Genomic DNA, 72,089 nt, shown 5'->3' on the forward strand with positions numbered 1-72,089 from the left:
CTGAATGGCTAGGTCTCTTGTTTGCATGGGTGGCCCAATGAAGAACCACCCCTGGGGTGAGGTCTTGGCAGGCACAAAAACCTTGGCGTAGACCTCCTTTTCGAGCACATCATTTTCTAGTTCATGCAGGGTGTATATGGGCAGCAGGGGATAGTGGCATTGTTGGAGGCAGTCTTTTAGGAGTGATGGAAATCCTGTCGTAAGGAGTCTCAAGGGAGCGACGGCCATCTACAAAGGTTGAATGGGAGAGGTCAATAAGGGAAATATATTTTGGGTTGGGTAAGCTTTAGAAAAGAAGAGAAGTTTAGATGGTCTCAAGCTAACTAAGTACATGCTAACTAAGGCTTCCTGCAGTCATGATGGCTCTGATACCAGCTCTGCGGGGACCCCGATTCATAAGTCGTGATCACCGAATGCATGTGTACAGTGATCCCAGAGATCAATGCTCAGTGAACACATAGAAGCTGAATAACAACAGTCTTACATCCATACATACCGTCTTACACAAATTCATACCATTATGGTCAAGTCTTACATAGATAAAGCCACAGGGGTTGAATACCAAATAAGCTTAAGCAGCGGAAATCTTCCTCGATAAGTAGAACCCATGCCATCTGCCTCAACCCTACAGGCATTCTGACTGGGAAGCGTCCTAGTTTGCATGTTTGTCTCTAAAGAACTCTTCTTTGAACTCCTGTTCTTCCATGCGTGGACAATTAAATAACCAGTGGCAAGCCAATAAGTACTTTGAATGTACTCGCAAGCAACCCATGATTGGAACAAGGCACAATAATGCAATGATACAGCACTAAGTAGGTAATTTGCAGAAAGCTATTTTTAGTGCAATGATATGATCTATCAACTTGTAAAGCATGCATCATGAGAGAACAGATATACTTATGAACAAGTTACATATATCAACATATGCGGAGTTGGACACCAATCCAACTTGATCATTGTGTCAAGCCACCTGACTTAACCCAAATAGCCTTATCAACACACACACACGTGGTTTGAAAAACTCTGGACGTAGTTGAAGCAGCACTGCCCAATTGTCCTTGATCGTGGACACGGCTATTCGAATAGTTTTACACTCCGCAGAGGTTGCACACTTTAGCCACAAGATCTGGGGAACTTCCGTGTCGTCCATGACTCGCGGTACCTCAAGTACCCGGGGTAAGAACCCGATCACTATCTTTCCCTAGACAACACTAACAAGGAGTCCACTCGTTGTTCCGTATCCTCACGATGTACATCATACGAGACTCACTCGAGATCAAGGGGACGCAACGGTGTATCCGGTGCCCTGTAAAAACAGTCATGGCCGCCCTACCTGGCACGACCCCGTCCCAAGAGAGAGCACCAACTCTCCCCCGTCACTAGTAATGCGGGCTCCAAGCTAGTATCGGCCTAGGTAATCAATAGTGCCCTTTCCCATACAAGGGTAGAGTGGTTGCGCATGTAAGGTTGGGACAGTCGACAAATCTTAAATCTAATCCATTTTCGAAAACAATGCAAACACTTGCCCCGGTACACCACTTCGTCATCAAATGGTTACCCATCTCATTATCTCCCTCGGGCATAAGTGGCACCCGATGGGGTTTTCAAAAAGTATTTTGAAAATACTTTGTCTCCTTCACCATGCATATACCCGTCCCTTTTTGCGTAGCATCTACTTTAGCATCCTATCTACTCCCACCGGCATAACCCTCATAGAAAGGTAGGGTCATGCATCATGCAAGTGTCAACAAGAAAAGCAACGGAGGCAACCACCTCAAGTGGCCACCATTTTATCATGACTTTGATGCAAGCAATAAAAGTGCCATATGGCATGCATAAAAAGGGTTTCTTAGACATGGTCAAAGGGCTGCTTGCCTTGGTCTTCAAGTTCATCAAATCCTTCTCCTTCTTCTTGTTCAACAACTTCGTCTAATATAGAATCTAATCGTCACAAGAAAACAATGAGAAAATAAGGCAATAGTAAAACAGAAAAACCAAAGTTCACAGAAAAATGTCAACTTATTTTTGTTAAATACTAGGGGGAAAGCTAAGAAGGGGAAAATTACTAGTTATGGATTTGGAGTTGTGGTATAGGATAAATGGATTTACAAATTTATATTTAAATGCTTAAAATCACATTTAAATATTTACAGTGAAGAAAAGTTTGTTGGATTAGAATGAAAGTTGCACCATTAAATAGGTTACAATATTTCAGGAATTTAGGAGTTGGAATTAATTTATTTGGACAAATATTCAACTAAGTGGAATTTTTGGAAAATTCATAGAAAAAGAAAAGGAAAAATGGCACTGTGCCATTGGGCCAGAAAGGCCACAATGCAACAGCCCCAGAGGGAAAAGAGGCCCAGGCGAGCCAGCGCGCGCGCCAGGTTTTTAAACTTGACGGGCGGGGCCCAGCTGCCAGTGGGAGAGAGAGGGGGCGAGAGAGAGGTGAGGATGACAGGCGGGCCCTACCTGTCATCCCTAACCCTATGACAGAGGGCCGGTGAGATCACCGGCGACGTTTGCGGGCATGGCGGGGTGAGCTGATGGCACCGTTGGACTCCTCGTCGTGTCGCCGTTCGGGTGGTGCCCAAGTTGTCTGGAGGGGAGCAGTGGTTCGCTGGCGATGAGGTTCGCGGCGGAGGAGCATCGGGCGTCGACGGTTCCGGTCGTTTCTGGCTGCCAAAGAAGCGGGGGAGAAAGGGGAAATGATCAGGGGTGCAAGGGGGTTCCAGATCGAGGCAGAGGAGGAGAGGGGGAGGCCTGTACCTCGCGAACTCCGGCGAGCCAAAGCGGCAGAGCTCGAGCTCAATCTCGAGCTCGGGTGGCTCTAGAGAGGAACAGGGGGTGCAGGAGGATTATTTGGTGGTGCAGAGTGCGAGTGGTGAGGAGAGGAGAGCTCGGGGAGGTCTTATATAGCCGGGCCAGGGCATGCCGTGGACCCATGCGCCGGCGAGGTCGTTGCCGTTGCCGTGGGTCACGGGGGCGCGCGTGGGCGTGTCTGGGGTGCTCGTGGGGTTGGTCTAGGGCGAGGGGAGAGAAGAGAGGGAAAGCAAGGGGGCCAGGGCACCGTGCGTGTGAGCGCGCTCACTGGTGCACACGGGCGGCCGGCGCGCGTGCAAGGTAGGGTGAGAGGAGGGAGAGGGAGGAGGGTTTTCACTATTCATATCTGCTCGTGTGAAGTCACTCGGTTCAAAGAGACTGAAAGAAAAAACACTAAAAGGCGCGAGCCACAAGGTGGACAAGTGTCGATTGCTTACCTCCCATGATGGATGTCTCTTCTTGGGTACTTCTCCAGTTCAAGATCAAGTTCGAGGCTGATGTGCTTCTTGTTCAACTCAGAAAGTCGAGCTCCAAGATCACAAGATCTCTGCAGTCAGCGAGAGAGATATGTGAGTCGACAGAAACAAAATACAATGACAGCGAAAGTTACTCTAAAACTACAGCCAAATCAAACATTCAACAGTAGTCTCGGGGACTACACCCAGTGGGTGCACTCGGCGTGCCCCCACTGGTTTAGATCAACACTCAGCATGGTCTGCCCGGCGTGAGTTAAAGAAATTACATTCTCAGACCTCAGCCGACTGCCAGCAGTCGACCGTGGTCTCGGGGACTACACCTAGTGGGTGCACTCGGCGTGCCCCCACTGGTCCAGACAGAACACTAAGACTCGGCACGAGTCAAGTGTAGTGGAAGACCTCTTAAACTCTAAAACAGGCACACCCCAGTGGGTGATTAGATATAAAACTTATGCACATATAGACAATGTTCAAAAGTTCAGTCGGGAGATAACTGACCTTAACATTGGTCTGCAGAGCGGTACTGGTGTTGTAGGCCACCTGAATAGCCTTGTGCATCACCTTCACCTGATCCATAACAAGATTCACCTAGCGAAGAGCTTCCCTGGCTGCACTTGGTGAGACGTCTGGAGTTTGGTATGCAACAAAGAGTGATGGTGCCAAGGCGGCTGAAGTAGCCACGGGATCCGATGCGTGGAGTTGCACCGGAGCAGCAGGAGCCGGAGCAGTCGAGCCTGACGAACGATAAGTCGTCAGTGGGTTGGCGAATGTGACGTTGGTCCGAACCGGATCTCCATATCGCTCGACCACCCACTCAAGCGTCGGCGTTGACTGAGGGACTTGAACTTCAAGCCCCCTCCCGCTTGAGCCCCTGCCTCTCCTCCTCCTCTCCTTTTGAGGCATTTCTTCTTCTTTGTCATGGGAAGCACGACAAAATAAGTTTTGGTCAAGCGGATTTACCAGCTCGAGAGGTGGCCGCGTCATCGGTTTCCTCATCTCATGGAGCCTTGTCAATATCCATGTTAGTCGCAGTAGAGGTGGGGCTGGAAAGGTGCATGATCCATTAGGTCAGAACAGGAGTATCAGTCAGCCTAGATAAACACAAGAAAGATGCTCACCCTGAGGCAATAGGGACGTCCATCTTGATCCTCGGCAGAGTCTTCCGAGCATTTGGAGGAGCAACCTTGGGCTGCTTGGCGACTTTCTCGGTTGGCTCCGGAGTCGACATCCGAGTGCGCTTCTGTGTTTGGGCACTCAAAGCCGCGTTCTTTTCGCGCCCGCCCGCCGGGTCATGGTGTTGCTTGGATCGGTGTCCAGAGCGAGGCGGCGAGTTGACCTCCTCCTCGTCGTCTGATTCCTCGCTCTCCTCCTCCTCTTCTTCATCCGAATATTCCCATTCACCGCTCTCCTCAGCACTGGCCTCACCCTCCTGGCCTTGCTCCAGAACTTTTTCACCATTGGGCATCGAGTACATGTCGGTAAAAACCTGTAAGGCAAGAAGTCGAGTAAAATTCAGTCAGACTCAAGAGCAGTCAGCAGGTGTATTCAAAAATAGTCTGAATGGAGGACACACCTTGTCAGGCTGATTGTCATCACTGAAGGGGATGACTCTCCTGGCTCCTCTGGATTGTCCTTGTTACCTGTGATGCTCTTCAACCACATGGCCACTGTCTTGGCCGGTACTTCCTCTGGATGGACCCGAGCAGTGTTGTCAGCCCCAGAGTACAGCCACATGGGATGGTCACGGGCCTGAAGGGGCTGGATACGTCGACTGAGGAATACTTCCAGCAGGTCCATGCCAGTGACGCCCTCATTGATCAGTTGGACCACCTTCTCAACTAGCATTTTCGTCTCCACGTTCTTAGCAGTAGTCACTTTCAGTGAGGAGGGAGTCTGTACATGGTCAAAGGTGAAGTGGGGAAGGCTGATCAACTGACCTGGGGTTGCGAGGTCCTGGCAGTAGAACTAGGTCGACTGCCAGCCCCTAACCGATTCAGGGAGAGTCATGGAAGGGAAAGAGCTCATCTGCCTCTTCTGGATACCCAAACCCTCACACATCTGAATGACATGGGTTTTCTCATCACTCGTGTTCGCTTTCTTCACCGACTGAGAGCGGATGATGAAAGTATGCTTGAGAAGACCCTAGTGCGGTCGACACCCTAGAAAGTTCTCACACATAGACATGAATGCAGCAAGGTACGTGATGGTATTGGGAGAAAAGTGATGGAGTGGGGCACTGAAGAAGTTCAAGAACCCCCGGAAGAAGGGGTGCGGAGGAAGCGAGAAGCCCCGGTCAACATGGGTGGCGAGCAGTACACACTCACCTGGTCGAGGCTGCGGCTCCATCTCCCCCTCTGGCAGCCTTGATGCACCCTTGGCGATCAGCCGGACTCGACCAGCTCGTCCAGATCTTCCTGCCGGAGTGAATTCGGATCCAATCGCCTTGGATCCAACCTAGCGGCATCCCTGAGCGCGACGACGACCCGCGATTCTGCTCCTTGCCCTTCGCCGCCCCCATTGCCTTCTTCGCGCGTTCCAGCGCTGCCATCTTGCCCTTCACCATGGCGATGGAGCGGCGGCGTCGAGAGTGGAGGAGCCGGATGCGGTGGAGAAGCAAAGGAAGAAGAGAGAAAAACAGACGTGCACAGTATAGGTGCCTCGGCTCCGTCGCCTTATAAAGGGCCGCTTCCGAGTGGCTGACGCGTGGGACCAGGCAATCCTGTCAAATCCCACAACAGTCGCGCGCGACGTACGTGGCGAAAAAGGTGGCACATAGATCGAGGCGCTCCTGTTTATCCACCCCGCTTACTTCGCCACGCTACGCCCCGCGCGCTTCCCCGAAATTTTGAATCCCGTGAAATCCGGGATACACTGCAATCAATCGTGCCAAAGATTCTGCGCCCCAAGACAACACTCGGCAGATAATTTTACAAGTTCACTCGATAACTCTCTGAATCGATCAAGGCGACTGAATCGAAGCTAAAGTACCAACACAAGCCTTCCGTCCTGCATAAAACACTCGTGAGACGCAAAGCTCGGAGCAAGCTCAACTTCAACCCACTTTCCACTCGAACCTTAATCCATTCGTGGGCTACTGATGAGGATACAGACCCGCGGTAGGGTCATAGACCTGGCCTATATGCCCTACCCAAGGTCACTACCCTAGAAGCAAAGAAGTCCAAGAGGCAACAAAGAACCCCCAGTCAAAGGTGTCGAGTGCAATCCACTCGACCAATCATATCACTCAGGTACCCCTCCTACATCTTGTCACTCGACCACACAAGGAATCACTCGACCGACTGAAGACCAGGAGCACTCAACACTCCAACAGTCAGGCATTCACTCTGTAGTCTTTAAGGTCATTAATAGCACTTAAGGCTAGCGTTATCAGTAATACCCCTTCTTTATGTACATTGAACCCCTTGTAATGGGGGATGGCTGGGGTCCTGGTGCACTCTATATAAGCCACCCCCTCCTCTGGCACAAGGGTTCGCACCTCCTATAACACCACACACATATAATCCAGTCGACCGCCTCCGGGCACTGAGACATAGGGCTTTTACTTCCACCATGAAGGGCCTGAACTCGTAAACCCTGTGTGTACACCTTCACCATAGCTGAAATCTTGCCTCTCCATACCTACCCCCCTTTCTATTGTCAGTCTTAGGACCATGACATAATCCGCTGACAACTTTTTGTAGCGTGACATCATGTCACCGCCGGGCCATTATTTCGAACCGTTTTTAGCCTACCACTCCATATTTCGAGACGCGGTTTCATTGGCATGTCTTGTCAAAGCAGAGATCGTGTCCCCTTATTGCGGATTCTCATCAATACGGGCATGGGTAATCCAACCGTTCTATTGGCATGATTCCTTAGGAATAGGTAGGTTTAAGGCCTAGGAGGGGGTGTTTGATATTCATCGCCTTTATAAATGGGCTAAGACCCGTGTTTTCTCCTTTACGCCAACCCTTTCCTCAACCTCTTCCACCTCGAGTTCCAGCACCCAAGGTTCAATTTAATCGCTTCGCGCTTCCCATTCATGTCCAGACCCAACCATCAAGGCCGATGGGTGGCTTCCTCTGTCATAGAGGAAGATATTGCGAAGCTCCGGGCAGCAAGGTACCTGACCACGGAAATCCTCCACATGCTTCCTGCTCAAGGGCAGGTTATTCCTACACCAAGATCCGGTGAGAGGGTCGTATTCATCTCCCACTTCTGGTACTCTATTAAAATGAGGCCTTAATATCCCTTAGTTTCCATTAGGACCCCGCTGCCACGGGAGGGTAGGACAAAAGATGTATGCAAGTTCTTTTCCATAAGCACGTATGACTATATTCAGAATACATGCCTACATTACATTGATGAATCGGAGCTAGTTCTATGTCACCCTATGTTATAGCTATTACATGAGGAATCGCATCCGACATAATTATCCATCACTGATCCAATGCCTACGAGCTTTTCACATATTGTGCTTTGCTTATTTAATTTTCCATTGCTACTGTTACAATCTTTACAAAATTGTTATCTTTACTTTTGCCACTGTCACCATTACTATCATACTACTTTGCTACTAAATACTTTGTTGCAGATACTAAGTTATCCAAGTGTGGTTGAATTGACAACTCAACTGCTAATACTTAAGAATATTCTTTGGCTCCCCTTGTGTCGAATAAATAAATTTGTGTTCAATACTCTACCCTCGAAAGCTGTTGCGATTCCCTATAGTTGTGGGTTATCAAGACTAATTTCTGGTGCCGTTGCCGGGGAGCATAGCTCTATTCTTTGAGTCACTTGGAATTTATATCTGCTGATCACTATGAGGATCTTGAAAGACGAAAGAACTAAGATTTTTCCCTCAAATACGAGGGGAGGTAAGGAACTGCCATCTAGCTCTGCACTAGATTCTCCTTCTGTTTTTAGTAAGCTTGGGACACCTAAACCTGCTACTGCTATGAATTCTGATATGTCGCATGTTATTGATGATGCCACTTCTGATATGCATGATACTTATGATAAAACTACTTCTATGCTTGATACTACTGTGCCATTAGGTTAATATCTTGATGAACAACTTGCTATGGTTAGAGAGAATGAAATTGTTGAAGATGAAATCATTGATGATAGTGATGATGAAGGTTCTCCCCCTAAGTATGAATTGCATGTTGTTCCTGAGGGTTATGTTATGGATGAAGAAACTGCTAGAGATCTTTCTGCTTGCAATGATAGATCTGATCTTAAGAAATTACTAGCTAAACTTAAACAGAAAACTCTGAATGCTAGAATGAAATATGACCCTGCTTTTGCTACTTCACCTATCTTTGTTACTTACAAGGATTATGAATTCTCTGTTGATCCTGAGATAATTACTTTGGTTGAATCTGATCTTTTTTATGGCTATGAATCTGAAACTGTTGTGGCACATCTTACCAAGTTAAATGATATAGCCACCCTGTTTACTAATGATGAGAAGTCTCGTTCTTACTACATCCTTAAGATATTTCCATTCTCATTAAAGGGTGATGTTAAAACTTGGTTTAATTCTCTTGATCTTGGTTGTGTGCGTAGTCCCCAGGATATGATTTATTACTTCTCTGCAAAATAATTCCCTACTCATAAGAAACAAGCTGCCTTGCGGGAAATATATAACTTTTTGCAAATCAAAGAAGAGAGTCTCCCACAAGCTTGGGGGAGGCTTCTCCGATTACTTAATGCTTTGCCTGATCATCCTCTTAAGAGAAATGAAATATTTGATATCTTTTATAATGGACTAACCGATGCTTCCAAGGACTACTTGGATAGTTGTGCTGGTTGTGTTTTCAGGGAAAGAACAGTCGACCAAGCTGAATTACTATTGAATAATATGTTGACTAATGAAAATAATTGGACTCTTCCTGAGCCAATTCCTGAGGCAATTCCTGATCCAATTGAGCCAACTCCTGAGCCTATTCCTAAACCAACTCCGAAGAAGAGGGGAGTTCTATTTCTCAGTCCTGAAGATATGCAAGAGGCAAAGAAATCAATGAAAGAAAAAGGTATTAAAGACGAAGATGTTAAGAATTTACCTCCTATTGAAGAAATACATGGTCTTAATATACCGCCTGTTGAAGAAACACATTGTCTTGATAACCCGACACAGGTAGTAAAGGTAAATTCTCTCTATAGATATGATAAAGTTGATATCCCGTCTACTAAATTTCATAGCCAATGCTTAGATGAATTTGATGACTTTATGGCTAGACAAGAGAGTTTTAATGCTTATGTTGGTAGAGAATTAAATAATAATGCTTTCGAGATAGGACGCTTGAGTGATTATATGGCTAGAGTTAAAAGTGAACTTAAACTCATTAGCAAATATGCTTCTATGGTTACCACTCAAGCTGAGCAAGTACTTAAAGCTCAAATTGATTTGCTTGATGAATTAAATAATAAACATGATTTTGCTGTTAGAGTGGCTACTAGAACTAGTAGAATGACTCAGGAACCTTTGTATCCTGAAGGCCACCCTAAGAGAATCGAGAAAGATTCTCAGAGAAATAATTTAGAGGCACCTAGTTCTTCTAAAAATAAGAAAAAGAAAAGTGATAGGACTTTGCATGCTTCTAGTGAACCTGTTGCAGACACACCTGAGAATCCCAATAATATTTCTATTTCCGATGCTGAAACACAATCAGGTGATGAACATGAACCTAGCGATAATGTTAATGATAATGTTCATGTTGATGCTCAACCTAGCAGTAACAATGATGTATAGGTTGAACCTACTGTTGATCTTGATAACCCACAATCAAAGAATCAACGTTATGATAAAAGAGATTTTGTTACTAGGAAGCACGATAGAGAAAGAGAACCATGGCTTCAGAAACCCATGCCCTTTCCTCCTAAAGCATCCAAGACAAAGGATGATGAGGATTTTGAGCGCTTTGCTGAAATGATTAGACCTATCTTCTTACGTATGTGCTTAACTAATATGCTTAGATCAAATCCTTATGCTAAATATATGAAGGATATCATTACAAATAAAAGAAAGATGTCAGAAGCTGAAATTTCCACCATGCTTGCTAATTATACTTTTAAAGGTGGAATACAAGAGAAACTTGGAGATCCAGGGGTACCAACTATACCATGCTCCATTAAAAGAAATTATGTTAAAACTGCTTTATGTGATCTTGGAGCTGGTGTTAGTGTTATGCCTCTCTCTTTATATCGTAGACTTGAATTGAATAAGTTGACACCTACTGAAATATCCTTGCAAATGGCCGATAAATCAACTGCCATACTTGTCGGTATTTGTGAGGATGTGCCTGTTGTGGTTGCAAATATCACTATCTTAATGGACTTTGTTATTCTTGATATTCCTGAGGACGATAGTATGTCGATTATCCTTGGTAGACCCTTTTTGAATACTGCAGGTGATGTTATTGATTGCAACAAAGGCAATGTCACTTTTCATGTTAATGGTAATGAGCATATGGTACACTTTCCGAGGAAACAACCTCAAGTTCATAGCATCAATTCTATTGGAAAAGTTCCAACTATCATTATTGGAGGTTTTGAATTTCCTCTTCCTACTGTCAAGAAAGAGTATGATATTCTTATTGTTGGGGATGTTCATATCCCCGTTGAGGTAACCTAGTGTTATTTGAAATTTCTCCTGTTCCGTGTTAGTCGGAATAAGTTTGTTAACAAGACTTGATCAACCTTGTTAGTGGATTCATTTTGATGATCATGAGATGGATGAAACTAGAAGGCACAACCTTCTGTACCATCTTTTTACTTTTGTTATTTAGAATAAATAAAGCAAAATAGTATTATCTGTCTATTTTCTGAATTATCCGTGCAATAAAACAAAATATCCCGAAAATAAAAGTGCTCCAAATGCCCTGCAAATTTATTATGATTTTTTATGGAATATTTGAGGATTTTAGGCACTAGGAACACTGCAGGGGGCAAGCACCGGGCCACGAGGGTGGAGGGCGCGCCCACACCCCTGGGCGCGCCCCCTGTCTCGTGGGTCCACGATGGCCCCCTCCACTTATTCCTGCACCCACACACTCCATCTTCCTCCCAAAAAAATCCCCATCTAGCTCAAGCACGAGTTCTAGCTCATTTTGCTGCGATTTTCGATCTCCTTTCTCAAAGCCCCATTCACAAAACTACTTTGGGAGATTGTTGCTTGGTATGTGACTCCTCCATTGGTCCAATTAGTTTTTGTTCTAGTGCTTTATTCATTGCAAATTTTTGTTGCATAGGTGACCCTGTTCTTGAGCTTGCATGTCAAATTTATGAGGTACCAAGTAATTCTAATGCATGATATAGACTCTAGGCACTTGTGGGAGTAGTTGCTACCATTCTTGTTTAGTCTTATTCACTTCTATTTTGAAGTTACTAAAAATTTCAGAATTTTTCAGAGGAAAGAAATATGTCCAGGAGAATGTACCAAGGTGGTTCCTCAACCAAGAGAGGACCTAGGCGTGCTATGCGCGAGCAAGACGATGAACCACCAAGGGAAGCAGAAGTGGGGGCTTGTGAATGGCCGTCAGAGGATTTTATGGTCAATGCAGGCATTAAGGATGAATTTGACGCATATGTGTGTAATGCCGATCTTGAGGACTTCATACAAGATAAGTGTCCTCAGTACTACCAATTGACTGATTCATTCATGAGAAGGATTAAATTTTCATCTTCGCGTAATTCTCAGAATGTCCTGTTTGATATTTATGATGAATCTTATACCATGGACCTAGAGGATTTTACTACTGCTTGCAAACTTCCGCAGTGGGGCAATGTTCATGAACCCCACAAATCTGATTATAAAGATTTTCTTACTAGTATCACTGTGGGAGAATCTAGGGATATAGCACAAGCTACCATAGGGAGCATTCATTTTCTTGCTATACATTATTTTGCTCTCTTCATTGGTAGATGCATTAACGGTAAAGATGAAGCATGTCACATGTGTGTCCCTGATCTTTGTGTCCTCAAGAGTGTTGTATTAGGTAATAAAGATTTTAACTTGGGGGCAATAGTCGCACGTAGGTTGCATAATAATGGTATATCTGGAGATTTGTTTGGAGGAATTTATGCGAGCCGTGTTGCTAATTATCTTGGTATATCCCCACATGAGGGTGATATGGTGTTGCCTCCTGCTTATTTAGATTTTGATGCTATGGTCAGGCACCGTTTTCTTGTGAGGAATGAACAATTCCTCCAGTATCGACTAATCTTTGACAAACGTCGCGCTATCCATGTTACTCTCCCAGCTCCTTCCCTTTTTGATTATCAGGCAAAACGAAGATAGGTTGTTACCAGGGAGGAGGCAGCCGAACACGAGGGGAGAGCGGAGGCAGCTCGTCAACATGCCGCAGCTCAGGACGCATTGGCTGCTCCATCTCAGTATGATCACAGTTATAACTCCGGATATCATCCAGGCTATCCTTGGCATTAGACCAACTTAGGCCAAAAGCCTAAGCTTGGGGGAGTACATATTTCTCAGCGACTTTACATTCATGTTCACACACACTATTCTAGTTGTCGGTGCTCATACTCTTTGATTGTATTATCCATGCTAGTTTAAATTTCTTTTTCTAGCTTTCTTCTTGTGTGTTTGATAAGCCTTAAGAAAACCAAAAAAATAGTTAGTTTAATTTCCATACTTGTAAGAGTAATTAAAAAGAAAACCCAAAAAGATTTCTCGTTCTTCTTTTGCTTGTTGGGAGCTTTCCCGTGTAAATAGTTTTATTTTCTTTTCTTTCCTTTGGGGGTCAAGAGTAGAAGACCATATTGAAAATGTTTAGTGGCTCTCATATGCATGATTGTTGATTTAACTTAGAGCCCATATTACCTTGTCTTCTCTCTTGAATTGAATGCTTGCATATTCCAGCTTAGTCCAATGCACGTGCACTATTATTATTATACACACCGTTCGGTCGTGCAAGTGAAAGGCAATAATAATGATATATGATGGACTGATTGAGATGAGAGAAGCTGGTATGAACTCGAACTCTTTTGTTTTTGTAAATATGACGAGTTCATCGTTCCTGATTCAGCTTATTATGAAGTAAACATATTTGCAATGACATTTAGAGATTATAGTTGCTTTGCATGCTTAATTAGCTATGAGTTTATAATGGTTTACCTTGCGTGCCAATATGCTATTAAAATGATTATGATGTGGTATGATGGGATGGTATCCTCCTTTGAATGATTCGAGTGACTTGACTTGGCACATGTTCACGCATGGAGTTGAAAACAAATCAACGTAGCCTTCACGATATTTATGTTCATGGTGGATTATATCCTCATGCTTGCACTTGGTATAAATTAATTTTAATGCATGTTCATGACTGTTGTCGCTCTCTCAGTTGGTCGCTTCCCAGTCTTTTGCAAGCCTTCACCTGTACTAAGCGGGAATACTGCTTGTGCATCCAAATTCCATAAACCCCAAAGTTATTCCATATGAGTCCACCATACCTTCCTATATGTGGTATCTACCTGCCGTTTCAAGTAAATTTGTCTGTGCCAAACTCCAAACCTTCAAATGAAATTCTGTTTTGTATGCTCGAGCAGGTCATGTTTCAACTAGGGTTGTCTGTATCTTCCATGCTAGGTGGGTTATTCTCAAGAGGAGTGGACTCCACTCCTTATTCACGAGAAAATGGCTGGTAACTGGGATGCCCAGTCCCATGATCAAAAATATCAAAGCAAATCAAAATAACTAAACAAAACTCCCCCAGGGTTGTTGCTAGTTGGAGGCACTCGTTGTTTCGAGCAAGCCATGGATTGATGCTTGTTGGTGGTGGGGGAGTATAAACTTTTACCATTCTATTTGGGAACCGCCTATAATGTATGTAGCATGGAAGATATTGCCATCTCATAGTTGTTGCGTTGACAATGAAAGTGTGCCGCTCAAAATGTTATTCATCTCTATTTTAAAATCGAGCTCTGGCACCTTTACAAATCCATGCTTCCCTCTGCGAAGGGCTTATCTATTTAATTTTATGTTGAGTCATCACCTTCTTATTAAAAAGCACCCGCTCGAGAGCACGCTGTCGTTTGCATGTATTACTATTAGTTTATATTGGGTATGACTTGACTAGATCTCTTTTACCATGAATTACAATGTTCAGTCAGTCCTTGATCTTTAAAGGTGCTCTGCATTTATGTTTTGCGGTCTCAGAAAGGGCTAGCGTGATACCATCTTGTTATATCATATTATGATTGTTTTGAGAAAGTGTTGTCATCCGAGTTTTATTATTATTGCTCGCTAGTTGATTATGCCATTGATATGAGTAAACATGAGCCCTAAGTGTTATTGTGAATATGGTTAGTTCATAATTTGCTGAAAACTTGAATGTTAGCTTTACATATTTACAACAACAAGAGCAAATAGAGTTTGTAAAAAAATTTCTTTATCACTTTCAGTTTATCAACTGAATTGCTTGAGGTCAAGCAGAGGTTTAAGCTTGGGGGAGTTGATACGTCTCCAATGTATCTACTTTTCCAAACACTTTTGCCCTTGTTTTGGACTCTAACTTGCATGATTTGAATGAAACTAACCCGGACTGACGCTGTTTTCAGCAGAACTGTCATGGTGTTGTTTATTGTGCAGAAAACAAAAGTTCTCGGAATGACCTGAAAATCCACGGAGATAACTTTTGGAAAATATAAAAAATATTGCTGAAAGAATCAAGGCCAGGGGGCCCATACCCTGTCCACGAGGGTGGGGGGCGCGCCCCCTCCCCCTGGGCGTGCCCCCCTGTCTCGTGGGCCCCCTGATGCTCCACCGACCTCAACTCCAACTCTATATATTCTGTTTCGCGGAGAAAAAAATCAGAGAGAAAGTTTCATCGCGTTTTACGATACGGAGCCGCCGCCAAGCCCTAATCTCTCTCGGGGGGCTGATCTGGAATCCGTTCGGGGCTCCGGAAAGGGGGATTCGTTGTTGTCGTCATCATCAACCATCCTCCACACCAATTTCATGATGATCACCACCGTGCGTGAGTAATTCCATCGTAGGCTTGTTGGACGGTAATGGGTTGGATGAGATTTACCATGTAATCAAGTTAGTTTTGTTAGGGTTTGATCCCTAGTATCCACTATGTTCTGAGATTGATGTTGCTATCACTTTGCTATGCTTAATGCTTGTCACTAGGGCCCGAGTGCCATGATTTCAGATCTGAACCTATTATGTTTTCATGAATATATGTGAGTTCTTGATCCTATCTTGCAAGTCTATAGTCACTGATACGTCCATTTTGCATCATGCTTTTATATCAATATTTATTGCATTATGGGCTGTTATTACACATTATATCTCAATACTTATGGCTATTCTCTCTTATTTTACAAGGTTTACCATGAAGAGGCGGAATGCCGGCAGCTGGAATTCTGGCTGGAAAAGGAGCAAACGTTGCAAACCTATTCTGCACAACTCCAAAACTCCTGAGACTCCACGAAACAACTTTTTGGAATTAATAAGAATTTATGAGCGAAAGAAATAGGCCATGGGTCCACACCCTGTCCAGGAGACAGGGGGCGCCCCCCCCCCCCACCCTAGGACGCGACCCCCTATCTCCTGGGCCCCCTGGCGGGCCTCCGGCGTCCATCTTCTGCTATATCATCACTTTTACCTTGGAAAAAATCATGGGCAAGCTTACGGGACGAAACTCCGCCGCCACGAGGCGGAACCTTGGCGGGATCATACTAGGGCTCTGGCGGAGCTGTTCTCCGGGGACACTTCCCTCCGGGAGGGGGAAATTATCACCAACGATCCTCTCATTGGGAGGGGGTCAATCTCCATCAACATCTTCACCAGCACCATCTCCTCTCAAAACCCTAGTTCATCTCTTGTATCCAATCTTGTATCAAAACCACAAATTGGTACCCGTGGGTTGCTAGTACTGTTGATTACTCCTTGTAGTTGATGCTATTTGGTTTACTTAGTGGAAGATCATATGTTCAGATCCTTTATGCATATTATTACTCCTCTGATTATGAACATGAATATGCTTCCTGAGTAGTTACGTTTGTTCCTTAGGACATGGGTGAAGTCTTGCTATTAGTAGTCATGTGAATTTGGTATTCGTTCAATATTTTGATGAGATGTATGTTGTTTTCCTCTAGTGGTGTTATGTGAACGTTGACTGCATGACACTTCACCATTATTTGAGCCTAGAGGAAGGCATAGGGAAGTAATAAGTAGATGATGGGTTGCTAGAGTGACACAAGCTTAAACCCTAGTTTATGCGTTGCTTCGTTAGGGGTTGATATGGACCCATATGTTTAATGTTGTGGTTAGGTTTACCTTAATACTCCTTTTTGTAGTTGCGGATGCTTGCAATAGGGGTTAATCATAAGTGGGATGCTTGTCCATGTTAGGGAAATACCCAAGTGTCGGTCCACCCACATATCAAATTATCAAAGTACCGAACGCGAATCTTACGATCGTGATGAAAACTAGCTTGACGATAATTCCCAATGTGTCCTCAGGAGCTCTTTCTTCATTATTAGAATTTGTCCAGTCTTATCCTTTGCTACATAAAGGATTGGGCCACCTTGCTGCACTTTATGTACTTTATTTACTTTTTGCTCGTTACTATTTATCTTATCACAAAACTATCTATCACCTACTATTTCAGTGCTTGCAGAGAAAACCTTACTGAAAACTGCTTATCATTTCCTTTTGCTCCTCGTTTGGTTCGACACTCTTACTTATCGAAAGGACTACGATAGATCCCCTATACTTGTGGGTCATCAAGACTCTTTTCTAGCGCCGTTGCCAGGGAGCGTAGCGCTCTTGGTGAGTGGAGCTTGGTAAGGGAACATTTATATAGTGTGCTGAAATTTTCTGTTACTTGTCGCTATGGAAACTAATCCTTTGAGGGGCTTGTTTGGGGTATCTTCACCCCAACCAGAAGAGCAAAGAGATGCTCCTCAACCCACTGAAATTTATGAAAATATCACTTTGAGATTCCTTCGGGTATGATAGAAAAACTGCTAGCTAATCCTTTTGCAGGAGACGAAACGTTGCATCCTGATTTACACCTTATCTTTGTGGATGAAGTTTGTGGATTATTTAAGCTTGTAGGTATTCCCGATGATGTTGTCAAAAGGAAGGTCTTCCCTTTATCTTTGAAGGGATATGCAATGACATGGTATAGGCTATGTGATGATACAAGATATTGGAATTATAAGCGATTGAAGTTGGAATTTCACCACAAGTTCTATCCTATGCATCTTGTTCATCGTGATCATAATTACATATATAATTTCTGGCCTCACGAAGGAGAAAGCATCGCTCAAGCTTGGGGGAGGCTTAAGTCAATGTTGTATTCATTCCCCAATCATGAGCTCTCTCGGGAAATGATTATTCAGAATTTTTATGCTCGGCTTTCTCTTGATCATCGCAACTTGCTCGATACTTCCTGTGCTGGTTCCTACATGTTGAAGACTATTGATTTCAAATGGGACTTATTGGAAAGAATTAAACGCAACTCTGAAGATTGGGGTTCCGACGATGGTAAGGAGTCAGGTATGACACCTAAGTTCGATTGTGTTAAATCTTTTATGGATACTGATGCTTTCCGTGGATTTAGCTCTAAGTATGGACTTGACTCTGAGATAGTAGCTACTTTTTGTGAAACTTTTGCTAGTCACGTTGATCTCCCTAAAGAGAAGTGGTTTAAATATAATCCTCCTGTTGAAGTGAAAGTAGTTGCACCCATTACAGTCGAAGATAAGACTATTGCATATACTGATCCTATTATTCCTACTGCTTACGTCGAAAAACCTCCTTTTCCTGTTAGGATAAAAGATCATGCTAAAGCTTCGACTGTTGTTCATAAGAGTAATACTAGGACTTATACACCTCCTGAGCAAATTAATGTTGAACCTGGTATTGCTATGATTAAAGATCTCTTGGATGAGGACTTAGATGGGCATGTTATCTCTTTCTTGGGTGAAACTGCTAATATTACTAGACCCGATACTAAGACACGTAGACCTGTTGTAGGCACGCCTGTTATTTCTGTTAAAATAGGAGATCATTGTTATCATGGTTTATCTGATATGGGTGCTAGTGCTAGTGCGATACCTTATGATCTTTATAAAGAAATTATGCACGATATTGCACCGGTCGAATTAGAAGACATTGACGTTACTATTAAGCTTGCTAATAGGGATACCATTAAACCCATTGGGATTGTTAGAGATGTTGAAGTTTTGTGCGGGAAGGTTAAATACCCTGCTGATTTTCTTGTTCTTGCTTCCCCACAAGATGATTTTTGTCCCATTATTTTTGGTAGACCCTTCTTGAATACTGCTAGTGCTAAGATTAATTGTAAAAGGAAGGTCGTCACTGTTGGCATCGATGGTATGTCTCATGAGTTTAATCTTGCCAAGTTTAGTAGACAACCTCGTGAAAGGGAACCACCTAGTAAGGATGAAATTATTGGTCTTGCTTCCATTGCTGTTCCTCCGACTAATCCGTTAGAACAATATTTGCTAGACCATGAAAACGATATGTTTATGAAGGAAAAGGAAGAAATAGATGAAGTGTTCCTTAAACAAGAACCTATGCTGAAACATAACCTTCCCGTTGAAATTCTTGGGGATCCCCCTCCACCCAAGGGTGATCCCGTGTTTGAACTCAAACCATCACCTGATAATCTTAAGTATGCTTATCTTGATGAAAAAGAAATATATCCCGTTATTATTAGTGCTAACCTTTCAGAGAAAGAAGAAGAAAGATTATTGAAAACTCTGAAGAAGCACGAAGCTGCTATTGGATATACTCTGGATGATCTTAAGGGCATTAGTCCCACATTATGTCAACACAAAATTTCAATGGAGAAAGATGCCAAACCAGTTAGAGATCCTCAAAGACAATTAAATCCCAAAATGAAGGAAGTGGTAAGAAAGGAGATACTAAAGCTCCTTGAGGCAGGTATTATTTATCCCGTTGCTGATAGTGAATGGGTAAGCCCTGTCCACTGTGTCCCTAAAAAGGGAGGTATTACCGTTGTTCCTAATGATAAAGATGAATTGACCCCGCAAAGAATTATTTCAGGCTATAGGATGCTAATTGATTTCCGTAAGTTAGATAAAGCTACTAAGAAAGATCATTAACCTTTACCTTTTATTGATCAAATGCTCGAAAGGCTATCCAAACACACACATTTTTGCTTTCTAGATGGTTATTCTGGCTTCTCACAGATACCTGTATCAGCGAAGGATCAATCTAAAACTACTTTTACTTGCCCTTTTGGTACTTTTGCTTATAGATGTATGCCTTTTGGTTTATGTAATGCACCTGCTACCTTTCAAAGATGCATGATGGCTATATTTTCTGATTTTTGTGAAAAGATTTGTGAGGTATTCATGAATGGCTTCTTCGTCTATGGATCCTCTTTTGATGATTTTTTGAGCAACCTTGATCGAGTTTTGCAGAGATGCGAAGACATTAGTCTCGTCCTGAATTGGGAAAAGTGTCACTTTATGGTTAATGAAGGCATTGTCTTGGGGAACAAGATCTCCGAGAGAGGTATTGAAGTTGATAAAGCCAAAGTTGATGCTATTGAAAAGATGCCATGTCCCAAGGACATAAAAGGTATGAGAAGTTTCCTTGGTCATGCCGGCTTTTATAGGAGGTTCATTAAGGACTTTTCTAAAATCTCTAGGCCTCTGACTAATTTATTGCAAAAAGATATTCCTTTTGTCTTTGATGATGATTGTGTAGAAGCATTTGAAACACTTAAGAAAGCTTTGATCACTGCACCTATTGTTCAGCCACCTGATTGGAATTTACCTTTTGAAATTATGTGCGATTCTACTGATTATGCTGTAGGTGCTGTTTTAGGGCAAAGAGTCGATAAGAAATTGAATGTTATCCAGTATGCTAGTAAGACTCTTGATACTGCCCAGAAAAAATATTGCTACTACTGAAAAAGAGTTCTTAGCAGTTGTGTTTGCATGTGATAAGTTTAGACCTTATATTGTTGAGTCCAAAGTTACTATTCACACTGATCATGATGTTATTAAATATCTTATGGAAAAGAAAGATGCTAAGCCTGGACTCATTAGATGGGTTCTCTTGCTCCAAGAATTTGACTTGCATATTATTGATAGAAAGGGAGATGAGAACCCCGTTGCAGACAACTTGTCTAGGTTAGAGCATGTTCTTGATGACCCACTGCCTATTAATGATAGTTTTCCTGATGAACAATTAGCGGTTGTCAATGCTTCTCGTACTGCTCCTTGGTATGCTGACTATGCTAATTACATTGTTGCTAAATATATACCGCCTAGTTTCACATACCAGCAAAAGAAAAAGTTCTTTTATCATTTAAGACATTACTTCTGGGATGACCCACACCTTTATAAAGAAGGAGTAGATGGTATTATTAGACGTTGTGTGCCTGAGCACGAACAGGAACAAATCCTACGCAAGTGTCACTCTGAATCCTATGGAGGACACCACGCTGGAGATAGAACTGCACACAAGGTACTACAATCAGGTTTTTATTGGCCTACTCTTTTCAAAGATGCTCGTAAGTTTGTCCTATCTTGTGATGAATGTCAAAGAATAGGTAACATTAGTAGACGTCAAGAAATGCCTATGAATTATTCTCTTGTTAGTGAACCGTTTGATGTTTGGGGCTCTGATTATATGGGACCTTTTCCTGCCTCCAATGGTTATACACATATTCTAGTTACTGTTGATTACGTTACTAAGTGGGTAGAAGCTATTCCAACTAGTAGTGCTGATCATAACACTTCTATTAAAATGCTTAAAGAAGTTATTTTTCCGAGGTTTGGAGTCCCTAGATATCTTATGACTGATGGTGGTTCACACTTTATTCATGGTGCTTTCCATAAGATGCTCGCTAAGTATGATGTCAATCATAGAATCGCATCTCCTTATCACCCGCAGTCTAGTGCTCAAGTAGAGTTGAGCAATAGAGAGCTCAAATTAATTTTGCAAAAGACTGTGAATAGATCTAGAAAGAATTGGTCCAAAAAACTTGATGATGCATTATGGGCCTATAGAACTGCATACAAAAATCCTATGGGTATGTCTCCATTTAAGATGGTTTATGGAAAAGCATGTCATTTACCTCTTGAACTTGAACATAAAGCATATTGGGCTATTAAAGAGCTCAATTATGACTTCAAACTTGCCGGTGAGAAAAGGATATTTTATATTAGCTCACTTGATGAATGGAGAACCCAAGCATATGAGAATGCCAAGCTTTTCAAAGAAAAATTCAAACGTTGGCATGATAAGAGGATACAAAAGCGTGAGTTTAACGTAGGAGATTATGTGTTATTATTCAACTTTCATTTAAGATTTTTTGCAGGAAAAATTCTCTCAAAATGGGAAGGTCCCTACATTATCGAGGAGGTCTATCGTTCTGGTGCTGCAAAAATCAACAACTTCGAAGGCACAAATCCAAGGGTGGTAAATGGTCAAAGAATTAAACATTATATTTTAGGTAATCCTATCAATGTTGAAACTAATATTATTGAAACCATAACCCCTGAGGAATACATAAGAGACACTTTCCAGAATGTTCCAGACTCTAAAAAGGCATAGGTACGTGGTACGGTAAGTAAACCGACTCCAAAACAACTCTAATGGAAATTTTTACCAGTTTTGGATTATTTAAGAATTTTAGGAAGAAAGAAGTAGTCCGAAAGGGACACGATGCTCCCATGAGAGAGGAGCCCCCCCTGTAGGGCGTGCCCCCCTGTCTCGTGGGCACCTCGCGTGCCTCCCGGACTCTGTTTTCTTGTATGTTACGTATTTTGGTCGGTAAAAATTCATTATATATACTCCCGAAGGTTTTGACCACCGTATCACGCAAATATCCTCTGTTTTCATTTTGAGTTGTTCCTGTTACAGATTTGGAACAAGATGTCGTCCCAAGATTCGGAGGGAGAGAGCTACATGGCTGATTATCTCGCAAACCCAAAAGTATATGGGGATGTGTAACAATATGGCTGGACCACAGAGGAAGAAGAAGACTATGATCCAAAGAGGAAGGAGGAGGCAAGCTACGATGAAGAGGACGATCCACTACCTCAACCTGGTGATATGCGTGTGGAGTTCAAGAAGTCAAGCCTCCCTAAGGTTCAATCCATCCCACCATGTTTTTTGCAGGACAGCAAGGCAGCACTATGCAAAAAGATAATGAAACTTGAGCTCGAGAATGAGGATCTGAGGGAGGAAAATTTTAGCCTCAGACGCAAGCTAGAGAAGAAAAATGCAACAACTCCTACTTCACCACCTCCGAAGAAATAATCACATGGGTATGGGCACTCCCCTTGGCAACTGCCAAGCTTTGGGGAGGTGCCCCGGTATCATATCACCATCACACTCCTATCTTTACCGCTTTATTTAGTTCGATCCTTTTAGTAGTATCTTGATCTAGTAGTTTGAAGTTTTTGATATCAAGTAGTTTTCAGTTTTGCTTTGTGATCTCTTTATGTAATCGAGTCAGTGTGCTATCTATAATAAAGATTACTGTTGAGTCAAGGGCTTTGCTTTGTTGCTATGATCTTGAGAAATTAGAAAGAACAAAAGAGTTCATATTGATCTTATGGATAGTGATAACTTCACACATAGAAAGTATGAGGCATAAAAATTGTTGAGAGTTGATGAACGTAGCCTTGGTCATCGTTGCAATTAATAGGAAGTGGTAAGGAAAGAGGGGTTCACATATAAATATATTATCTTGGACATCTTTTATGATTATGAAGCACTCATTAAGTATGACATGCTGAGTTGACGTTGGACAAGGAAGACAACATAATGGTTTATGTTTTCCGACATCTTAGTTAAAGTATATTGTCATTGACCTTCCAAACATGTTGAGCTTGCCTTTCCCCCTCATGCTAGCCAAATTCCTTGCACTAAGTAGAGATACTACTTGTGCTTCCAAATATCCCTAAACCCAGTTTTGCCATGAGAGTCCGCCATACCTACCTATGGATTGAGTAAGATCCTTCAAGTAAGTTGTCATCGGTGCAAGCAATAAAAATTGCTCTCTAAATATGTATGACTTATTAGTGCAGAGAAAATAAACTTTGTATGAACTTGTTGTGGAAGTAATAAAAGCGACGGACTGCATAATAAAGGTCCACATACAAGGGGCAATATAAAGTGACATTCTTTTGCACTAAGATTTTATGCATTAACCCTAAACGCGCATGACAACCTCTGCTTCCCTCTGCAAAGGGCCTATCTTTTACTTTATGTTTTTACTTTTCGCTTGAGTCAAGGTGATCCTCACCTTTCCCTTTTTCAGTTTATCCTTTGGCAAGATCCTCGTGTTTGAAAGATCATGATACATATATCCAATTGGATGTAAGTTGGCATAGACTATTATTGTTGACATCACCTAAAGGTGAATACGTTGGGAGGCAACACAATAAGCCCCTATCTTTCTCAGTGTCGGCTGAAACTCTATAACCACAAGTATTGCGTGAGTGTTAACAATTATAGGAGACTACGAGATAGTTGAGTATGTGAGCTTGCTGAAAAGCTCTATTATTGACTCTTTCCGATGTTGCGATAAATTGCAATTGCTTCAATGACTGAGATTATAGTTTGTTAGTTCCTAATGAAGTTTTTGAACCATACTTGACATTGTGAATTGCTTATTACTTGAACATAGGAAATCATATGACAAAATCCATATATGTTGTTGTTATTAGAATGATCATGATGCCCTCATGTCCATATTTTATTTTTATCGACACCTCTATCTCTAAACATGTGGACATATTTTTCGATTTCGGCTTCCGCTTCAGGACAAACGAGGTCTAAGCTTGGGGGAGTTGATACGTCCATTTTGCATCATGCTTTTATATCAATATTTATTGCATTATGGGCTGTTATTACACATTATATCTCAATATTTATCGCTATTCTCTCTTATTTTACAAGGTTTACCATGAAGAGGGGGAATGCTGGCAGCTGGAATTCTGGCTGGAAAAGTAGCAAACGTTGGAAACCTATTCTGCACAACTCCAAAAGTCTTGAGACTCCACGAAACAATTTTTTAGAATTAATAAGAATTTATGAGCGAAAGAAATAGGCCAGGGGGCCCACACCCTGTCTAGGAGACAGGGGGGCGCCCCCCCTAGGGCGCGACCCCCTATCTCCTGGGCCCCCTGGTGGGCCTCCGGCGTCCATCTTCTGCTATATCATCACTTTTACACTGGAAAAAATCGTGGGCAAGCTTACGGGATGAAACTCCGCTGCCACGAGGCGGAACCTTGGCGGAATCAATCTAGGGCTCTAGTGGAGCTGTTCTGCCCGGGACACTTCCCTCGGGTGGGGGAAATCATCACCAACGTCATCACCAACGATCCTCTCATCGGGAGGGGATCAATCTCCATCAACATCTTCACCAGCACCATCTCCTCTCAAAACCCTAGTTCATCTCTTGTATCCAATCTTGTATCAAAACCACAAATTGGTACCTGTGGGTTGCTAGTAGTGTTGATTACTCCTTGTAGTTGATGCTATTTGGTTTACTTGGTGGAAGATCATATGTTCAGATCCTTTATGCATATTATTACTCCTCTAATTATGAACATGAATATGCTTTGTGAGTAGTTACGTTTGTTCCTGAGGACATGGGTGAAGTCTTGCTATTAGTAGTCATGTGAATTTGGTATTCGTTCAATATTTTGATGAGATGTATGTTGTCTTTCCTCTAGTGGTGTTATGTGAACATCGACTACATGACACTTTGCCATTATTTGGGCCTAGAGGAAGGCATAGGGAAGTAATAAGTAGATGATGGGTTGCTAGAGTGACAGAAGCTTAAACCCTAGTTTATGCGTTGCTTCGTTAGGGGTTGATATGGACCCATATGTTTAATGTTGTGGTTAGGTTTACCTTAATACTCCTTTTTGTAGTTGCGGATGCTTGCAATAGGGGTTAATCATAAGTGGGATGCTTGTCCATGTTAGGGAAGTACCCAAGTATCGGTCCACCCACATATCAAATTATCAAAGTACCGAACGCGAATCTTACGATCGTGATGAAAACTAGCTTGACGATAATTCCCAATGTGTCCTCGGGAGCTCTTTCTTCATTATTAGAATTTGTCCTGGCTTATTCTTTGCTACATAAAGGATTGGGCCACCTTGCTGCACTTTATTTACTTTATTTACTTTTTGCTTGTTACTATTTATCTTATCACGAAACTATCTATGACCTACTATTTCGGTGCTTGCAGAGAAAACCTTACTGAAAACCGCTTATCATTTCCTTCTGCTCCTCGTTGGGTTCGATACTGTTACTTATGGAAAGGACTACGATAGATCCCCTATACTTGTGGGTCATCAGTCACCTATTAGGTGTTATGATCTGACAACCCCGAAGTGACAATAATCGGGATACTTCTCGGTGATGACCGTAGTTTGAGGAGTTCATGTATTCACTATGTGTTAATGCTTTGGTCTGGTTCTCTATTAAAAGGAGGCCTTAATATCCCTTAGTTTCCACTAGGACCCCGCTGCCATGGGAGGGTAGGACAAAAGATGTCATGCAAGTTCTTTTCCCTAAGCACGTATGACTATATTCGGAATACATGCCTACATTACATTGATGGATTTGAGCTAGTTCTATGTCACCCTATGTTATAGTTATTACATGAGGAATCGCATCCGACATAATTATCCATCACTGATCCAATGTCTACGAGCTTTTCACATATTGTGCTTTGCTTATTTACTTTTCCGTTGCTACCGTTACAATCTTTACAAAACTATTATCTTTAGTTTTGCCACTTTTACCATTACTATCATACTACTTTTCTACTAAATACTTTGCTGCAGATACTAAGTTATCCAGGTGTGGTTGAATTGACAACTCAACTGCTAATACTTAAGAATATTCTTTGGCTCCCCTTGTGTCGAATCAATAAATTTGGGTTGAATACTCTACCCTCGAAAGATGTTGCGATCCCCTATATTTGTGGGTTATCAGACCACGAACCCTTCAGCACTTCGTCGGCACGACACTCAGAGGAATGTGGGAATTATTCTTCGGGACACGAAAACAGTGTCGAGATACTACAGAGGACATCGATCTTGACTGCAACCATCCCGATACCTCGGTAAGCACTCGACTCCTGAACACAGCTTAGTTAAATTTCTCATAACAATATACTGAGAAAACCATACTCGGGCAGGCCTGGATAAAGAATGCGGAGAGAATTAGGTGTCTGGCCCCTCTTCCCGAAGACTCAGCTGATCCGGTGTTAACAAGGATGTTGGTTCCGCCACCATATCAAGTGCCGGCGAAGGAAGACAAGGAGGAGAGCAAGAAGGCCCAGGGTGGCCCCCATTCTAGAGGTACGCCAGGCACCTCGTCCGGGAAGATTGGAACTCCCTCTTCCGAAGATAAAGGTGAAGGAGAAACTGACATCCCTTCTCCCCATGGGAAGAAGAGGACCGCCTCCGAAGACTTTAAGATAAAGGCTTCTAAGCGAGGGAAGATATCCCTGTCAGGGGGTTCTAGTTCGGGAGGCGATGTTGTCACGCAGTTCCTCCACAAGGACAAGCCCTTAGCTGAATAGTAAGTGAACAAGGGTGTCTTAAACATATCCCATTCTTTCCTGGTTGCAAGGGTAATATTTAAAATATATGTTTGCAGTCTGGCATGCAGCCTTCCTCAACGGTCCTCCTCCTCGAGGGATCTTCTTCCAGAGATGATGAAGAGCGAGACGCTTCCACAGATCTCCCTGCCCAATGGGGCAGACAACCCCGAGGTGTCGTCCCGGAGGATCTCACCCGATCAACAAGTGGTGCGAGGGACAATGAAGACTAGGCTCGAAGGTGACACTTCGGCCGTCGAGGGCCCGGGGTGTGTGGCCCCTACGGGGACCAACAATAAAGGCCTCGGACTATCCGATTTACAGCCAGAGACGACTCTAAGGTCGAGTAAACATATTCCTTTGAAGGGAGTCTGTACCCCTACAGCTACTTCCAAGGATCCGGAGGCGCCGAATACATTGATGGACATATTGTGGCATGCGCCCATCTCAGATGAACATCGTACCTTGATGGGTACGGTGGTTGAGAGGGTTCTGTCCGTGAAAAGCAGATTGAATGAAGCCTTTACGGGCCTGCTAAGAGGCTTCGAGGTACGTGATGTAATATTTTCAATTGTGCTATAAACGCAAAATGTGCATGTGTATAGATAGTAGCCCCTGAGACTCTGGTTGGCGTCCAAAGGGAGGCGATCAAAGGATCAAGAAAGATATGCCCAGGAAATAATCTGACTAATTGGAACACAGGCTGTTACATCCCTGGTAACTGCCCAAGCTATAGAGGTTGCAGATCTGAAGCAGAAACTTGATGTGGCGAATGATGACATCACGGTTATTAACAGGCGGCTCGACGAGGCGCAAGGTATGTCTTTGGGGCAGTCAGTATATGCTAGTACTATAATATGAGAATGCCGTTGAGAATTGTATACTGAGATATGCATAATTGCAGATAGTGCCGCCGTAGTTGAGACCCTTCGGGCTGAGCTTGCCCAGGCCAAGGAGCAAGCCAGGATGAGTAATGCGGCTGCCGAAAAGGCAGCTGCTGAATTAAAGGCTGAACAGGCTGCTCGGTGCCAGTGCAAGGAGAGAATATCTATTATGGCGCTTGAGCTAAAGAATGCCACTAGCCGATGCGAATTTCTCGAGAAAGATAACAAAACCAGAGTGGCCGATCTTTACAAGGCCTTACAAGAGGTGAGGGAAGCACAGTCCAAGTCTAGAGCGGCTCGGGAGGAGATCCGACAAGCTGGGGAGATCGCGGCTGGTAAGCCCTTCTTATTACAAACTAAATTCGGCGATCCGAAATATGCCCCGCTTAATCAAATGTGGAGTTATCTAGACGCATTTTTGGACTTGCCGAAGAGTGTCTCTGATGCGACGCAGTTTTTCCAAGCGCAAGAAGGACATGCAACGGAAAAGCTTTTCTGGTCGCAATTCAGCATGCCAAAGCGTCTGGTGTTGCTGAACAAACAGATGGCCCAGTGGGCTGAGCTCCACAAGATATCCGGATCTGCCATGAAGGACGTCGTGGTCTGGCTGTGGCCGACTGAGCCAATTCCGAACAGTTATTTTGGTTTGGTGCAGCCACTTGTTGATGTGTGTCGCGTATCGACGCCGTTAAGCGGTCAACATGCATAGAAGCTGCGCAGATGGCCTTTTCCCGCGTCAAGACGTACTGGGCGAAGATGAAGGCCACCGATATTGCAGCGAAAAGTCCACCCGATGGCAAGGACCATCACACACCGGAGCATTATTTTGAGGATGTCCTAGAGGGAGCCCGCCTGATAGAGGGTCAGTGCTCGAAAGATATTATGTTCGAGTGAAATGTACCAAACTTGTAAAAACAATATTATGATATATTAGGGCTATGCTTTTTATACTTTTGCCTAAAAAGTTTTTGGTGCCTCCTGTGCGGCCATTTTTTGTATAATCTGAAAGTTTACTAGTCGTCGGCTTCTACCCCCTCGCATATAACACGGGGGTGTTCAGAAAAGCACTTGGTCACTCTTGATCCAACGTCTTGGTCCATTAAGGAGGTGTCAATGTGGTGAACTAGGCAATCGGACTATAGGGCTTTAACACTTTCACTTAGCCATAGGAGTTTGACGGTGGGTCTACGATATAGCCCCTGGTATGTATGCGGTTATCCGAATATGGTGCGTTTACATACGTGACCACAAGAACGGTCCTTTGTGTAATACAGAAGGAATCGCAAAGATTCTGGTGAGTCATCGAGTGGTTGACCAGCTCTCGTCGCATCATGATAGTCAGTTTTCGGCTTTCTCTATTGAGGTGCTCATCCGGACAAACCAGGACACAATCGCAGTAGTTCTCCCTTTACTACCCTAGCTGATAGAGCGGAACATAAGGTAGTAAGCACAGGACCCGAGCTACCCAAGTATTGACCAAAGACATGATTCGGAGTTGATGCATATAGGGCCAAACTCGTGACGCCAAAGTGTGCTATAAAGCTGTTTGGACTTGTCGGCAACTCATATGTTGCCATATCGAGCCCCTAGCAATATATGCCGAGGTGCGTGCGTGAAATAACCACAGAAGCAAAATTCATTTCTTTGAGAAAAGCGAATACTGAATACGGGTTATGTTGACTAGCATCTGAATGATACGTCAAGTGCGATCTTTATAGATTATAACGCAACTACCAAGGCTTATTTGACATGCCGAGGGTCAAAAGCTGAGAAAAAATGCACTTTACAAGTTCGGAATAAATAGCGCGGTCTACAAAAAACATTTGGACCTCCTGTCGCACGTCTGCGCTACCTTGCCTTGGTTAAAGGACTTCTTAGCAAATATAGTAAACTGTGGTAAAAGATAAAAAATGGTTAGAAAAAGAAAAAGACTATGAGAGTGCGGATAGTGTTATAGGTCCGTCCGCATTGTGCCTCCGCCGGTGACCAGCGTATTTTAAGTGTATAATTATGTTTGCGGGATAGACTTCATGGCTATATGGGGAGGACGGCGGAGGCCGAACTGCTAATCCAGCTCTAAGATTGATTGGTCCTGTCTAATGGAGACCGGCGGCTTGATGGCTAACGAAATGTCCGGCTAGATAAGGCCACTTTATACTTCGGCATCAGTAGCCATAGTATGCTCCTCTATACGGAGGGAGCATTTCATACTTCCATTTATCGTGATGGTGCCGCGTGGACCGGGCATCTTAAGTTGGAGATAGGTGTAATGTGGGACCGCATTAAAGCGAGCAAAAGCGGTATGCCCGAGTAGTGCATGGCAGCTACTGCGGAGCAGGACAATATCGAAGGTCAAGCCTTCGCTTCAAAAGTTGTTCAGCGAGCCGAAAATGACTTCCAATGTAATCGAGCCTGTGCAGTGAGCTTCTATGCCTGATATTGTTCCCTTGAAGGTAGTTGTGGTGGGCCTGATTCTTAAAGTATCAATGCCCATTTTGCGGACAGTGTCTTGGTATAGTAGATTAAGGCTACTGCCGTTGTCCAGAAGGACTTTCATGAGATGGAACCCATTGATAATTGGATCGAGGATGAGAGCTGCCAGACCTTCATGAAGGATACTGGCTGGGTGGTCCTTGCGATCAAAAGTGATCGGGCGAGCCGCCCATTGGCTTAATTTTGGGGCGGCTGGCTCTATGACGCCGGCGTCCCATAGTGTGTGCTTGCAGTCCCCTGTAGGGATGTGCGTCACGTATACCATGTTTACTGTCTTTACTTCGGGGGGAATTGATTCTGACCCCCGATGTTTGGTTGGTGAGTCTCTTCGTCATCGTTGTCACTGGGCGACCCCTTCACCTTATGTTCGGCATTAAGCTTGCCGACTAGTATAAAAACCCAACAGCTCCTGTTGGTGTGATCGGCTGGTTTAACGGGAGTGCCATGAATCTGGAAGGGCTGATCCAGTATATTGTCTAAATTGGATGGTCCGTCTCTGTTTGCCTTGAATGGCCTTTTCGTTGACCGGGTTTGGAACCACTGAATCCGGCGTTAACCGACATGTCTTGCCTTCCTTCATTGTTATTGCGACGCTTGTGTTTATTGTGTCGTGGTTGGTCATTGCCATCTCGAACTTCAGTAGTACCCGGATCATCGATGTTGTTGCTTCTACGAGCAAGCCACATGTCTTCTCCCGTGCAAAAATGGGTCATCAGAGTGGTAAGGGCAGCCACGGATCTTGGTTTTTCTTGACCGAGGTGGCGGGCGAGCCACTCATCTCGGACGCTATGTTTAAAGGTCACGAGGGCTTCAGCGTCTGGACAATTGACAATTTGGTTCTTTTTGATTAAGAACCTCGTCCAGAGCTCCCTGGCAGACTCCTCGGGCTGCTGGATGATGTGACTTAGGTCATCAGCGTCCGGAAGCCGAACATATGTACCTTGGAAGTTATCACGGAATGCATCTTCCAAGTCTTCCCAGCTACCGATGGAGTTCTCAGGGAGGCTGTTCAGCCAGTGCCATGCTGGCCCCTTTAATTTTACTGGGAGGTATTTGATGGTGGGGAGGTAATCACCGCGGCCCAACAGTCCGTCCCATGCTACATAGTCCGGCCGTCCGAGGACCCCTTAATCCAGGACTCCCTCACCCACTTACTATCTGCAATAGGATAAACTATACCTGCCTCCAGAAGCTTTAGTATTTCATTTCCTGCCACTTATGTCATCTTAGGAATTAACCGTTGTTGATGATCAACAACTGGTTTAGCATCAGGCTCCAAATTAATTTGGTGCTGACATAGAGTGGGACTAGTGCCCTTAAGATCATCAAGAGTATATCCAATAGCAGCACGGTGCTTCTTCAGAGTTTTCAATAATTTCATTCATGCTCTGAAAGGTTAGCACTAATAATAACAGGATATATCTTCTTTTCATCAAGATAAGCATATTTTAAAGTATTCGGTAATTGTTTAAGCTCAAACACGGGATCACCCTTGGGTGGAGGAGGATCCCCAAGGATTTCTATAGGCAAATTATGTTTCAAAACAGGACCTTGATTAAAGAATATTTCCTTTAATTCCCTTCGTTCATTAATAAACATATCATTTTTATGGTCTAGCAAATCTAACCTGTAAAGGATGAAGGGGATGCTAGACAGGCTCGCGCCATCCACGTCGACAGGCAGCGCGCGAGGGAAAAAACAAAAGCGAGTGTACAGTGCACAACGGGCATAGAGGGAAAAACAAAGAAAAAGGCTGTATCGCGCGAGGAAAAAAAACAGCGAGCAGGGGTCCCGTGAAAATATCTCCTCTCCCCTCCCCTCCCCTCTCTCCCGTGCTCTCCATCCCCCGATCCCCTCATTCCCTCCCGTCGCACCGCCGCCGGTTCCATGCGGCCTTCTCTCCCTGGCGCTCGAGGCCCCTCCTTCCCTCCCATCGTGCCGCTGGCTCCACGCGGCGGCCGATGCGACCTTCTCTCCCCGGCGCTCGAGATCCCCTCCTTCCCTTCCGTCGCGCCACCGGTTCCACGCGGCACCCGTGCTCTGCCGCTCATCCATGGCTCCATCCATCCTCCTTGTCCGATGGAGTCGACCGGTATCGCTCCGTCTCGAGCTGCTCCAGGAGAGAGAAAGAGGAGAGGGAGGTGTGCCGGCGGACGGGAGAGGGTCACCGGCTGCCGCCGGCCTGCGCGGACGAAGTCGGGCGTGACCTCGCGGTCTATGGCGGCTCAATCTGCTCCTGGATCGGTCGAGGGCCATGCCAAGGTTGTTGATCTGCTGCTCGACCGCGATCCGGAGGCCGTCGTCGAGGACCAGTGGGGAAGCACGGCGAGTCTGCTTTAAACTTTTGCCTATTAAAACTGATGATAATATTGTTATAGCAGATTCCGTCACTTTGAAGCTCATCTTCTTTTCCATTACACGTATGAGATGGTGGTAGTGTGGAATTGATTTTACATCATGTCCTATCACTGTGAAGGATTCCTCGCTTTGGTGTTCAAGTGCCATTACAAACAAGGGCGTTTTTGCTTTTCTACTTCAAAATTGAATGCTAACTTTTTATTGGTAATAAATATGTGTCAGAATAGGAAGTTAGAAACCGGCGTCGAGTTTTGAAGTGGACATATGGCCTCTCAATAAATCAATCGACCTTTCTCTATGGTTGTATACTTGAAGCGCTGCAATTTGAACCGTTATTCCTTCTCTACAATGGACGGGCGCAGCAATGTGCGCCTTGTTTGCCTCATTTTAGAGTGGATGGTGCTTTGCTAATTATAATTCGAAGTGGTCTTTCCCTCTTGTCTGATCTGATTTTGTGGTGAAAACAATAGTGGATTTTGACCCTGGGTGTGTGTGGCTGAATAAAATGGTGTATCAGAACTGAATTTCCATATTATGATGCTAAGGGGACACCTAAATGGATACTGCTCTTAACGAAAAGAAACTTGCATATCATTGACATCTGTTTGCAACACCCGATAGTAGTGTGACACCCAACTAATTTTTGACTAAGCCTCTCTTTGTATATCTAGGATTGCTACTAGAACATGCCGTTCCAAGTTGCAGCTATGATTTTTCTATGCATGAATAGTATTTTTCTTTTAAACGGCAGTGCATGCTGCAGTAGCTGGGATAGATGGTAGCAGCGGTGGTCAAGACGTCAAGTGACAGCGGGCGCACCTGATACCAAGATGCCAAGGTGAGCAACACACAGATTATATCTCCAGTCAACCTGTATCTTCCAGTTTAGAGCTTGTTGCTTCAATCCTCCATCTTCATCCTCCCTCATGTAGCGAAGAATGGAACAACTGACTTTGTTCTTCTTATAGCGTATATACACCTGAAAGTTGATTCAGTTATCGAAGAGTTGCATAAATGCTTCCTTCTTTTGAAAAGGTAAAGTGCATAGGTGTTTTTTCGATAAGCTCACCTGTAAGCAAATGTGGTCTGAAGTGGTTTCCCACTTCCCTAATTTTCTCATTAGTATATCCAAATAAAATAGCATACTGAATGTATAGCTTTATTATTTCATCTACATTGGTAGGAATGGAAATTTTAAATTGGGTTTTCATCGCTGAATTATCGCTTATATTAGAATATTTCTTCCAGCCTTAACACATATGAATTGATTTTTTTACTTTGGATGTCTGTTCTATTTTCGCTATTAGAGAATGGGGATGCCATATGTACACTTGTTTGGTCTTCATGACTGCGCCTTTCTAATTTAATTCTGCATGCAATAATCGAGAATTAGCATCTAGCAGGCATTGATTTCTGTAGTTGTTCTTACTCATTCTTTAGTGTCGCATGTTGATCTTTTTCTTCTACTTTTAGTGTAGGCGCAAGCAATCAATCTTGTTTTAGTTTGATATTTGAATTTTCATGGGTTTAATTGTTTATCCTTGACTATTTTGGTTTTTGGTACTGCTGATCAGGAACTAAGTTGACAAGCATCAATATTTTTATTATAGTAGGATAATATATGTTCCTATACTGTCAGTTTGTATGATTCTAGCTTCTAAACCCAATCTATGTTGCTTCAAAGAGCTTTGAAGTTTTGAATCAAAGTTACAAGCATGTTCAACCATTGGAACTAAATAACCCTGAAATGTCTCATGTAGTTTTCGGAGATCTCATGCGTCTATCTATCTATCTTTACAAGATTCTGAATATCTGCTTTTAAAATTTGTATCATTTGCTGCAAACACTTTAATTCTTAACTATTCACTTTCTAATGCCCTCTGGTAAAAGGAAATACAAATACAAACACTACCTTTACTAAGAGCCTTCCAATGTCAGGAGGAGAATGACATGGACACATGTTAGAAAAACGTCTGAACATGGCTTCACACCTTCATACATTAATGGTATAGAGCAAATGTAGTCTGAATATAATCTTACGTCTCGATACTCCCTTGGGTCAATTTTCTCGCTTTATTTTTGAAATAATTATAATGAAATGAAAGAAAACAAAATACCAAAATACTGCAGATGCACTCATGGGATAAACTCGGAAGCATCAAAAGTAGTCAACAGACGAAATTAGAAAAATAATACAGTTAGACATGCAGGTTAGACTGAAATCTGATTATGCCCAAACATGTCATATGCCATGAGGAGGATGAGTCTGGTTGGGAAGAGCATTGGCGAGAGCAGTCAACCTCCTTCCTTAACTTCTTGGCGCAGCAGCCAGCGAGGACGGCAATGCAGGAGCCGACGCGGATGACGAGGGAGATGATGAGCAACATCTGGCCTCCCCTGCTCGTTTACCCAACCGCCTCCATCCAACTGTGGTGGTCGGATCTCAGATCCTTCCACTGTTTGTGCAGATTCTTCCCTTCATATGTTTCAGCCAAACCAAGACAACTATCTTCTTACCATTGTTGCATGTCAATTGTTACCTTTTAGGTGCCTTCTGCCTTGATTTCTTGGTACTCAAAAAATATATATTTGAATGTTTTTTTTCACAGTGAGAGCAAGTCGCAAGACCAGCTGTCGTCATATGTTTTAGAATTTCCCATGTTGCATGCTCTGCTGCCTGAAATGGTCCCCTCAATCTGTTCTTGGAACAGGATGCCAATATGTAAGTTGATATTGCAAATTGATGGTTTCTGCTCATGTGCTCCAAGGTTGTCAGGTGTGTTTTTTATATCTACAGAAAAGAGAAGGATTATTTGGTGGAGTGACAATAACAACCACATGAATGACCAGTGAAGCTGTAGGCCAAGACAAGCAACTAGGAGAAGGACCTTATAAAGTCATTGAAGAACTTGCCTCCATCTTTTGTTCTCAGGGAAGGACACTTTTGCTGAATGCATGTTACTGTGATGTATTTACCACTACCCCTAAGACACAGTAGACCTACTGCTGGAAGAGGCATGAATCTATGTTATTTGCCACAATGGGTTAGATTAGATCCAGGCAAAGAGACACAAATTAGGCCCATGTCAGTTGGTACGCTGATAAATGTATAATAAACCAGTGTATTCTCATTTTATTCCTGATTAGCATAGAATTTGTAAAAAAACAAGAAGAAAGTGGTACCAACTATAGAAAAGTATTGCCACGTTGATAAGTATTTTTAGAAAATTACTTGGTACTAGTAGAATGCCCGTGCGTTGCCACGGGCCAACAAATGAAATTGTGTAAACAATGCTCATTTTCCTCCCCAGAAACGAGCATATTGTACGCAATGTTCAACCACAACACAAATGCAAGCATATTCTTCTCTCTATTCTTACAAACATGACACACCCCTCTAGCCGCCCTTTCCCATTAAACTTGCCGTTCATCACCTTCTCTGTCCATACATCATTCACCCTCTCAATCTATTGCCCCTTAATTTTGCATGTAGCTTCCATGTCATTGTTTCATTGTCTCGGACGGTACAAAAAAACCCTACCACGTCACCTTCTTCTAGATCTATTCCTAATCCAAGGAAGCTAAATCTAGTTGAATGACCGTGCGTTGCCCTGAAAAATAAAATTATCTATGAAAACACATATCATAATATCATTATATGGAGTTTGTACATCACATGCTTATGACTATGTTTCTCCAAGCATGCATTTCAATTTCCACCCTCACCAAAATATGTACTTACATGTGCTCCTTCAACCACATAAATACGTCTTATCTCCCCCTCCATGAAATTCGCTTTGCATCATTGTGTTGCACATGTGATATTTAAAAACAAGGAAGCGGGTGGTGTCATCAGCATTAGTCATCTACATTTGGCACTCGGGAAGAAGGCACAATTGGCTTCTCTGACCAGATTTGATTCTATCTAGGTGTTACTCTTCTATATTGACGAGTTCTGTCTGTGAAGCGAATTCTAGGCTTCCTCCTGTTCAACACAGGTACCAAATTTGAGATGCAAAACTTTAAGATGTACATGATTTCTTGCACAAATCCTCTTGCCGAATCATGGAGCTTCAAATTTTCTGTGGACAAAATCATCCGAGTGCAGTGTATTGCAATGCTCGAGTAATAAACATATACAACAAACTTTTGAGTCTATGAATTTATGATAGTGAGGAGTATAAACTAAGAAACATAGATTGGAATCTCATGAGGTCAGTACAACTTAAATGAAGTTCCTAAAGAATATAAGTTGAAGATTTCGTAACATATCAGTTGGTATTTCAATGATAGTTGGACCATAAAGTTTGCAAGCTAGTTTCCCTTCTAAGAAGGGCCAAATACATTCCTTATAAACAGCTGGAACTCTATGTCCTTAGTAAGTTTCCCGAAAAAAGCGACACTTGCACCATCATGGATGTCCGAGTACTTCGCATGCTATTTCTCAAATAAGAATGCACTGGTAACTCTGATGTGCGATTCTTGATAGAGCTACCCACATTATATGATATACATTAAACATTTAGGAATTACATACATATCTTCCATGCAACTGGCTATTATATACCGTTCAACCACATACACGTTTCTGACTTTATCAAACTGATAGGCAAAAAAACACAGGATTTAAGATTTATTTGATGGACAAATTTGATATTACCACTACCAAGCGTTATATGCAATTGATATTAATCCCAAACACTGAATATATATCTTTTGATAAAAAGATTGAATTCATAGTTACACACAAGATTCAAGTAGTTGATGATATATAGAGATCAGCAGCGTGCCAAATTTAACTTGGGACTCATGAATTGAAATTCAACAACAAAATATTATATGTAGGAAAATAATTGAACCAAACCTTCATATATACGATGGTTTTGTGAAATGCAACAACAATACACTCGTGACTCATAGCTAAATGCCCGTGCATTGCCACGGAGTTCTAAAAATATATGGAGGTTTCCATGGAGTTATAAATATATGTAGGATTCATAGGTCGGTGTTGACTTGGGCGATAGGATGAGTTAATCGAAAGGAGGTCGGTTATAGGATGGTGTCAAAGAAAACCTAGGTAAAGATGATGCCAAATGCAGTCTGCAACCCATGTCAACCCATGCGCTAGAACTGGATAGCTATCTTCATGGACACAAATATACCATTGTTTGGTTCTATTCTCTTTTAGTTTGTAGAGTAAGAATTTGAATAATTTGAGTATCATTCTATCTCTCAATTGTTGAGAAATTGTGATCAAACCATGCAATGAAGGAACAAAATCAAAAGAAGCTTTCACTTGTGCTTTCTAGCCATTTAAAATAAGCATGTGGCATCAAATTATTTAATGGTGTGTCAGCCAATTCCATGATTTTCTAGAAGAGAGAGGCTCGCACTTCACAATATTCATAATTTCAAGGTATGAAAACCTTGCACACACACCTAAATTCAATAAAATATACGACAAATATATAAACAATTATACAATACACACTTGTGACACTATAAACAAATAACTTCAGTTCATGACAGCCTGATCATCCCAGGCCCAGCTTCCAGGATTTCCACCCCTCCCACCATGTACGGCTCCCCCTCCCACCTCCGTTTTTTGTCTCCCCTCCCCTTTCGCAAAAGAAAACGGTTTTACCCATGCATGTTCACCGCTGGAAATAAGCCTCAACTCATGCATGCACATGCTTTAAAAAAAAGCCGGCCGACCCGAAAAGGAAATCTTGCCCACACACTCCGGAGGTGAGCTCGTCCAATCTTGCCACCACTCCATCTCCCCCGATTGTCGTTCTCCACCTTCCCAGCCCTCGCCACTTCAACTCCCCCATCCATGCACCGCTTTTGTAGGCAGCCCCTGTCATCGCCGCCTTCATCGATGGCCCCCTCGCCACCACCACAGCGTGATGCCTTGCCATCATCTCCATGCCCCCATCAGTTGCGTCCACTAATCAAATAGTGGGACCTACAAACAGATTATACACTAAAAACTTAGTACGCAAGATTAGTGCAAACCTAAACCAGATTCAGCGAACTAAACCAAATATAACTCCCACGCAAAGAAGGGTACCTCCCCATCAGTTCCATAGAGTCACACGATCGACAACATATACAGATTTCCGATCAGATGAGTAGACAATGTTGCGAACCTCCCCAGACCATTCTGCAAAGGGTTACAAAATGGTAGATAGAAAATAGGGATGCATTTTATGTCCTCGTAGAAAGGACATATAGATATAATATATATGTCCAGAAATTTACCTGGAGCATGTACATTTAGAGTTTTGTTAGCAACTCACCTGTAGAAGGCATAAAAAATGAGGTCACCAGACACAAAATTAAAAAATACATACACATCATGTATGTTCACGATCATGTGAAGTGAAACAATTTTGAACAATAAACCGAAAAATGACGTGTTAAATTAGTCTACGTTCCCAGGAGGCCAAACAGAAATCAAAAGATGTGATGTTCAGTTATCAGTCTACAAACTGAAAGGCATTGTGCTATTCATGACAGTTCTCTTGAACTTCTGATGCAAGAATGCAAATTCGAATGACAAGAATAGACGGTGCCCCTTAATATAGACCCAAAATTAATTTAGTAAACCCATTGATCACAAGATTTTCCGACAGAAACACGATAGACTTCCCGACCTAGCCCTAGAACGGAACCCGTAACGTCCCCCGCCGCTCGGTCCCAAGCCCGCACTGTCGTGGGCGCCTCCCACACCGGCAGCATCCCTTCGGGGTCCCCAAGATGACGAGCGATCCGGCGCGGCGGAAAGGGCTGGCACTGAGGAGCAGCGACTCGGTCGGGAGCCTGGCCAGCTCCAGCGGCTCCCTCCATCATCGCCGCCATCGGCCACATCCAACGCGGTCGTCGGCCACGAAGAGGCAGACGAGCCCGGCAGCAGGGTGTTGTCCCTCCCATCGCTTTCATGTTCGACTACTCTTCCTTGGATCGCCTACCACCACAGATGCAGGGATCCTCTTGACTCACACACCGACCATGCCTCAACCAGCGAGCATCGGCGCATCGCCGGCGCGCTCCTCCGTGCTCTCCCTCCTCTCTTCCATGGTTGGCACAAGGGAGGGATGAGACGGGCAGGAGAGAGCCTCTTTATCTAGATCAGGCAGGGGTTAGGTTTGGAAAGAGTAAATCAGCTGGAGCGATTGAGGGAAGGAGATCAGAATGGAGCAGGGCGCGATTGAAGGGTATGGCAAGAAGAACTTTTTTGGAAAGCTTTGATTCTGGTGATAATTACCATATTCGAAATTTCCTTAGTTATAGCCTTACCATACATGGATTGATTTATTACTATAATTATCATATTTGAGATTTCTAAGTTTATAGCCTTACCATACGTGGATTAATTGTGATTGATTACCATAAATACGTTGGGTATTGTCGGCCAGACGAGAAAGAGAAAAACCGGTGGGAGGGGGGTGGTGGGAGGTGGGACGAAGAAAAACCGGTTGAAAATAAACCGGTTGAAAGTTGGGGGGACTATTCAACCAATTCGTCCATTAGGAGTAGAGATGAGCTGGGACCTTGCGCCATTTGGCATCTTCTGTAAAACAAATGTATGCCATTGTCAAGTGATCTCATTTCTTCTTTTTGGTATATTACGGTACCATGTAATTGGATATAAGTATCTATAAAACTGATTCTAAATCAATGAAATATGCATGCTTTCAATACTCGGCTCACTCTCGCTTTTTGCGCCATGGGCGCAACGAGTCATCTAGTATTGTTCTAAAGGATCAGTAGGAGGCATGGCAATAGAAGCAAGACCAATAATTTCATCCTTACTAGGCAATTCTTTATCGGGGGTTGTCTACTAAATTTGGAGAAATTAAAACATGAGACATATTGTGACAACCCGAGACCGACGCTCCAGAAGACTTCCAGCTATTTTGTTGTCGACGTGTGTTTTATTTCCTTGTTGCATTCATTATCACATCGTCCGCATTGCATCAGCACTCCATTGCCGTCATTTTTCTAAAACTTGCTTGTGTTCGTAGTTGCCATGTAACCCCTTGTCTTTGTTGTCCGTTCTGAGACCAACCACTCTTGCAACCTAGTTCTTCGTTTTCTCCCTTCCTAAACCGGAGTCACTCTACACTTACCACAGATTTCCTTGCGAGCGCATATGAAAATTACCCTAACACGACCCGCGCTGTCGTTACCGATGGGTCTGGATCATCCCTAAACATCCCCAAAATATCTTTGCTTTCTTACTTGGACTCCCATAGCATTTTATCTCGACCGTCCGATCTTGATCGGGTGATCCAAATTCCTCTCCTCTCCCTATTTATAGTCCAACCTCATACCTAATCTACACTAACCATAGAAATTAGGAGGCTTGTCCCTTCGCGCTGCCGCCTGCCGCATCTTTCTCGGGATCCCCATCGCCCCAACCCAGCACCAGCACTGTTTTCCTCGATCCAAACCCCTCCGCCTCCACTCTCTGCCTCCACCGCACATCCATCTAGCTGCCCGTGCCTGAATAGAGCAAACCGCGACCACTCCAACACGACCTCGCTCGTGCGCACCTGCAGTGACAGTTGGGCCATGCCGATCCACCGTCCCAAGAGCTGGCTTGCCCTGCTCCTGCCTTCCCAAGATCAGCGTTGCACCAGTGCCCTTCGGTTCCCGCGCCGCCGGTGAGCATCATTAGGCCCAAGGTCACGTTCCTATCGCCCTCACCTTCCCTCTTCTTCCTTCTTTTCCGTTCTACTCCATCCTCTCTGAAAGATCCCTCTCCCTCTCTCTCTTCAAGTGCACAGGAAATGCTCCACCGTCGCTGATGCTCGCCGGAGCACCGGTGCCCCAGATCCGTCATGGCGCTGCCTTCCCGAGATCCTCCCATGCCAATGCCCAACGTGCCCCTGCCTCCTCGACCTCCTGACACCCCTCATGCCCGAGCCGCATGGGAGACGAACACCCCGCAGCAGCGCCTGACCCCGCGCTCGTCTCCTCGACAGACGGCCACCTCGCCGGACTCCCAGGGCCCGAGCTCCGCAGCGCCGTCGCCTGGATCTGCCTCCCTCCTCACCAAGTTCCTCACGGCTCCACCTCCCTGCTTTGCTCCTGCATGAGCAGGACAACGAGCGCCTGCTAAATCCGGCCGCACTTGTTGACCGCGAGCGTGGCTGGGCCACAACCGTGTCGCGGCTACAAGGCCCAGTATCGACAGATCCCCAAGGCCCAGGGTGAGCAGTCCCTGGCCTTTCCTCTATTGTGATTCCTCTTCAAATTCGGCCCGACTAGTGTTTTTTCCCGTCTGGATGAATTTAGCTATTATCCAGCATTTATAGATTTGAAGAAAACCCCTCAAACTTCATGCATATAATATCTCATGAACTATGCATCATATGTAAAAACTTCATATATGTAAAATGCTTAGAATTTTGCATAGATTAATAATTAGCAACTTGTATCCATGTTTAAAATATTTAAATTGTTGTTTGCATTAATGTTCTTAAATAACATGTTAAATTGGTTTATTTCATAACTAAATAACCATAGCTCCGAATTAAATAAACTTTATATGTAAATGGTTTAGAAAATGCATAGTTTAACATGGTTCACTTACTTTGCATGTTTAACAACTCTAAAATATGGTTTAGGCATAACCGTACCAAATTCGAAATATGCACCTGGGGATTTTCCGGAATTGTTGTTTGTTGTTCCAGACTCATTTAAAATTGCCTAGATAGGTGGTTTTATTATGCTTCACCTCTTGCCATGTCAATTAACATTTAATATTAATGAGTAGCATAAAACGAGAGCGAACTAAATAATTGGATGTGGTGTTTCGTCCATATGTAGCTCGTTGCATATTGAGCTCCACTTAATTTGTAGTGTTGTTTGTTGCACTTTGCTATGCCATGCATATTTAAACCGGACATGGATCATACTTGTTTGTGCATCATGCCATGTTTATGCTTGTGTGTTTACCATGTTGTTTGCTTCTTTCCGGTGTTGCTTAATAGTTTTGTTAACGTTGCAGACTGTGAGGATTCATTCAACTACGCCCGTTCGTTTACTTCAAGGATTTAGTCTTCTTCCTAGCGTGATTTCAGGCAAGGTGACCGTCACCTTGGATCTCACTACTATCTTTGCTATGCTAGTTGTCTCGATGTTATCGCTATCTCGCGCTACCCACCACTTGTTTATCAAGCCTCCCAATATGCCATGAAACAGCCTCTAACCTTTCCACCATCCCAGCAAACCATTGTTTGGCTATGTTACCACTTTGCTCAGCCCCTCTTATAGCATTGTTAGTTGCAGGTGCAGTTGCAGATTATTCCATGTTGGTACATGGATATCTTGGAATATCACAATATCTCTTATTTAATTAATGCACATATATATTTGGTAAAGGGTGGAAGGCTTGGCCTTTTGCCTGGTGTTTTGTTCCACTCTTGCTGCCCTAGTTTCCGTTAAACCGGTGTTATGTTCCTTGAATTTTGCGTTCCTAATGCGGTCGGGGTTTATGGCCCCCCCTTGTTTCTTCGTCTGAAGTAAAGCTTTCCCGAGGAGATCCAACATTGGTTTTACCATATGCCTAATAACAACTAAAACTTGCATAGGGAATTCCCGTGCACCGAGGATAATTTATCAACAACCCCCGGGCCAGTGCTCGACATGAGTGTTGGCCCACCTACCTAGTAGTCGGTGATGCCGCCTCGGGGCAACTTGATGGTATTTTGGCTATCTTCCACTTTTGCCTAGACGAATGAGTCCGTAGATAGAGAGTACGCAGCTCTAGACACGGATCTGACTCACCGGGAGATCCCCTTGGGATAGTTTTCCTTTCTTCGAAGAGCTTGTGCATCGGGATTTCGAGATTACTCGGGGTGTCCTGCGATGGAGGATTGTCTCCGTGGATCGTGAGAGCTTATCATGGGCTAAGTTGGGACACCCTGCAGGGTTTAATCTTTCAAAGGCCATGCACACGGTTATGTGGCAGATGGGAGTTTTTAATATCCGGTTGTGGAGAACTTGACACCAGATCCGAAATAAAATACACAACCGCATGTGTAACGGTGGCTGTCTCTTTTCGAGCAAGTTCGGGACGAGAACATGGTGGGGTTATGTTTGACTCGTAAGTAGTTCAGGATCACTTCTTGATCATTACTAGTTTGCGACCATTTGCATAGTTTCTCATCTTATTCTTGTACTCGTAAGTGAGCCACCATACAATGCTTAGTGCTGCTGCAGCCTCACCTCATATCCATTCCATACCTAATAAGCTTTGCTAGTCTTGATACCCATGGTAATGGGATTGCTGTGTCCTCGTGGCTCACAGATTACTACAACAACAGTTGCAGGTACAGGTAATGTGATGATCTAACACGAGTGTGATGCTTGCTTCTTTGGAGTTCTTCGTCTGCTTCTTCTTCGATCAAGGGATATAGGTTCCAGGTCGGGAGCCTGGGCTAGCAGGGTGGATGTCGTTCTTCTTTTTTGTTTGATTTCATCCGTAGTCGGATCCTTCTCTTATGTATGATGATTGCTATGTATTAATGTATTGTTGTATTGATGATGTAGCTTGTGGCGATTGTAAGCCTTTATCTAGTACTCTCATCTATTCAGTACATGGTATGTTGTAATGATATCCACCTTGGTATGCGCTTGAAATGCGATTGTGCCCTAATCATGAATTCATCACGTGATTGGGATAGAATCGCATCTTGGGCGCTACAAGTTGGTATCAGAGCCTTACTGACCTTAGGAGCCCCCCTAATTGATCGAATTGCTTCCATTGTTGAGTCTAGAAGAAAACTATTTTGAGTCTAGCTATATATATCGGAGAGTAGAATTTCTTTTTACTCCTCATCCCCTCGTCGCTCTGGTGAGGACTCCTGACATAGACGTTTTGACTTGACTCTCCTTTTTCACTCAATTTTTTTAGGATCATGCGGGTATTGTTGGAATCATTGCAATATTGATGTGACGGGAATTCTGTGTTGGTGCCTCCTGATATTTGGCGTTGTGGCAGTGTCCTGTGGAGTTGAGCTCCAAGGTGTTTTCGTCACAATGCTTATTGTTTCAGTTCCGGAATACCAGAGGACGCCGACATCGAGACCGCTTCTATACTCTTTGTGGTGAGAGTAGTTTGACGACACCCAGTACTGGGGAGAGTGGTCAGATGTATTGCCACAACTAGTATATTGGATGTTTTTCGAAGGTCTGAGGTATAGGATTTCCGAGGTTTTCTTGGTTATGTGTTGACGGATGAATACAGTTGGAGTGTAGGATTTGTTAGTTGTGTGAGATATTTGTGCCTCCCTGTATCCCCATCACCAGATTGCATAACCAGAAAGTTTCAGGAATTTTCGCTGGGAATTCAAGTAGTTACCTAGAATATCATTCCGACAAATCCATGATATGAGATTAGGGTTAGAAATCTAGTGGTCCGCCTGTCCATGGTCGTTTTTACAATGGTCTTGTTGTGTGTTAAAGATTCCTTGGCTATGCTGACTCGGGACGCTTCGTATGTCATGTGCACTACCTTGTACATGATGGTGATGTACGATCGAGACCGTGTGGGCTCCACCATGAAAACTTCGGACGAAATCTCTATCATATGTTTGTTTCCGTCTTATTTTCCAAGCCAAATCCTTTGTTTTGTTTTATTTGTGGTATTTAAGTTGCTTCGAACTCGAGTGTTGATTCCATACCTTTTCCTAGAGGTGTTCTCATATTTCCTTGGGAGTGCTAATCATTCTTGATCATCGAGATTGTCATGTCAATCCTTTTCGACCGGTTCACTTCAAGTTATTCCATACAGGCGCCGTTGAGAAGCCTGAGGATTTTTTCGTTCCATCTGTCCCAAGTCGCCTTTGTTTTTTCCATCGTCCCACCCTTTTCTTCAAGGACTCGGATTTCTTAATCCAGTATCCGTTTTATAGATGTGAAGTTTCTTCATCCTTTTCATCCAAGTTTCATCCGGCGGTTCCTCGTGAAGATGCTTAGGAGCTACAAGTTTATCATTCTTCGTTCCCTTTTCTTCTCCGGTGGACTCAATTCAAGTTTTCAGTGTTGATCATATCCCTTTCTTTTGTTAAACACTTTATCATGTTGGAAGTTCTTATCCAAGGCTCTCTTATTTATTCACCTCTCCTAGTTCATATCCAGAGTGTTTAAGACATCTCAAAAGATTCACGTTTCCATTCTTAATCCATTCAAGCTATTTTGAGGTTGTTATGTCATCCAAGCCATTTAAATCAACCGGTGCATTTTCTCTTCCTAAGCAATTTTATTTCCAAGAGTGTTCCTTTTGAGTGGGCCCATAACCCACAGGCCTTTTCCCAGGATCTTACCCGACTCTTATAATTTTCTGGAGTTATTCTTAAAAAAAATCAAAATTTGACGTAAGAATGAATTTCATAAGTCATATGCCTTCTCCAAGACCGCTTCCAAATTCTTTTCATCGTTGGTTTAATCTTTAATTCTTCATTTCAGAGTGCCTCAATAATTCATGGTGGTTCTCGTCATCATTCTTAGCTTTGAAGACCAAAGAAGAGTTTCTCTTAAATCTTGTCCATTCCCTTGAAGATTTGTGGTTCTAGCTTCATATCATCCTCACAATTACTTTCATTGTGAGAATTCTTTTTATATCCATCCAAAGCATGGCGTGAGTTCTTTCCATTTTTGATCCTATGGAGGTCATCAGTTCAGTGTATTTAATCGTTCTCAATGTTCAGCTCTTGTTCACCAACTCTCCTAAATTGTTATTGCTTCATTCATCTCCAATTTCTTTCGGTGCTTCCTTCAAGTGTTCTCCGGTCAGCTCATGATCTCTTCGTTCTCCTATATCTAAATTCCCTCAATTGTCTTCGTTCGTTTTCTAATTCCTTCCGGCGATGCCTTCTCTTTACTTCATTCATTTTCAATCCTACCGGTGGTTCGTTGAAGATTTTCCAAAGTCGTGCTATATCTCTCCTCAATCTTTCAATGAGAATAAGTAGCATGCTGATACGTCTCCAACGTATCTATAATTTTTGATTGCTCCATGCTACTTTATCTACTGTTTTAGGCAATATTGGGCTTTATTATCCACTTTTATATTATTTTTGGGACTAACCTATTAACCGGAGGCCCAGCCCAGATTTGCTGTTTTATGCCTATTTCAGTGTTTCGAGGAAAAGGAATATCAGACGGAGTCAAAACGGAATGAAATCAACTGGAGAAGTTAATTTTGGAAGGAAACCAACCAGTTGGGCTTGGAGTGCACGTCAGGGGAGTCCCGGGCTTCCCACGAGGGTGGGGGCGCCCCCCTGGGCGCGCCCCCCTACCTCGTGAGCACCCCGGAGGTCCACCGACGTACCCCCTGCACCCATATATACCTACGTACCCTAAAACTTCCAGAACAGAAGATAGATCAGGAGTTTCGCCACTGCAAGCCTCTGTAGCCACCAAAAACCAATCGGGACCCTGTTCTGGCACCCTGCCGGAGGGGGATCCCATCACCGGAGGCCATCTTCATAATCCCGGTGCTATCCATGACGAGGAGGGAGTAGTTCACCCTCGGGGCTGAGGGTATGTACCAGTAGTTATGTGTTTGATCTCTCTCTCTCTCTCTCTCTCGTGTTCTCTCTCGTGTTCTTCTATGGCACGATCTTGATGTATCCCGAGCTTTGCTATTGTAGTTGGATCTTGTGATGTTTCTCCCCCTCTACTCTCTTGTGATGAATTGAGTTTCCCCTTTGAAGTTATCTTATCGGATTGAGTCTTTTATGAGAACACTTGATGTATGTCTTGCGATCCACTTGATGTATGTTTTGGTGATCAACTTGCGGGTTTCATGACATTGGGAACCTATGCATAGGGGTTGGCACACGTTCTTGACTCTCCGGTAGTAGCTTTGGGGCACTCTTTGAAGTACTTTTATGTTGGTTGGATGAATATGAGATTGTGTGATGCATATCGTATAATCATGCCCACGGATACTTGAGGTGACAATGGAGTATCTAGGTTACATTAGGGTTTTGGTTGATTTGTGTCTTAAGGTGTTATTCTAGTACGAACTCTTTTATAGATCGATCCGAAAGAATAACTTTGAGGTGGTTTCGTACCCTACCATAATCTCTACGTTTGTTCTCTGCTATTAGTGGCTTCAGAGTGACTCTTTGTTGCATGTTGAGGGCTTGTTATATGATCTTTCTATGTTATTATTGTTGAGAGAACTTGCACTAGTGAAAGTATGAACCCTAGGCCTTGTTTCCTACCATTGCAATACCGTTTACGCTCACTTTTGTTACTTGTTACCTTGCTGTTTTTATTATTTCAGATTACAAAAACCTATATCTACTATCCATATTGCACTTGTATCACCATCTCTTCGCTGAACTAGTGCACCTATACAATTTACCATTGTATTGGGTGTGTTGGGGACACAAGAGACTTTTTGTTATTTGGTTGCAGGGTTGTTTGGGAGAGACCATCTTCATCCTACGCCTCCTACGGATTGATAAACCTTAGGTCATCCACTTGAGGGAAATTTGCGACTGTCCTACAAACCTGTGCACTTGCAGGCCCAACAACGTCTACAAGAAGAAGGTTGTGTAGTAGACATCAAGCTCTTTTCTGGCGCCGTTGCCGGGGAAGCTAGGTAAGTGAAGGTATATCTTTAGACCTTGCAATCAAATCTTTTTGTTTCTTGTTTTAGCACTAGTTTAGTTTATAAAAGAAAGTTACAAAAAAATGGAATTGAGTTTGTCTCATACGCTTCACCTTTTTAATATCTTTCGTGAGTATGATGGAAAGGATAATTGTGCTCAAGTGCTAGAAGAAGAAATCTATAGAATGTTTGGTACTAAATCTTTGAATGATGAGCATGATTGCAATGTTGTTAGTATGAATTCCTTGAATATCCATGATGCTAATGATATGCAAAGCCACAAGCTTGGGGAAGCTATGTTTGATGAAGATGATATTTTTTGTCCCCCAAGCTTTGATGAGCAAATTTACTATGATGAAAGCATGCCTCCTATCTATGATGATTATTGTGATGATACGTATGCCATAAAGAAGAAGTTTGCTTATGTGGAGAGTAGTAAATTTTCTATGCTTGTAGATCATGAAAAGAATGCTTAGGTGCTGGTTATATTGTTGAATTCATTCATGATGCTACTGAAAATTATTATGAGGGAGGAACATATGCTTGTAGGAGTTGCAATAATATCAAGTTTCCTCCCTATGTGCTTAAATTCTTGAAGTTATGCTTGTGTTACCTTCCTATGCTAGTTGATTATTGTTCCCATAAGTTGTTTTCTCACAAAATCCCTATGCATAGGAAGTGGGTTAGACTTAAATGTGCTAGTCATATGCTTCATGATGCTCCCGTTATGTTTCAATTCTTATCTTTTATGTGAGCATCATTGTCATCATCATGCCTAGCTAAAAGGCATTAAAGAAAATCGCTTGTTGGGAGGCAACCCAATATTTATCCTTACTGTTTTTGTGTGTCCACATGATTATGCTACTGTAGTAATCATGTTTTATAGCTTTTATTTCAATAAAGTACCAAGTAAGACCTTTAGGATAGCTTACGGTGATAGTTGTGTTGATCCTGCTGAAAATCAGAAACTTTTGCACCCAGTAAATTAGTTTTGTTAATTCAAAGATACGTGCTTCTGATATGATTATTTTTGCTATGGATTGGTACACGACTTTCTTAGGACTTCCTAATTTGGTAGGATGTTTGGAGTTCCAGAAGTATACGTTTGATAGAAATTACTACAAAATGTTCTATTTTTGACAGATTCTGTTTTTCTATGTGTTGTTTGCTTATTTTGATGAATCTATGAGTAGTATCGGAGGGTATGAACCATAGATAAGTTGGATTACAGTAGATATTACACCAATATGAATTTAGAATGAGTTCATTATAGTACCTAAGTGGTTGTTTTATTTTTTCTTATACTAACGGAGCTTACGAGTTTTCTGTTGAGTTTTGTGTGGTTGAAGTTTTCAAGTTTTGGGTAAAGATTTGATGGACTATGAAATAAGGAGTGGCAAGAGCCTAAGCTTGGGGATGCCCAAGGCACCCCAAGGTAATATTCAACGACAACCAAGCAACTAAGCTTGGGGATGCCTCGGAAGGCATCCCCTCTTTCGTCTTCGTTCATCGGTAACTTTACTTGGAGCTATATTTTTATTCACCACATGATATGTGTTTTGCTTGGAGCGTCATTTTCTTTTGTTAGTTTTTTCTTGCTGTTATTTAGAATAATGTTTTGCATCTTTAGTTTCAATAAGAAAGTCAAGGATAGCCTTTGCCATGCTTAATTTGCTAGTATACATGTTGCTGTTTGAAAAACAGAAAGTTCACCGCTGTTGCAAAAATTCCCTAGAAAAGTCAGAGAGTGTTATAATGTTGAATTTTTTTTGCATATTGAGCTCCGATAAATTTATTACAGTGGGAATTTTAGTTCATAATTTTTGGAGTCAGGGAAGTATTGATACTCTTGCATTCTTTACAGACTGTACTATTTTGGCAGATTGCTGCCATGGTTGCATTGTTTGCATATGTTTGCTTAACTAATGATTCTATTTGAGGATAGGAGTATTAAATATGCAGAGGCATTTAGTATTCAATGTTGAATAATTATTTTAGTGATTTGTTACAGTAGAAAATGATAAGGTTTTGCATTGGTTTATACTAACCTATCTCACGAGTTCTTGTTGAGTTTGTTGTGAATGAAGCTTTTGATAAAAAGAGAAACCATGATATGAGATGAATTAAGGAGACACAAAAGTTAAAGCTTGGGGATGCCCAAGGCACCCCAAGATAATATTTCAAGAAGTCTCAAGCATCTAAGCTTGGGGATGCCCCGGTAGGCATCCCACCTTTCTTCTTCAACAACTATCGGTTAGTATCGGTTGAGCCTAAGTTTTTGCTTCTTCACATGAGTTGTGCTATCCTTGCAATGTAGTTTTATTTCGCTTTGCTTGCTGTTTGAATAAAGTATCAAGATGTGAAATTATTAAATGAGAGAGAGTCTTCGCATAGTTGCATAATTATTTAGCTACTCATTGACCTTCACTTATATCTTTCGGAGTAGTTTGTCATTTGCTCTAGTGCTTCCCTTATATCTTTTAGAGAACAATGGTGGTTTTATTTTGAAGAAATATATGAACTCTCATACTTCACTTAGATTATTTTGAGAGTCGTTAATAGCATGGTAATTTGCTTAATATTAATATACTTGGTATTCAAGATATGTGAGACTTTCTTATGAGTGTGTTGAATACTAAGAAAAGTTTGATGCTTGATAATTGTTTTGAGATATGGAGGTAGTGATATTAAAGTCATGCTAGTTGAGTAATTGTGAATTTGAGAAATGCTTGTGTTGAAGTTAGCAAGTCCCATAGCATGCACGTATGGTTAAAGTTGTGTAACAAATTTGAAACATGAAGTGTACCTGGCTTGTGCATCCTTATGAGTGGCGCTCGGGGACGAGCGATGGTCTTTTCCTACCAATCTATCCCCCTAGGAGCATGCGCGTAGTACTTGATTTTTGATGACTTCTAAATTTTTGCAATAAGTATGTGAGTTCTTTTGACTAATGTTGAGTCCATGGATTATACGCACTCTCACCTTTCCACCTTTGCTAGCCTCTTCGGTACCGTGCATTGCCCTTTCTCACCTTGAGAGTTGGCGCAAACTTCGCCGGTGCATCCAAACCCTGTGATACGATATACTCTATCACACATAAACCTCCTTATATCTTCCTCAAAACAGCCACCATACCTACCTATCATGGCATTTCCATAGCCATTCCGAGATATATTGCCATACAACTTCCACCATCATCATCATGACATGCATTACTTTTCTCATATTGCCATTGCATGATCTTGTAGTTGACATCGTATTTGTGGCAAAGCCACCATGCATTATTTTCCATACATGTCACTCTTGATTCATTGCACCATCCCGGTACACCGCCGGAGGCATTCATATAGAGTCATATCTTGTTCTAAGTTTCGAGTTGTAATCCTTATGTTGTAATCAATAGAAGTGTGATGATCATCATTATTAGAGCATTGCCCAAACAAAAAAAAGGCCAAAAAAAAGGAAAGGCCCAAAAAAAGAGAAAATAAAAAAATAAAAATAAAAAAGGGCAATGCTACTATCTCTTTTTTCACACTTGTGCTTCAAAGTAGCACCTTGTCCTTCATGTAGTGAGTCTCATATATTGTGCTTCAAAGTAGCACCTTGTTCCTCATGTAGTGAGTCTCATAAGTTGTCTTTTTATACTAGTGGGAATTTTTCATTATAGAACTTGGCTTGTATATTCCTACGATGGGCTTCCTCAAATGCCCTAGGTCTTCGTGAGCAAGCGAGTTGGATGCACACCCACTAGTTTTCTTTTGTTTAGCATTCATAGCTCTAGTGCATCCGTTGCATGGCAATCCCTACTCCTCATGTTGACATCAATTGATGGGCATCTCCATAGCCCGTTGATTAGCCTTGTCAATGGGAGACTTTCTCCTTTTTTGTCTTCTCCACACAATCCCCATCATCATATTCTATTCCACCCATAGTGTTATATCCATGGCTCACGCTCATGTATTGCATGAAGGTTGAAAAAGTTTGAGATTATTTAAGTATGAAACAATTGCTTGGCTTGTCATCGGGGGTATAGAAGTTGGGAACATCTTTGTGTGATGAAAATGAAACATAGCCTAACTATATGATTTTGTAGGGATGAACTTTCTTTTGCCATGCTATTTTGAGAAGACATGATTGCTTTGATTAGTATGCTTGAAGTATTATTATTTTTGTGTTAATATGAACTTTTGTCTTGAATCTTTCGGATCTGAATATTCATATCACAATTAAGAAGATTTACATTGAAATTATGCCAAAGTATCACTCCGCATCAAAAATTCTTTTTTATCATTTACCTACTCGAGGATGAGCAGGAATTAAGCTTGGGGATGCTTGATACGTCTCCAACGTATCTATAATTTTTGATTGCTCCATGCTACTCTATCTACTGTTTTAGGCAATATTGGGCTTTATTATCCACTTTTATATTATTTTTGGGACTAACCTATTAACCGGAGGCCCAGCCCAGATTTGTTGTTTTATGCCTATTTCAATGTTTCGAGGAAAAGGAATATCAAACGGAGTCAAAACGGAACGAAATCAACAGGAGAAGTTAATTTTGGAAGGAAACCAACCTGATGGGCTTGGAGTGCACGTCAGGGGAGTCCCGGGCTGCCCATGAGGGTGGGGGGCGCGCCCCCCTGGGCGCGCCCCCCTGGGCGCGCCCCCTACCTCGTGAGCACCCCGGAGGTCCACCGACGTACCCCCTGCACCCATATATACCTACGTACCCTAAAACTTCCAGAACAGAAGATAGATCAGGAGTTTCGCCACTGCAAGCCTCTGTAGCCACCAAAAACCAATCGGGACCCTGTTCGGGCACCCTGCCGGAGGGGGATCCCATCACCGGAGGCCATCTTCATAATCCCGGTGCTATCCATGACGAGGAGGGAGTAGTTCACCCTCGGGGCTGAGGGTATGTACCAGTAGTTATGTGTTTGATCTCTCTCTCTCTCTCTCGTGTTCTCTCTCGTGTTCTTCTATGGCACGATCTTGATGTATCCCGAGCTTTTCTATTGTAGTTGGATCTTAAGATGTTTCTCCCCCTCTACTCTCTTGTGATGAATTGAGTTTCCCCTTTGAAGGTATCTTATCGGATTGAGTCTTTTATGAGAACACTTGATGTATGTCTTGCTATCCACTTGATGTATGTTTTGGTGATCAACTTGCGGGTTTCATGACATTGGGAACCTATGCATAGGGGTTGGCACACGTTCTTGACTCTCCGATAGTATCTTTGGGGCACTCTTTGAAGTACTTTTATGTTGGTTGGATGAATCTGAGATTGTGTGATGCATATCGTATAATCATGCCCACGGATACTTGAGGTGACAATGGAGTATCTAGGTGACATTAGGGTTTTGGTTGATTTGTGTCTTAAGGTGTTATTCTAGTACGAACTCTTTTATAGATCGATCCGAAAGAATAACTTTGAGGTGGTTTCGTACCCTACCATAATCTCTATGTTTTTTCTCCGCTATTAGTGGCTTCGGAGTGACTCTTTGTTGCATGTTGAGGGCTTGTTATATGATCTTTCTATGTTATTATTGTTGAGACAACTTGCACTAGTGAAAGTATGAACCCTAGGCCTTGTTTCCTACCATTGCAATATCGTTTACGCTCACTTTTGTTACTTGTTACAACGCTGTTTTTATTATTTCAGATTACAAAAACCTATATCTACTATCCATATTGCACTTGTATCACCATCTCTTCGCCGAACTAGTGCACCTATACAATTTACCATTGTATTGGGTGTGTTGGGGACACAAGAGACTTTTTGTTATTTGGTTGCAGGGTTGTTTGAGAGAGACCATCTTCATCCTACGCCTCCTACGGATTGATAAACCTTAGGTCATCCACTTGAGGGAAATTTGCTATTGTCCTACAAACCTGTGCACTTGCAGGCCCAACAACGTCTACAAGAAGAAGGTTGTGTAGTAGACATCACATGCCTATCTGTTGCTTGTCATTAATTTAAGTTGATCAAGTGTAAGAATGACATAATTCTTATTCTTGTTTCATCAAGATGATTCAATTCCTTTTTCTGGAGTTTGTACAGGAGGAATAAAGTCTTGGTTTCAAGTTGTTTGTCTGTCTCTCGGTGTTCTAAGCTCTCTCAATTTTCTCATCGTGAAGATCCATCTAAATCATTGCAAGGCTTTAATCTTATTCTTTTCAACCTTCACTTTTCATCCTTTTGTTATCGGAGTTCTTCATGGTGGTTCATCAAAGATTTCTTTCATTCTTCAAGTTTTCATCAAGATTCTTGCTGGAGGAGCTCAAGTATTCTTCATCATGCATTTCGATGTGCAATTCATTTTGCCTTATCTTGAAGTGGAGATTTCCATCTCTTCATTCCTCTCAACAATTCAGTCATTTGGTAGTGGCAGAATTTCACCTCAAGTTTTGAGATGTTTTCATAATCCCAAAACAAGCTTATTCTTTTTGTTGTTGATTTTCCAACAACTCCATTCAAGTCTTTCTCCTAAGGATGCTCTTTCAAATTCAATTGCGGTAGAAGGTGTTGTTTTCTTCTTTGTTCTTTTCATTCCTTTCTTTCATTTCTTCCAGAGGCATTGTGTTGTTGCTCTTCTCAAAGTATTATCTCATCTTTTCAAATTCGTGCTCTATTTCTTCCATGTTCAACCGGAGTGCTATCCAAATTCTGTCATTCTTGTTCCTTGGCTATCTCATTATACCGGTGTGGTCATATTCTTCTGGTTTGTGAAGCTCTTATTTCATGTCTTTCAACCTACAAGGTTCTCGTAATGTTCCTTGTTCCTCTTTGCTAACGGAGTGCTTGCAATCTCGTTCATCTCCATTGAATTCTTTTTTTCAATTTGTTCAACCTCTCAAGGTTCATGGTTTCACTCATTTGTCAAACAAACAACTTTGTTTTACCTCATCCTCTTTGATTCTCTCCAGTGCCATCCCGAGATCTCAGGGCGAGATCTCTTGTAAGTGGGGGAGTGTTGTGACGACCCGAGACCGACACTCCAGAAGACTTCCAGCTATTTTGTTGTTGTCGTGTGTTTTATTTCCTTGTTGCATTCATTATTGCATTATCCGCGTTGCATCGGCACTTCGTTGCCGTCATCTTTTTTTAAATTGCTTGCGTTCGTAGTTGCCACATCCCCCCTTGTCTTCATTGTCCGTTCCGAGACCAACCACTGTTGCAATATGGTTCTTCGTTTTCTCTCTTCCTGAGCTAGAGTCTCTCTGTACATCCCACAGATTCCCTCTCAAGCATGTCCGAAACTTACGGGAACCCGACCCGGGCTGTCGTTACCGATGGGTCCGGATCATCCCCAAAATATCTTCGGTTTCTTACTTGGACTCCCATAGCATTTTATCTCGATCGTCTGATCTTGATCGGGTGATCCGAATTCCTCTCCTCTCCCTATTTACACACATAGTTCTTTTGCCAGAATCTTGGGATTCTCCCAGAATCTGACCCCTACCTACCTTCTCCCAAAAAATTTGAGCCCCATTTGTTTTACAATCCTATCTAGTTATGGTTCAATTAGACAGGATTGTAAAACAAATAGGGCTCAAAGATTCTGGGAGAAGTTGGGTAGAGATGGATTCTGAGAGAATGCTGGCAAAAGAATTGGACCATAGTCCAACCTCATACCTAATCTACACTAACCGTAGAAATTAGGAGGCTTGTCCCTTCGCACCGCCGCCCGCCGCATCTTTCTCGGGATCCCCATCGCCCCAACCCAGCGCCTGCAATGTTATCCCCGATCCGATCCCCTCCGCCTCCAGTCTCTGCCTCCACCGCATATCCATCCAACCGCCGTCCCCGCAACAGAGCAAGCTGCAGCCACTCCTACACGGCCTCGCTCGTGCACACCCCTCAGCGCCAGCTGGGCAACGCCGATCCACCGTCCCAAGGCCAAGCTGCCGGCTTGCCCTGCTCCTGCCTTCCCCAAATCAGTGTTGCGCCGGTGCCATTCAGTTCCAGGTCGCGTGCCCATCGCCTTCACCTTCCCTCTTCTTCCTTCTTTTCCGTTCTAATCCATCCTCTCTGAAAGATCCCTCTCCCTCTCTCTTTTCAAGTACATAGGAAATGCTCCACCGTCGCTGTTGTTCGCTGGAGCACGGGTGCCCCGGATCCGTCGCGGCGCTGCCGTCCCGAGATCCTCTCGCGCTGATCCCCGACGCGCCCCTGCCTCCTCAACCTCCTGACCCCCTCACGCTCGAGCCACACGGGAGACAAGCAACCCGCAGTAGCGCCCGACCCTGCGCTCGTCTCCACGACCGGCCGGCCACCTCGTCGGCCTCCCAGGGCCCAAGATCCGCCGCGCCATCGCCCGGATCCTCCGCACTCGATTGCTTGATTGAAAGTGGAGCGCACTTACCACCAGGATAACAACGCGCCTATGCCCAAAAACTTCTTTCTTTCGTTTTTAATCTTACCTAGGTCGTTCGCTGGTCAGCTTCTGGGCATTTTTTTCTTGTTCCTTTTTCATGTTTCTTTTCTCATTTCCTTTTCTCTTTTTCTTTTCCTTAAATGCGCCAACTTTTTTACTAAATTTGTGAACTTTTTTTCAATTTCGATGAACTTTTTCCAAATTCAATGAACTTTTATCTAAATCGATGTACTTATTTTCAAATTTGATGAACTTTTTTCAAATTCAATGAACTTTTTTCAAATTCAATGAACTTTTTATCAAATTTGTGAACTTTTTTCAATTTTTATAAACTTTTATCAAAATCAATGAACTTATTTTCAAATTTGATGATTTTTTTTCAAATTCAATGAACTACTTTTCAAAATCAATGAACATTTTTCAAATCCGATGATTTTTTTCCAAATTCGATGAACTTTTTCCATATTCGATGAACATTTTTTCCCAAATTCCATGAACTTTTTTTCAAATCGATGAACTTTTTTTTAAAATCGATGAACTTTTTTCAAAACCAATGAACTTTTTTCAAAATCGATGAAACTTTTTAAATTTTTGTGAATTTAAAAAAAATGGTGAACTAGTTTTCAAGATCGATGAACTTATTTTGCAGAACCAATGAACTTTTCAACTAATTTTCAGATTTTACGTTAATGTTTTCACTGAGTAACAGTTAAGTAGCACTTTTTCGTAGCTATAGAACAACAGAACTTGTTTGGTCTACTAGTTCTCGCGTCAGACAAAAAGGAGTGTGATCCTGAAATCGAAACCCAGCTTTCGCAATTTTTTTCACATGCAGTTTTTCGCGTCGTGGTTTTCGGTCGAAGTTCACCTGGGCCGGCCCAGTAACCGCATGCGCTTCCAGCGCCAGAACGCGAAACCGGCGCTGAAGGCGCCGGTTAGGAGCTCCCAGGCCTAGAGTGAGCAGCCCCCTGGCCTTTCCTCTATTGGGCTTCCTCTTCAGATTCGGCCCGACTAGTGTTTTTTCCCGTCTGGACGAATTTAGCTATTATCCAGAGTTTACAGATTTGCAGAAAACCCCTCAAACTTCATGCATATAATAACTCATGAACTATGCATCATATGTAAAAACTTCATATATGTAAAATTCTTAGAGTTTTGCATAGATTAATAATTTGCAACTTTCATCCATGTTTAAAATTTTTAAATTGTTGTTTTCATTAATTTTCTTAAATAACATGTTAAATTTGTTTATTTCATAACTAAATAACAGTAGCCCGAATTAAATAAACTCTATATATAAATGGTTTAGAAAATGCATAGTTTAACATGGTTCACTTATTTGCATATTTAACAACTCGAAAATATTGTTTAGGCATAATCATACCAAATTCGAAATATGCACTTGGGGATTTTTCGGAATTGTTGTTTGGTGTTCCGGCCTCATTTAAACTTGCCTAGATAGGTAGTTTTATTATGCTTCACCTCTTGCCATGTTAATTAACATTTAATATTGATGAGTAGCATAAAATGAGAGCGAACTAAATAATTGGATGTGGTGTTTCATCAATATGCAACTCGTTGCATATTGAGCTCAACTTAATTTCTAGTATTGTTTGTTGCACTTTGTTATGCCATGCATATTTAAACTGGACATGCTTCATACTTGTTTGTGCATCATGCCATGTTTATGCTTGTGTGTTTACCATGTTGTTTGCTTCTTTCCGGTGTTGCTTATTAGTTCCGGTAACATTGCGGATTGTGAGGATTCGTTCGACTATGCTCGTTCATCTACTTCATGGATTCAGTCTTCTTCTAGCGGGATTTCAGGCAAGATGACCGTCACCTTGGATCTCACTACTATCCTTGCTATGCTAGTTGTCTCGATGCTATTGCTATGTCGCGCTACCCACCACTTGTTTATCAAGCCTCCCAATATGCCATGAAATAGTCTCTAACGTTTCCACCATCCCAACAAACCGTTGTTTGGCTATGTTACCGCTTTGCTCAGCCCCTCTTATAGCGTTGCTAGTTGTAGGTGCAGTTGCAGATTGTTCCGTGTTGGAACATGGATATCTTGGAATATCATAATATCTCTTATTTAATTAACGCACATATATACTTGGTAAAGGGTGGAAGGCTCAGCCTTTTACATGGTGTTTTGTTCCACTCTTGTCGCCCTAATTTCCATTAAACCGGTGTTATGTTCCTTGAATTTTGCGTTCCTAACGCGGTCGGGGTTTATGGTCCCCCTTGTTTCTTCGTCTAAAGTAAAGCTTTCCTGAGGATATCCAACATTGGTTTTACCATTTGCCTAATAACAACTAAAACTTGCATAGGGACTTCCCGGGCACCGACGATAATTAATCAAGAAACCCCGGGCCAGTGCTCGCTATGAATATTAGCCCACCTACCTAGCAGTCGACGATGTCGCTTCGGGGCAACTCGATGGTATTTTGGCTATTGTCCACTTTGCATAGACGGATGAGTCCATAGATAGAGAGTGCGCGGCTCTAGACACAGATCTGACTCACTGGGAGATCTCCTTGGGATAGTTTTCCTTTCTTCGAACAGCTTGTGCACTGGGATTCCAAGGTTACTCCGGTTGTCCCGCGATGGAGGATTGTCTCCGTGGATTGCACTGTTCAAGAAATCTTCCAATTCTGTGATTTATCGTCCGATTTATCACTACTCTTGGGGTGCCCGATAAGATTATGCCTTATCTCCACCGTTTATCGTTTGGGACAATTTATCACTCTGACAAGCAATTTATCGGGAATCTAACGATAAATCGGGCCTATTTCTAACATTATGTTTGCAAAAGGTATGTTTATTTGTGTTTTCTGTACCTTGTTTTGCAATATGTACTACTTTCCTATTTTGTTTGTCATTATAAGAGGGTTCAAATGCTAGGAATCAAGGTAACACTTCCGTCCAATATTGTTTTTGTGTAGGATATAGCATATTTTAGTGTTGGGAACATTGGATTTGCAAAAAAATGGCCGATTAACAGTCGACCGATAAAATCGATTAATCGACCGATTTCTGATTAATCTCTAATCCCCAGTTGACCGAGACGATAACGATAAGCGATATCCTCAACATTGGTGGATCGTGAGAGCTTATCATGGGCTAAGTTGGGACACCCTTGTAGGGTTTAATCTTTCGAAAGTCGTTCCCGTGGTTATGTGGCAGATGGGAGTTTTTAATATCCGGTTGTATAGAACTTGCCACTAGATCTGAAATAAAATACACCAAGCGCGTGTGTAACCATGACTATCTCTTTTTGAGCAAGTTCGGGAGTAGAACACGGTGGGGTTATGTTTGACTCGTAAGTAGTTCAAGATCACTCCTTGATCATTACTTTTAAGTTAGCCACCATACAATACTTTTAAGTTAGCCACCATACAATGCTTAGTGGTGCTGCAGCCTCACCTCATATCCATTCCATACACATTAAGCTTTGCGTGTCTTGATACCCATGGTAATGGGATGGCTGAGTCCTCGTGGCTCACAGATTACTACAACAACAGTTGCAGGTACGGGTAATGTGATGATTTGAGGCGAGTGTGATGCTTGCTTGTTTGGAGTTCTTCTTCTGCTTCTTCTTCGATCAAGGGATATATGTTCCGGGTCGGGAGCCTAGGCTAGCAGGGTGGATGTCGTTCTTCTTTTTCATTTGATTTCATCCATAGTCGGATCCTGCTCTTCTATATGATGATTTCTATGTATTGATGTATTGTTGTATTGATGTTGTAGCTTGTGGCGGGTGTAAGTCTTTATGTGGTACTCTCATTTATTCACTACATGGTATGTTGTAATGATATCCACCTTTCTATGCGCTCGAAATGTGATTGTGCCCCTATCATGAATTCATCACGTGATTTGGACAAAGTCGCATCTTGGGCGCTACAAGTTAGTATCAGAGCCTTACTAACCTTAGGAGCCCCCCTTGATTGATCAAATAGTTGTCGTTGTTGAGTCTAGAAGAAAAGTATTTTGAGTTTAGCTATATCTATCAGAGAGTACGATTTCTTTTTACTCCTAATCCCCTTGTCGCTCAGGTGAGGACTCGTGACATAGATGTTTTGACTTCATTCTCATTTTTTCACTCATTTTTTTAGGATCACGCAGGTATTGTTGGAATTGTTGCGATAATGATGTGACGAGAATTCTGTCTTGGTGCCTCCTGACATTCAGTGGTTGTGGTAGTGTCCCGGGGAGTTGAGCTCCAAGGTGTCTTCATCACAACGCTTATCGTTTCAGTTCCAGAATACCAGAGGATGCCAACGTCGAAAATGCTTCTACACTCTCACCAAAAAGAGTGTATCGGATGTTCTCGAAGGTCCGCGGTACATGATTTTCGATGTTTTCTTTGTTATGTGTTAACGGATGGATACAGTTTGTCGGGGACGCTGATCCACGAACACCTATGGGGCCGGCGGACCGGGCCCCTTTCGGTTCGGCAGGGGGCGGAGAGCGCACGAAGAGCAGATCGAGGCGAAGCACACGAGCAGTTTACCCAGCTTCGGAGCTCTCTGGAGAGATAATACTCCTACTGCTGCTTGTCTGATTGTATTGTGTTCTTGCTCGAGAGAGCTAAGTGTTTTTCTGGCTTCCGAATGAGTCGAACCCCCTCTACATTGCGCATGGGCCTCCTTTTATATGCACAAGGGGTCACCAACAGGTGGCAACGCAGAGAAGGGTAAAAGTGGAAAAGGGATTGTGGTTGGTACAACCACCTGCACAGTGCATCCTACCTAACCCTGACGGCAGGGGACAAAGGCATTAAATGCTCGTCTGTGTCGCCCAAACAGTGCAGAAAGGGACCGTCAGGGGCGCCACCGCTCGCCACGATGGCAGTCTTGTCAGCTTCGCATGCCACCGCGCACCGCTGGCTGCACAGCCTCTCGCCACGCGCGCCTGGAAAGGCCCCAAGGGCGACACGTTGGTGGATGTGCTGGAGCGTGGGTACAGGGTGGTTACTTGCCGCAGCAAGCGCCTTGCCGCGGTCGTCGTCTTGTCGCGCCCGGAAGCTTGTCGCTCGCCAGGCCTTGAGATGCCTTGGTTGGTCTTCCCGGCAAGCTCCTCTTGCCGGGGCCTTGTTGCCTTGCCGGGACGTGCGGCGCGTCGCGGCAAGTTCCTTGGGATGCCTTGATTGGCCTTCCCGGCAAGCTCCTCTTGCCGGGGCCTTGTCTCCTTGGCTTGAATACTTTGTTCTTGAATGGCTCCAAGGGAACCACGGAGGACCTTGGCGGTCGCCCGGCAAGCCTTGCCGCGGGGTGCTGCAACTGCCCGTGCACAAGTTAGGGATACTAGGGTACCCCTACTCTAGTACACCGACAGGAGCCCCCGGGCCTGGGCCACACACGGTGCCGAGCGCTGTTGGGCCAGGCCCAAGACAGGGCACGGGCATGCGCGGCCTGGGTTACGCCGAATCTTACTCCGTATCCACCGCGCCCTCCCCCAACGGCACGCGTTGAATGCGGTATCGTGGGAGAGATCGTGGGTGGTTTCTTTATTCAGAAGGGCGAAACGTCCGCTCCCTCCCTCTTTATAAGCAGGGGAAACAGGGGCAGTTTGCCCACGTCGCCGGTTGCTACTCCATTCTCGAAAATCTCCGCCACTCCCCTCCTTCTTCTCAAAGCCGAAAGAGAGCAGCGCTCCGCCCCCCATTGCCACCAGCATCACCAACGCCGCTGATCTCCCCCACCACCTCCGCCATGGCTCCAAAAGCCGACAAGGGGAAGGGCTTGAAGTCTTCTGGTCGACGGAGACGCGAGCGCATCCGCGCACGAGGGTACTCTCGGCCACCGCTTCGAGACTGGCTCCGAACGGGTATCCTTTCTTCGCGTTGTTCTTCTACTGCGGGCTCTGCCCGCCTTTCTCTGAATTCTTTTGCGATATCATGAACACCTACGGGTTCCGCCTCCTTGATTTCACCCCCAATGCCGTTCTGACCATGGCAGTTTTCACACATTTGTGCGAAAACTTTGTCGGAGTCCACCCAAACGTAGCCCTTTTCCGCCACTTCTTCATGCCTCGAGTCGAGAGAGGAGAGCCCCTTGCCGGAGGAATCGCTTGGATCTCGAGGGTCGGCAAGAAGGAAGCCTATCTGGAGGGAGAGCTTTGCAGCAAATGGGAGGAGTGGAGAGCAGAGTGGTGCTGGGTCGTCGAGGAGAACCCACAGCCGTTCACTGCCCTGCGCCAAGCCCCAATAGTGCGCGGCAACGATTGGAGCAACGTGGCCCCGGAAGACGACAGGCTGAAGATCACCGTCACCCGGATCCTACGCCTCAGGCTTGCCGGGCTCACTGTGGGCGCAGTTGGCGCAGATTTCCTTCGCCGCCGCATCGCCCCCCTGCAGGAGAGGGGGAGACCCGCCTGGGAGTTCAAGAACTCGGCGGATATCATGAGGCTGCGCCCGGGCCTCAACTTCAACTTCACCGTCCTGGAGCTGGATGCGATGCTCCTGGAGCTGTTCAAACGCGATCCTCAGCATCCATTCACGTTGCCGAGGAATGTTGTTCCGTTGTGCAACAATTCTTCGCTCGACCGGATCCGCGCAATGATGCCGTTGTGCGATTCGCACGGAATCGCCCCAACTTGGCAAGAACCTGCGGATGACGTCGTGCGGGCGTTCTTCGACGACTTGGTAGAAGTGCCGGTCCGCGCTGATGAGCAGAAGAGCCTCACCCGCGACACCATCGATGCGGAGATGCAGCGCATCGCCACCAGGCTGGAAGAGGCGGCAGCAGCTGCTGCCGCGGGCGTATTTGGATTCACCGTGGAGGAGGCAGAGGCAGCGGAGGCAGCAAGCCTTGCCGAGCGCGAGGAGTTTGCCGGCGAGGAAGAGCTTGCCGGCCCTGAAGCTGAGCCGAGCGAGCCCTGCGAGGAAGAGCCCAAACCTTCAGACAGCCTGCCGCAGGCGGAGCCCCCGGCTCCGGCAAGGAGGCGTCTCCGCAAGGCCGCGGACGTAGCGGGGCGGCAGACAGGTCAACAGCCGCCGAGCCGCGCGACACGCTCTACCGCGGCAAGCACCGTTGTCGCGGGAGCGCCTCACGCCGCTGCGGCAACTGGAGCGGGGTCTTCCCGGTCCACCGCTGCTGCTCCTGCCAAGCGGGCAAGGGAGCCTACTCCTCCGCCTCGTCGCACCGGAGGCGAGCCAGACTTCGATCTCTCCGCGCTCAGCTCCGACGAGGAAGAAGAAGAGTAAGATCCCTTGCTGTTCTTGTTGTTCTTCAATCTTTGTTGGCTTTTGTCTTGTATCTGACTTGCTTCGATCTGAATCCATTCCTTTTCAGGACGCTGGCCCAGAGAGCGGCGAAGAGAGCCAAGGCCCCGGTGATTGTCATCGAAGATGATCCCACCGTGTCAGCAGGGGGTGTGTCTGAGACCACCTTGACGGACCCGGCAACTACTCCCCAAAGTAGCCCCCAGCGTAAGTTTATAGTTTACTTCCTGTCGTTAGGCGCGCATGGGTGCTCTTTTCTCTACTGATATCTTGACTGTTTGGATTTGTGTAGGAGCAGAACAGCCTCACCAGGAATGCCCGGAAGCTGCTCCCAAAGTGCCATCTGCTTCGACTATGCCGCCAAGGGAGGAGTCCCCGGCAAGGGAGCGCTCTCCGGCAAGGGAGAACTCTCCGGCAGGGGACAGTTCTCCGGCAAGAGACGACACCAGTGATCCTAGCACAGGTAATTTTCTTGCCTGAGAACTTCCCTTGGGATCTTCTTCTTCTGATTTTCTTCTTGTATATTTGCTTGACTTCTCTCCCCTTTCCGTTCGTCAGATCCCCCTGCCACGGAGCCGATGGAGACCGAGGACGCTGGCGAGGAGGGCGCGCGCGGCAGTGCCGACGACGCTGCGGCCACCGAAGAAGAGGCCGGTGCTGATGATCCCACCGGCGAAGAGGCCTCCAAGGCTGCCGCCGCAGAAGCAGGCGAGGGATCCGGCGATCGCACTGACGGCCCCGAGGCCGCAGGAGCGCCAGGCGCTGCGCCTACCGTCGATCCCTCCACCGACGCTGCAGCGCCAGGCTCCGAAGAGCCCTAGCCCGGCGCCTACTTGAAGGCCGGCGACGGTATCTTCATCAAGCTCCCCTGGGCGTCAAGCTCCAGGGCGCCGGTCGAGGGAGAAATCCTGGACGGAGAGGTGCTCGCCTCTGCTGGGCTGACGGTGGTCGACACGCCAAGCAGCAGCAGCGACGAGCCTGAGGAGGAGCGGCTGCTACGGAAGCTGACGTCGCTTTACCGCGCCCGCCAAGCCAAACTGGCGTCCCGAGAGGCGCTTGTCACGAAGGCGGGGGTGGATATTGAGAAGCGCGCAGAGGAGCTCCGGGGTCTCAGGCAGGAGGCTCTGTAGTCCCTGGCGGAGGAGCGGGAGCAACTTCTCGAGGAGCGGAAAGCCTTCCTCCTTGAGAAGGCTGAAGCCGAAGAGAAGCAACGGCTTGTCGCTGAAAATTTATTTGCGCAAGAAGGAGAGTTGGCTCAGCGCAAGGTGAATCTTGACAGCCACGAGGAGGAGCTTGCTGCGCGCGAGCAAGCGATTGGCGGGGCCCTCAAGGAAGCAAGGGATGCTGCCGCAGCTGCTGAGGCCGCCAAGGAGGAACTGGAGACGAAGGTAGCACAGCTGGAGGCTGATCTCCGGGCGAGCGGCGAGGAGCTCGCTGCGCTCAAGCGTGAGCGCGAGAAGGATGCTGCCGCTCATGGTGAGCTGCAAGGCCTTCTCGCAGAGAGGAGCAAGGAGCTCAGCGCCACCGAGGATTCCAATGCGGATCTCGAGTTGAAGCTGGCCACCTTGACTCAGACGCTGGACGGCGCCAGGGAGCGGGAGGTGGCCTTGTCGGAGAAGATCAAGGCCGACGAGGCGCTGCTGGCGAATGCTGCTGCCGCCCACGACGCCTTCAGGGAGACTGTGGAGCACTGGACTGATGGTCTGGTGAATATTGCCGCCGCCATCAACGGGGAGTTGGCGTAGCTGGGGGTGGAGGATTTTGGGTATTCCTCCAACGAGCATCTCCAACCCAGCGCCAAGCTCAGCCTGTTCTTCAAAGGCGTGGCGACGGCCCTCCAGCGACTCCGGGAGAGGATCCCAAAGCAGCTGGCCGATGAGTCGCGCAGGATTTGCGCGGGGGCTCTCCAGAAGGTGCTGATGAAGGTGGCGTTCCGCAATCCAGGCCTCAACCTCACCAACGTCCTCAAATCCTTGCCGCCGGATGCTGATCTGGATGCGCTCAAGGCCCTTGTCGCACCCATTGTGGACAAGGTGAGCGAGATCAAGAGGGTTGAGGGCGATCGCATAGATTAGGCCGCCCGTTTCTTTTTCTCTGTCGCCGCTAGTCATGTCACGAGAGCAATCTATTAGAGCTGCGACAAGCTATCTTGTAATATAACTCTATTTTGGGTAGATAATGCTATGTTATTTCCTTTACTTGCTCCCTTCCTTTGTATGTTTTTACCCTACGCTTTTAGGGAACTTGTCGGCGCAGGCACCTTTGCCGCGAGCGCTGAGTGCAGGACATCAGTAGCCTGCTGGCGATGCCGCTTCCGACAAGAAACCTTGTCGCAACTAGTCGCAGCTCACTTAAATTGTTGAGCGGACTTGAAACAAAGTAAGGGCGCAACTAGCTACGAGTTGGTTCCTTCGCACACAGGTTTTCCATACAAAGTACGATCGTTCGAGGAGATAACTTAAAAATTTAAAACTGATTGCTCAAACTTTGGCAACTTAGCTTTTCTGTCGTTTGCTTCCCGGTAAGGCGAAACTTCCTTGAACAATGCCTGGTCCACACCATTATCTTCTTCATTCCCCCCAGCAAACTTGTGTGCAAGGGAACCTTCCTTTCCTTTTTGAGAAAAAGAAAGAAGAGAAAATAAAGACATGGAGCCTTATGGCTCGTTATTGCTTACCGGGGGAAGGTGCTGCACAAAGTGTCAGATAATGCATGCAAGTATAAAGTAAAAAGCATGAAATTGACAAGACGTGCGGAGCACATGAGTTTTACTTATGCATAGGATCTGCGCTCGGCTTTGTACAAAGGATTACATGCAACATTGACAAGACTTGTACAAAAGGTGGTTGCCGGAACGGGTTCCGGCAACCGCGCCCTATGGGTAAAACTTACAAAGATGCTCAATGTTCCAGGAGTTGCTCACCGGTACGCCATCTTCGGTCTCAAGGCGGACAGCGCCAGGCCTAGTGACTCGTTTCACCCGATAAGGGCCTTCCCACTTTGGCGTCAACTTGTTGGAATTCTTGGCGGACTGAACGCGCCGAAGAACAAGGTCGCCTTCCTCGAAGCTTCTGGCTTTAACTTTGCGGCTATGGTAGCGGCACAAAGCTTGCTCGTATCGAGCAGCTCGTACATCAGCCTGAAGACGATCCTCCTCAAGGAGCAGCGCGTCATCTTGTCGCAGCTGCTCTTGCTCAAGCTCATCATAAGCAAGCACTCGAGGCGACCCGTATACGAGTTCCGTGGGGAGAACTGCCTCTGCTCCATAAACTAGAGCGAAAGGTGTCTGGCCAGTGGCTCGATTTGGTGTCGTCCTGATCGACCAAAGAATCACTGGCAGCTCCTCAATCCAGTTCTTTCCGCACTTGTGCAGCCTGTCGAAAGTTCTGGTCTTGAGCCCGCGCAGCACTTCAGCATTTGCCCTCTCCGCTTGACCGTTGCTTCTCGGATGAGCAACAGAAGCGAAGCAGACCTTGGCGCCAAGATCTTGGACGTACTGCATGAAGGTGTGGCTCGTAAATTGCATGCCGCTGTAGGTGATGATCCTGTTAGGGATCCTGAAACGGCAAACAATCGACCTGAAGAACTTGACTGTTGACTGTGCTGTCACCTTCCTCACTGGTTCCACTTCTGGCCACTTTGTGAACTTGTCGATTGCAACGTACAAGTACTCAAAGCCCCCGACAGCTCGGGGAAAGGGGCCGAGGATATCGAGCCCCCAGACCGAAAATGGCCAGGATAAAGGGATCGTCTGGAGAGCTTGAGCTGGCTGGTGTATCTGCTTGGAATGGAACTGGCACGCTTCACACTTGGTTACTTGTGCAGTTGCATCCTGGAGGGCTGTCGGCCAAAATAAACCTTGCCGGAACGCTTTGCCGGCAAGTGCTCTTGCGCCAATGTGGTGACCACATATGCCTCCATGTATCTCTGCCAACAGCTTTTGTCCGTCTTCCCGGTGAATACACTTCAATTTCACACAGTTGAGTCTTCTTCTGTACAGTGTGTTGTCGACAAACTGGTACGTACTTGACTGCCGGGCTACTCTTTCCGCTTCTTCTTGCTCTTCGGGAAGTTCTCCTGTTTGAAGGAAATGGACAATCTGCTGTGCCCATGCTGGAGCTTGTAGCTCGACAACAAGGACTAAAGGCACATCTGCTGCTGCAGGAACATCCGCTTCTACGGCAAGAACTTTTGGCTCTGCCGGAGCTTGATGTTCCCCGGCAAGCTTGCCGGAGCAAAACTTGTCGGGAGCGTCTGCTTCAACGGAACAAACCCTAAGGTTTGTCGGAGCAGACTGCTCCTCAGCACTCTTGGTGTTGATCCTGAGGAACTTCCTGGCGGCGGCTTCGGGAAGCTCTGCCGGGAAATAGTCACCAGAAAACAACTTCCTCTTCTTGCTCTGTCCAGTTAATGGCGTTACGGATGGTTGAGTCAGCTTGAGCACAAAGATCCCTAGTTCCACAGGTAACTTAAGTGCGGCGCACTTTGACAGGCCGTCGACAATGTCGTTCTGAGCTCTTGGAACATGCTCCATCTGCAGGCCGTCAAAGTGCTCTTCTAGTTTTCTCACTTCATCAACGTAAGTTTCCATTAACGGACTCTGATAACTCTTGTTCACTTGGCGGACGACAAGCTGTGAGTCACCCGTGACAATGAGCTTCTTGATCCCAAGGTCTGCTGCGATCCTGAGGCCGGCAAGCAAACCTTCATACTCTGCAGTATTGTTCGTTGCTTGCTCCTTGGGAAAGTGCATCTGGACTACGTACTTGAGATGCTCTCCGGTGGGTGCAACAAGTAGCACGCCAGCGCCGGCGCCTTGCAGCGAGAAGGCACCATCAAAGTACATCAGCCACTCTTTGCTTGCTTCCTTGACGGGGATGCTCGTCTCTGGAATTTCTTCATCTGGTGTTGGTGTCCACTCTGCTATGAACTCTGCCAATGCTCTGCTTTGGATAGTTGAAGTGCTCTCAAACTTGAGGCCAAAGCTTGACAGTTCTAGTGCCCACTCGACAATCCTGCCAGTTGCTTCTGGATTTTGTAGTATCCTCTTCAACGGAAAGCGAGTGACAACTGTGATCTCATGTGCTTGGAAGTAATGGCGCAGCTTTCTCGAGGCCATGAGAAGGCCGAAAAGCAACTTCTGCACACCAGAGTACCTTGATCTAGCCCCCTGCAGAAGGGAACTGACAAAGTAAACTGGGCGCTGCACCATTCTCTTCTGCATCTTCTCATGCTCCTGCGCAGATCCATCCTTGTCGGGACCAGAGCTTGCCGGTGAAGTCCTCTGCTTGTCGCTGGATGTGTCTGCTGTGGTTGCTGGCTCATCATCCGCCTCCCTCTCCGCTACTAACGCAGCACTAACCACTTGATTGGTTGCCGCTATATATAGCAGCAACTTCTCTTGTGGCTTAGGTGCGACAAGTGTTGGAGTGGAGGACAGGTATCTCTTCAAGTCCTGCAGCGCAGCCTCCGCTTCCGGAGTCCATTTCATTGGACCTACCTTTTTCAATATTTTGAAAAATGGCAGGGTGCGCTCAGCAGACCTAGAGATAAACCTGCTGAGAGCAGCTATGCAACCGGCAAGTCTTCGTACATCCTTGACGCGCTTTGGTGCTTCAATCTGCTCAATGGCCTTGATCTTGTCGGGATTGGCCTCAATTCCACGTTGAGACACAAAGAACCCGAGAAGCTTGCCGGAGGGGACTCCAAACACGCACTTCTCGGGGTTGAGCTTGAGGTTGATCTTGCGCAGATTTGCAAAGGTTTCGTCTAAATCTTGAATTAGGGTCGCTTTATCCTTGCTCTTGACCACTATGTCATCCATGTAGGCTTCCACATTTCTGTGCATTTGCGGTTCAAAAGCGTCATGGACTACCCTTGCAAAGGTTGAACCAGCATTCTTCAAACCGAAAGGCATCCGTACGAAACAGTATGTGCCACATGGGGTAATGAATGCGGTCTTCTCCTCATCCTCTTCTGCCATGAAGATCTGATGATATCCTGAGTATGCATCAAGAAATGAAAGCAAGTCACATCCGGCCGTGGAGTCAACAATCTGGTCGATGCGCGGCAAGGGAAATGGGTCTTTGGGACAAGCTTTATTAACATCGGTAAAGTCAATACAAAGCCTCCATTTCCCGTTTGCCTTGCGCACGACTACAGGATTGGCCAACCACGTAGGATGGAGCACTCCTCTGACAAGGCCTGCTGCTTCCAATTTCTTGATCTCTTCTGCAATGAATTCTTGGCGCTCCAATGCCTGTTTCCTGACTTTCTGCTTGACAGGCCGCGCATGAGAACAGACGGCAAGATGGTGCTCGATTACTTTCCTGGGAACACCGGGGATGTCAGACGGTTGCCATGCAAACACGTCGACGTTCGCCCGCAGGAAAGCAACGAGCGCGCTTTCCTATTTAGGGTCGAGAGTGGCACTGATGGTGAAGGTACCACCAGTGCCGTCCTCCTTGGCGGACACCTTCTTGGTGTCTGGTGGAGCTGCCATTGTCTTCTTACACTTGCCGGTGGAGCTGGATGGTGCGTCCTCGATGGTAGCGCAGCACTCCGAAGAGGTGCGCTTGCCGGAGTGGGCATCAGAGCTCTTGCCGGACTTGGTCTTCTTCTTCCCCCCGGGAGCTTCAGCGGCAAGTGAGTTGCGATCTGTTGCGGCTGCTGCTTCCCGGTAGATCTTGTCAGTGCAGATAAGAGCATCCTTCTTGTCGCCATGGACAGAGATAACACTTATCGGGCCTGGCATCTTCAGTACGTTGTATGCTGTCAGGACCCCGACTCGATGTCACATTGATCTAGCCGGTAACACCTCATATCACTTTGCGGCCTCACGCACGGTATCCCCACGGGTGTCGCCTTACCTTTGCCCGGGACTGTTTGCGCCTTTTGGCTCACGTATATGATAGTGTCGCTAGCATCCATATGATAAGGAGCCCGGGCTGACATGACTAGTCGTAAACCCAAAGTGGCACAGACTTACAGGGACAGGCATCCATGACCCAGCTCCGAACGTGTCGGTCATCAGCAACTGGGTCCGGGCTGTAGCGCTGGGCTAGCAGGACTCCGGTAAACCGGGCTGTAGCGGGCTAATAGGACTCCGGTACTCAATGCGTGACATTTCCCCGAAGGGACAGACACAGGAACGAAGAAGGACACATGCCGGCCAGCCTAAGTGTTCCAGAGCAGTAGCAAGCTACCATGGCTCAGCGGTAACACTAGGAGACATTTCCCAGTAAGAGAGGCTACTAAAGATAAACAACTAGATAGTCAGATCCCACACATACCAAGCATTTCAATCATACACACAATATGCTCGATATGTGCAAATACAACGAAGCATCACAACATGACTCTACGACACAAGTACTTTATTGAAGGCTCAGGGAGCCATACATAACATAGACAAAGGAACGGGCCTCACGACCCAACATTCAAGTCATACAGTCATACAAACCAGCAGCGGAAGTAACTTGTCTGAGTACAGACAACTAGTAAAATAAAAGAGGCTTGGAAAGCCTAACTATACTACGTGGTCCTTCATAAGCTCAGGATCACCACCTGGGCCTTTAGCCTACTCGTTGATGTCAACGTCTACGTAGAACCCATCAGAAGGGGTTGCAGCGTCTTCTGAAAAATGTAAATTACAGCAACATGAGTACAAAGGTACTCAGCAAGACTTACATCAGATCCTACATACATGCACATTGTCAAGAAGGGTTGGTGGAGTTATTGCAGCAAGCCAGCTTTGACTCTTGGCTAGACTATCCTACGATACTCCAACTTGAAATGGTTTTGCGCACACGAGTCCACTACCCACCACTTCAATACACTACCGAGGATCCGCCTCCGTCTTCCTACAGAAGAGCCATCCTCGGCACTCACACTTATCTTGAGGCTTTTAGTAGTTTCCATTTACTTGTCTATGAACTGTATAGGCAACCAAGTAGTCCTTTACCGCGAACGCGGCTATTCGAATAGATCATGTTAACCCTGCAGGGGTGTACTTCTTCATACACGCTCTCACCACTTACCGTCGTTTACACGACATGTACTCGGCAACCTTCAAGCAAAAGCCCAACGTGGGTGTCGGCCACGACCTACCTAATCACCTAAGCCTCCAGTCCAGGTTTATCGCCTATCCAGGTTCCATCCGCAGGGAGTCTGGCCGAGGTTTCCCATA

General features: G+C 44.7%; 1 long non-coding RNA gene across 1 annotated transcript; it reads left to right on the top strand.

Annotated features, from left to right (window-relative positions):
* The first annotated feature begins 32,626 nt into the window (after positions 1-32,626).
* LOC119363574 lies at positions 32,627-35,883 on the top strand. The gene is made up of 2 exons (XR_005174087.1): positions 32,627-35,374; positions 35,450-35,883. It is a non-coding gene; the product is annotated as an uncharacterized LOC119363574 (long non-coding RNA).
* Positions 35,884-72,089: the final 36,206 nt, after the last annotated feature.

The sequence above is a fragment of the Triticum dicoccoides genome, chromosome 2B (genome assembly GCF_002162155.2).
Source record: "Triticum dicoccoides isolate Atlit2015 ecotype Zavitan chromosome 2B, WEW_v2.0, whole genome shotgun sequence".
Classification (NCBI taxonomy): domain Eukaryota; kingdom Viridiplantae; phylum Streptophyta; class Magnoliopsida; order Poales; family Poaceae; genus Triticum; species Triticum dicoccoides.